This window comes from Anopheles marshallii, chromosome 3, assembly GCF_943734725.1.
Source record: "Anopheles marshallii chromosome 3, idAnoMarsDA_429_01, whole genome shotgun sequence".
In the NCBI taxonomy this organism is placed as follows: domain Eukaryota; kingdom Metazoa; phylum Arthropoda; class Insecta; order Diptera; family Culicidae; genus Anopheles; species Anopheles marshallii.
The window spans coordinates 80,095,933-80,156,880 of record NC_071327.1 but is presented as its reverse complement, the minus strand read 5'-3'; the positions used below and the strand labels follow the sequence as shown (position 1 = coordinate 80,156,880).

At 46.5% G+C, this 60,948-nt stretch overlaps 4 protein-coding genes across 4 annotated transcripts; 2 read left to right on the top strand and 2 right to left on the bottom strand.

Moving 5' to 3' along the window:
• Positions 1-520: 520 nt before the first annotated feature.
• On the bottom strand, positions 521-2,162 carry LOC128713793 (TBC1 domain family member 13). The gene is made up of 6 exons (XM_053808662.1): positions 2,143-2,162; positions 1,988-2,061; positions 1,794-1,919; positions 1,444-1,730; positions 710-1,233; positions 521-635 (listed from the first exon to the last, which is right to left on the bottom strand). Exons 1-6 carry the CDS (start codon positions 2,160-2,162, stop codon positions 521-523), a joined length of 1,146 nt encoding a protein of 381 aa, XP_053664637.1.
• A 1,666-nt stretch (positions 2,163-3,828) lies between these two features.
• On the top strand, positions 3,829-12,120 carry LOC128713218 (neurofilament heavy polypeptide-like). Its single transcript, XM_053808078.1, has 4 exons — positions 3,829-3,868; positions 9,186-9,865; positions 10,140-11,776; positions 12,099-12,120. Exons 1-4 carry the CDS (start codon positions 3,829-3,831, stop codon positions 12,118-12,120), a joined length of 2,379 nt encoding a protein of 792 aa, XP_053664053.1.
• Positions 12,121-14,810: 2,690 nt separating this feature from the next.
• Positions 14,811-23,394, top strand: LOC128715867 (uncharacterized). Its single transcript, XM_053810785.1, has 5 exons — positions 14,811-17,674; positions 17,963-20,378; positions 20,609-20,835; positions 20,935-21,159; positions 21,258-23,394. Exons 1-5 carry the CDS (start codon positions 14,811-14,813, stop codon positions 23,392-23,394), a joined length of 7,869 nt encoding a protein of 2,622 aa, XP_053666760.1.
• A 4,143-nt stretch (positions 23,395-27,537) lies between these two features.
• On the bottom strand, positions 27,538-37,121 carry LOC128711563 (semaphorin-1A). The gene is made up of 6 exons (XM_053806445.1): positions 36,923-37,121; positions 31,238-31,981; positions 30,067-31,122; positions 29,007-29,160; positions 28,662-28,911; positions 27,538-27,567 (listed from the first exon to the last, which is right to left on the bottom strand). The coding sequence occupies exons 1-6, from the start codon at positions 37,119-37,121 to the stop codon at positions 27,538-27,540; spliced, it is 2,433 nt and encodes an 810-aa protein (XP_053662420.1).
• Between the last annotated feature and the right edge of the window lie 23,827 nt (positions 37,122-60,948).

The window sequence follows — 60,948 nt, the reverse complement described above, 5'->3', positions numbered from 1 at the left end:
AATTAAAAGACTTACTACTTATTAGTATAGCGTGGCAATATTACTAAAAAACAACTAAATATATATATATACATATATATACACACATATAATAATGATCATTGACTCTTTCAAAAAGATATATGAACGCAAAACAACTAACTAGTAAGCAGAGCATTATGTACCTTCGCTGTGCGTACAGCACAAGGGCAAGTAAAGAAAAACAAAACAAGAAAATGGCAGGTGGTACCGAAAACCATTAAACAACACCTTTGCAACACCCTGGTGCAACAGCACCGGACGGAACAAAACTGTTGCAAACTGTTGAAGCGATAAAACAAGAACTTGGTACAGTTGTTGACTTCTTTCCTTTATCCGAAAGCAGCTCATTGCGCTACGATGGGAATGTTTCGCCGTGCTACGAGAACGTAGCATTCGCTCTTATTTTATTGGAACGAGTTGAGTGTAAGTTTTGTATAAAAAACACATAATAATATACGAAAAAATCATCAAAACTTGATTGCGTACCATACTGAAACCGCTAATCGAGACAGGTTGCTTTCCGCAGCACGAGATTAATGTCCATCAGTGGAAAGTTCTGCAACAACTTTACATTGTTCGCGAAGTCGTTCTCTAAAATCTGTTCCCTTAGTAAGCTGAAATGGAATGGCGAACAATATGTAACAATTATGTTGCATGAAAAACGCTCTACATGATCTTTTACACTCACAGTATCATGGCGCAGCAGATTTTGATCAGGAAATCGTACCGCTTGTCGTCGGCAAACACCGAGTCCCAGATGCGTAACACATCCGGTAGAGGAAATTCCTGCGACAGTAGCAACGTTAACCACCGGAAGCTGTAATACTGCGGGTAGAGTTCCTGATCCCGCAACCGTGTCCAAACTTCGGTGTCCTGTTCGTGCAGCAGGTTGGACAGCTTCGCCATCATACCCTTAATGCCGCCCTCCGATTCGTCGAGCGTTTTGATAAAAAAGTCTCGTATTTCGCCCATCAATGCGGTGAAGCAGAAGAAACAGTCAGCCTCAGCGTACCGGCGATACTCGAGATGGGGATCCGAAGCGAACACGTAGTAGATGGGGCCGATAATCTCGTTCATACCCTGCACATAACCCTGGCCGGGATTAAGCTTAGCGTACAGGAACAGTATCCGTTCTACCACCTCCCAGTGTGCTTCCTGGCCGGCATCCATCGCTTCATAGCTCTCAGTCGCTCGCTTTGTGATGAGATTTATCTACGAGGGAAAGAATCAGTTGTATGAAATCTCCCACTGCATTCTGCCCTAGGAAGTAGCACGTTAGTTAGACCTACTTGCTGTTTTTTTGCGAGCGATGTGAATAGTGAGGAAAAATAACGGACGTTGTTAGGTTAGTCATATTGCTTGTAAGGAATTGTTAATCGTATTAATACAGTGGTGCGAGAGTTACGGGGCTAACTATCTTACCTTTGTCATACCGACACCCTTTCGCTCGACATTGGCAGAACTGAGCGTTGTCGGTGCGACCCGGACATGAAGTTTGCGTTCGCGTTCCTTTACAAACTCGCAAGGGAATTCGGTCGGCTGCTGGAAGAAAGATATATCTGGACATAATCTTCGTACGTCCTTATCAATCTGCAGCAGCACTTCATTATCTCTGAAGAATGTGCTCCAATTACTTTCCGGACCGTCGCTTAACGGATGATCAATACACTCCGGCCCATCCTGTTCGCCGGGCGATATTACCATTTCCTCTGAAATTTCACCGAATATCGTTTTTAGTATATATAACAAGCACAGGAAACTATAATACTCACTGACAAATTGTTTATACAACTCTCGCTGCTTCGTTAGCTTCGTTGGCCATGTGGATTTTTTCGGACTAAGGTATCCGAGCAGCAGCTTCCAACATAGCGCTCTAAATCCGTTGCAGTCCGGTATGCCTACAATTGGAAGGACACAAACACATTACCGACGTGGCCCGTACGGTGACGCTCAAGTGGGCGTTTACCATTGAAGCAGAAGCTACGAAGCACTTTCAGATCGATCTCATCCTGTTCCAAGATGTTCTCCAAGTCGGCAACCCTACGAGGTAAATGGTTTCCAATTAGAGATAATTGAAATAACAATCGACCGTACCGTGGACAGCGTCATGGTTCAACGTACCGTATTTTGTACAGAGACATTTTATCACTACGCAACACACGCACTGTGCGTCATGCAGGCACTAATGACAAACGCTACCACCCACGGAGATGTATCGAAGTCACGAAAAAATGTAGAAAAAATGCAAACTCTGTAATATCACTCGCGGCAGCGCTTTGTTATCACACAGTTGATTGTATCGCTAGAAGGAATTTGTTTACGATTTGTTGTTGTGTTGTAAAATCATAACATCAGCACTGACAGTTGCGTTCCCGGTGAAAAAGCTGCAGCAAACCTTGTGCTCACAGTACAGTGGTTGACAAGTTTGTTGCTGCTGCTGATTCTAATTCAAAATTTGTTATTGTTTTGTGTTTTTTTAACAATGAATTTTGAAAGTTATTTATTTTGAAATGTTAAATGCTTTAGAAAAGTATATTCAAATTTCAACTATAAGAACTAAAAGTAAAAAAACAATCAAATCTTGATCGAGAAAACTATCTCTGAGAGAATACGACTAGATCGTGAGAGCTTGACCGTGCTAGAGAAAAAAAAAACATTTTTCGCGATACGAACGATAGATCAACCAAGTTCTCTTATTCCGTTTCGCGGGAGAAAATTTTCCTTGCCAGATTGGTTGTGTTTCCTTCGCTCGAGGGAAAGGTGAAAAATCCATTCTCCGCTTGTTCGGATCTTCCGAGCTCTCACTGCGATTCTGCTGGCGTACAGATTTACATCTCTCGTACACGTCCGACGGGCGGTGCGCGATCGGGTCACAGTTTTTTCCCGTTTTGTTTTCCTCGCTCGGGTATTTTTTCCTTTCGCGGGCTTTTGTTTTACTTCGTTTTGTGATCGATTTTCTTGCTCCAACCCCGGGTTCCTTTTTTTATTTAATTGCATCCCTATAATGTGTTAGTTGCTCTTGGCGTACTTCCATTCTCCCTTGTGGCCGATCGTGTGGGTTTGCAGCAGGTGCTCACGCACGGTACGCACGGCTCGAGAGAACGGTAGGTTCGCGTATCTAACTAGTCAGTTTGTCAGATCGTGATGTTTAACACCTCGAGTAGGGACTGCGATCAACTACAATAATTCTCGGTAGATCTTTTCCCGTATCAGGATCGCTAGGAAGGATTGAAAGTGTGTGTGTGCGAGAGTGTGGGAAAATCGAACAGTGTCCACGGAGGAATTCTTCAACGACAAGAATTGCTCGCTTCGTAGTGACACCATCCGTTGCAGTAATCCGGCGACAGCATCCCTAGAGAACTGGTGCGATTTTGCTCCCCCGACGGCACCCGTGTGTTCGAAACTCGAGGGAAAACAACTCGGAAAAAGCTGAGCCGATGCGTCAGCTAGTGAGTTTTCGCTATAAATAAGCATACGATACGACAGTGCTGCAAAAACAAAAAGTATAATGCGAGTAGCTGCAAGGGAAGCTAGCAAAAGAAGTATATATTTATTAAATAGAGCGAGTAAATCGGAAGTTGATGCGAAAGGCCAAAACGTCCACACTGACGATACGCGAATGTAAAGGTGAAGCTTACCGACTTGCAGTGACATCAGTGTGAAGCAGCATCAACGGCAAGCAATAAAACAACACCTAGAAAGTGAGGTTAATTTAGGAAAAACCAGATCCGTGCACCGATGGGACTGTAGCCTCGACACAAAACAAGTGTGTGCGTGAAGCGTGAAATTTATGAAAACAAAATAAACATGGAGAGTGACACCAAAACGGCTCCGGACTCCGCAGAAGGTAGGTGATCGATGGGATGGGATGGAGATGAACCGCTGTTGCTAGCTATGTTTGCTTTAATTTGCTCTGCTTTTTCCCTCCTCAATAAGGCTTAAAGAACCGTCCCTCCACAGTCGCTACGACGTTTTCCCGCCTTTCCCAGTGACCTTATATCCAATGCAACGTCCTATCCTCAAGCGAGATCAAACACTGCTCGCATCTCACTAGATATGGCTCCATCGCGCAAGAAACGTTCCTTGGCCCAGTTGCTACTGTACGTGGCACCTGTTGTTGTGGGTAAATATGGCAGGGCCCCGGAATGGGTCACCACAGAGATGCTCCGGACCATTCAGCGTCCCACACCAGCGCATTATTAATAAGTTCGACCGGTTGGAGCGCCGATTACTTAGCGTGTACACATGCTCCGTGGGTTTTCGTGGAAGTACTCCCCCAATATCGTACACAAGCACACAAACTAACAGCACGTAGCCCTCAGCTGTCTAGGTGGAACGTTTGGACGGTCCACTCAAGATCGACGCAAGCCGGTGTCATCCTTTGCCGTTACACAACCAACCGAAGGCTATATTTATCCGGTCTAACCGGTGTATGGCGGTGGTCTCGCAGAAAAGTGAGGTTAAAACGGGCAGGCAACTGGCCACCGAGCGCAGTACGTTGGATATCACATCACAACCGCAGGGAGACAGTTTATGCAGGTTGGTGCTCCTGTTTGCCGGAACGATCGCTTTCCTTCGTTCGTTCGCTGGTGCTTAGTTGACCGAATCGTACAAAGAATGTTAAACATATCGCTGGTAGCAAACCACCCACGAGAAACCAGGGAGGGTGAGGACTTTACAAATTTGCTGCCAGGAATGCAATCCAGGCTGGGAAACTGCAGCGTAGATCGGATTTATACGATCGTTCGGCTTGATCAAGATTTGCTGGTGCGTGCGGTATACAAATCACTGCAGTTGAGCTGCGACAAGAGAAGCGCACACACAACAACACAAAAAACGGGCAATCAGATCTATCGTTGGCCTCGAGTCCCAGCGTACCGACGCAACGATCAGGGACATTCCATCTAAATATAGCGTCTTTTACATTCGAAGCGTACGAAACCGGGGTAGGCGACAATTAAAAATTTGGAAACTGTGCTGATAGAATTTACTGAGAATCGCCCAAGAATTTATCGAGTTGGAACCGAATTGGAATTGGTATCTGTGAGCAAAATAGTTTCGGGCTTGAGGACACGAAGGAATCCGCTTTCGACGAGTAGTTTTCCGACCCGTTTAAGCTCTGTAGCAGCACTGAGAAAACCACCATTAAGCAATGGTCGTACATTTTCCAATACAACAGCATTTTTGAAGACTTGCAGATTGTAATCTGTCTGAAAACGTCCCAAAAATAAGTAACCAGACATTGTGGATCTTGTTTCGGTAGTCTCACTGTCAATAAATAATGGTTGCATAGACGTAGAGAAAACGCGAGATATCTGTTTTACGAGGCCATTGCTGAAGCTCGCATCAAAATAAACCGAAAACTCAACATCTGGCTGAATCGATCCGGCCGAAGGACCATGAAAAGTGTAGCGTGTCTGAATATTCGTTCATTCATTCTTCAGCGACAGCAGCAGCATCGGTGTCATCATCAGTAGCAATGTCTTGGGACACGGATGACCGAACCCGGCCCATCTTCTGGCCGAGCTGTCACTACGAATCGTGCAGTGATTTATGTGGCACTGGGCTGAATGGTTGGGTGTGCGCTTGGATTGCACATAAAATATTCTGCCTCCCGGTCGATGGGACTCGCATTGACCTTGACCTCAGAGGCGAAATGTATCATGATATCCAGACACGATTTAGTCAGTGTCAACAAGATACTGAATAGTAATAGATTTAGTTTATGATGTGATAATACTGATATAAAAATATAAAAGGTTAATTTAGAGGGTGAATTGTTCGGTGCTACAGATATCAACAATTGAGATCGGCAGTAGAGTCGCTCACTACTGGAATTGTTAATGATCGACTCAAGCATGATCTGGATCTTATTCTCGACTAAAACCTGCATATAAAACATAGAATATGGATTACTAATGCTACTTAAGCCACAGAAGATAAGATAATGTTATCGATAGAATGTAATAGGCATTTTGAACTGATTTGAACACCTTGCATACAGGGGTTTCGAACAAAAAAGTAGATCACCATTTGAAACACGAGAATGATTAATTCATACCTTCGAACTGCCCCAACATGACACCTATTACAATGTCTCACAACGCTACACGAAAAGATAATCTGGCCAGGCACGAATGCATAAACAAACAGCAAGATGCCAAACAGATCAACATCCGATATTTCATAATGTATGACATGTTATTACCGATTGACGGAACCGACAACCTATAAAAGATCTCGCGTTCCATAAACAACCAATAAAAAAAAACGAGACGTCCATTGAAACAATCGCGGGGAACTATTTGCGGCAAGCGATACACTCTCGACGGCAGTCGTATTTCGACTTATGCCAAACCCTTTTCGGGATTGGCTGTGAGATTATCGTGTCTATCATAGAATTCGTTACGGACGAACAGTTTCGTTCAATCAGCAGCCGTTCGGCATGAAAGCACAAACTATGGCTGTGGGTTTGTTCTCGGTCTGGCTGCATCTGTTAGCGAGGTTACGAAGACTCTGTCGAGAAAATCTTCAGTCACTACGCATACTTTCGCTACCAGAAGGTGCGTTTTTATGCGTATCTTGCGCATGATTCGTTGAAATCTATCATTCTTACCGACCGAGGTTTTGTGTACAAAGTGTCGCCTAAAAATGCGCAAAGTTGTAATTACAATCATTACGATCCATTACCGTCGAAAACTCACAACCACTCTGTAAGGGAATGATCGTACACGGGACGCTCGCATCGTTCCAATCTGCAGCAGCATGGGGAGAAGAGCAAAGTTTGCCTTTCCACGTTAAAAATAACCGACCGATACTCAGCGTCATCGTACACGAAACTGTCTCAACACCAACCATCATCCTGCAGATTGCACGGACTCGGCACACCACTATGCGCCACGGCGATGCTTCAAGGACGGAGTAAGTACAGTGCAGACGGGACATCCGCAACGTCAATCGCGGAAGTTGGGCATGGTAGTGACAGAACAAAAAAAAGTATGGATCACGGTAAAACCATTTTGGCATAACCCTGCCACCATCCATGACCTTCCTCTCCTAACGGCCCGGCGCTAAAGACACTCCTTTTGATGACGCGTTACGTAACGCATCACGTCACGCTCTCCCGACCGATGGATTGTTCGGTACTGGTGGGGTTTTGTCCGGAAGCGAGTTTTCTGGCAACGATTTCGAACAAACTGTTCCTGTTTCAGGAGCTCCGATCAGTCGATCGGCAAGTGCCGTTCCGGACGCGTTTCCCTCCGCCATTATTTTAACCCACCGAAAACCCTAACGAAAACGATTGACGCCATTAACGTAACTTGAATCGAAACAGAAACGTTTATCTTCTCCAACGTGGGACGCCGTTCGCGATTGTGCGTCACCTACCGTGTGCGGGAAAGATGTGTAATTAACGACTGGCATACGCGCACTTCACTACCATGCCTATCCGCTCGTGCAGGCAACGATTAGTCGAAGAATTGAGACTGTACTACGCATACTAAAATTTGTTTCCCTTGTAGTTTTTTTTGTTGGTTTTGTGTGTTAAAAGTTTGAATATATGTCCAAAAATATCAACGGTTCACTGTGTTGTTTGGCACCGTGAAACTGTACGAGCACCCACAACCATACGCCAAAGGGATCACCGCACGATAAAAAAAACGGAACATTCAAATCTCGCACGCATACCGGTAGAATTTATCATTATGTAAATATTTGGCCACCCCGCTTGAAGCATACACCCCATACGGATCAAGTGTTCGGTGTGAATGGTTGGCGCTACAAGTTGTGCACTTTAAGCGAAACGGAAAGCGCGTGCCGTACGCATCTGTGTAGGAGTGATGCGTGTTGAATAGTTTATGTCACCGTGCATAGAACCAGATTGGTGAGACGAGTGATAAAGATTGCAGCATGAGGTGCATTCCATGCTGACGGGAAACCCTGTGTCACACACGTGCGCTCGTAGTGAGAGAAAAGAGTTAGGCTGAAGTGCCGATTTGCCGAGGAAGACCGCGAGACACGTGTACATTGTCGGACAATCACGCACCAGAAGGGAGCAATCGGAGATGAGATGATCGTGCTGTTCTTTGGCGTCATGGCAAACTACGGTAATGTTTCATCACAATCATGCGCATAGCGACCCCGTCGAATGTATCCACCGCGAAACTAGTTTCCATCGAGCGGATGCGAACACGCCGGTAGCCTGAACAGGATGCACGACGGCAGTTGCAATGCTCTGAGTACCGTGTGGGGGCCGTGCGCTCTGTTTATATTGGAGATGATGCTCAGGGATGTTAAAACAAACTCCCACCAATCCGCCGGTTCGCCGGACTGTTGGAGGAGAATTCTGACATTCGGCTCCAGCTGCCGTTGCGGAGAACGAGCTGCAAAGTGCATCGAAACCAGACGCACTTCCTTTCGGTTTTCTTGTTTTTCATTGACAAACTGCATCAACATGAGTCCAAACACTATCAAGCTACGGATATTCCATGCGTTTCGCAAATGTACTTACACTCCGCATTGGCTTCCAATTGTTTGGCAGGTGTCCGGTGTCGAAAAGTGAAAACGATTGGCAACAGAAGGCGGTTCGGTTCCGTGCGGGATGTGTGATGTGAGAGATGGCTAATAGACGGTGCAGTTTTGCATTTCCCTTCCATCAACAAATCACCTTCATCGCCTCACATTACCATTCCATCCGTTGTAGTTAACCACGATGTTTATTGCCACCCAAACAACCCATCACCCAAGTGCTCAGTGTAAATGGAATTAGCGCTTACGGTCGAACCGTTGAGCAACGGATTAGGATCGTGAGAGAAATGCGTGAGGATGGCAAACGGTGATGAGCTCGTGATGAGTTGTTGCAAGTGAGCCATAAATTCCATCATCGTTTCACACACAGCAATGCATACAATTTGTCTGCAGCAATATTTCCACACGTCGGTTATCAGTCAAAGCGGCGTCCTCACACCTTTCGACACCTCCACTGTGCAATCGGCAATGCGGCAGTCTCATTTCCATCCAACGCATTACCGCAAATCCGCAAAACGTGTTAACCACGTTTCAACACCTTTTCATCCGCAAGCCAATTAGCGTTCCATAAGCGCGATACTAACGATGTTATTCTTTATCTTGTTTACCACATGCCATTTTCCACCCATCACGCACAGTGTCTCTGCGCAGCCCTGGCGAGCCGGAAACGACCATACTGGAAGAGCAGCGGACGGGTATCGTAGCTAAACTGAGCGCCGCATCGGCTGCCGTTGCTGTGGCGGCTTCCGAAAAGTCCACCACCGACCAGAGCACCTTTGCCGGCAATTTGGAGAGTGCGCTCAAGGAGAAGAACGTTCCGATTCAGAAGAAACTCTCCCAGGAGGAGGATGAAGGTGTCGAGGGGGAGGAGGAGGAGATAGAGGAAGAGGTTGAAGAAGAGGTTGAGGAAGAGGAGGAAGAAGAGGAAGAAGAGGAGGTGTCTGTAGAGGAGCAGAAGAAAACAGGTGATCCACAGCCTCCGGTAAGTAAGCCTTCGAACGAAGAGCCTGTGAAACAACTGCCCGTCGAGTCAACGGCAAGTGCAGCAGAAGTCCAAAAAGATGGACCAGCTGCTGGAGAATCTGTAGTCGATGCCTCTAGTAAGGACGCGCCTACCCAAGAGCCTAAAGAAGAGAAACAAGCAGATCCGTCCACTGACGAACCAGATTCATCGAAGGTGTCGTCGCTGGAAGTGGCTGCTGTCGGAGCGTCAGTCGGCGACCAAGATTCAACGCTCGAGTCGAAAGAGCATGGCGATAGGCCCATGGTGCCACCGCAGACTTACCTCTGGGAGGAGGTTAAGAAGTCCAAGGAACAGGTAAGCGATGTAAGGTATCGGCCAATTTTGAGTGTCAGCTTTAGTGAGCAGATGATCATCTCGAAAAAACAAATGCTTCCTATCGTGGTGCTGTTATGCTTCTCCCATAACGAACAACGTTAACGTTACTCACCGGCGCTGCTTACACTAACCGGCATTCAATTTAGACCCAAATGCTTGCTATGCGACTCCCGAACTCCCGGAACTTCCCACTAATCGCATCTTTTTCTTCTTTCAATGGTTCATTGCTGTTTGTCCCACGTCACTTTCGCAGGGAGGGTATCCATGGACACATTTGTACAAAGGAGACCTGGAGGAAGGTGCAGAAGGTGCACAACCGCCAACGGTCGAATCACCTGCATCGAACCGGCGTCGCAAAGGTGAAGAGCAAACCGTAGAGGAGGAGGAAGATCTTTCTGCCGAGAAGAAGGTTAAGGTACAGAATGGAGAACATCGCGCAACCGAGGATCACCCGATGGATGTCGATGAGGCGACCACATCGAATGGACATTGCGAAGAGCCACAGGCAGACCAGGCTACCGCTGGTCCGAGTGAATCGAAGCCACAGTCTCCACGACGCAGCAGAAAGCGGGCAGCATCCCACGAACCGGAAACGGGTAGTCGGCATTCGGTTAAGGAAGAGATCAAACACTTCCTCGATGGGCATCCGTCTATTCGTAGCTTCAGCAACAGTCTCACCCGTCAGGGCAAGAAAACGCGCACCTTCGTTAGCCGTTCGCTGGAACGGGCCAAATCGATGGCCGATCGCCAGATCGATCGGGCCCGGGTGCAGATGAACACGCTGCGCCGCAAGAAGGCTGCATCGGAACCGCGCGGATTTCCGGATCAAAAGATTCTGAATCTGCGGGAATCGCCACGGTTGAACAATCGCGAAATTCCGGCCTATGTTGTGCGTCAACCGAGTGACGAGGTGATTGAAGTAGTGGACGAAGATAAAATTGTGAAGGTAACGGTGGAAACGGAAGCATCCAACAGTACCGTGGTTGTGCCGGATGAAATCATAGAGCTGATGCAGGATCAAGCGGATCGACCGGTGGAGTCAGCGGAAGAACCAATGATGGTCGTGGAGGTATCCGCCCCGACCACAGCCATTCCACCGGTAGTTGAGGATGATCGCTATGAAATAATTGAACCACCAAAGACGGAGGTTGCGGCAAGCGTGGAACAACAACCACCACCGGTTGTTGAGTCTCCGATCGTACCCGTGAAAGCGAAACCACCGCAGAAAGCACCTCGCAAGAAGAAGGAACATCATTATGAAGATATTGAAGATTTTGAGCCGCAATCGACGAAGGACGCAACACCGGAACCCACAGTACCGGGCGTTGATCAAAAACTGCAGCGTCAGGAACACATCAAGGAAGAAGGGCTAGATCCAATCATTGGGGAGATGCTGGGCAATGACAAGATCAAGATATCACTTCAACTTCAGGACGAAAAGTTCGTAGACGACATGTTCGGCCGGAGAAAGCATCTGGACGAGATACTGCAACAATCGTCCGAAGACGAACGGGAAAAGGAACCGGTGAAACTGGCGAGCAAAGGTCTGCTGGCGCCCATATCGTCGATCGATTCAACGTCCTCGGACGAGGAGGCTCGCCGCTCGCACCTGAGCACACTGGCAGAGGAAAGCGATACGGGCAGCATCGATGGAGGTACTCCGTGCAAGAAGCAGGACTCGCTGAAAGAATCGGAGCTGCCACCGGTGGAGGAGTGCAGCAAAGAGTTGGAACTGACGCCCGCCGAGGAACGTCTGCTGATGGAAGCGGAAAAGACGAAGGCAGACAGTTCGCCCAAACAGGACGCCAGTCAACCGGCAGAACCGGAATCAGCCGTACCGGTGGTGGACACGGAACAACCGAAGGTTGACACTCGTTGGTCAAAAATGAGGTACGTAAAGAAATGCTTTCGTTTGCGCTTCTGCTTGCAATCTCAGTGCTGTAGAAAGGATGACCATTGCTAGTATCTCTGTGCCGTTGTCAAGATCAAATAAATAGGGAACTTATCTTTGGGGCGCTCGGTAGTACAAGCGTGTCGTAGTAACGTAGGTCTTACGTCTAATGAGCCATAAGCAGAAAGACTTGCAAAAATTGGTTAGCGGTTGCGTCAACACAGCAATCCTGTCTAGTTAGCAGACCGGGACCGATTAGAATCTAACCGTGTACGCAAGGAACATCGCCCATCCTCCGCATCTTCGTTTCTCTAATAATAGGCAAGTGTATTCTACGGTCTAGCAAAGCCTGATGATCTATTTTCGTGGTTGAGCGAACAGTAAGTAACCGCCGATTCGGGGAGCGGAATTGCTAACGCTCATTTTTAAAGGTACTCACACTGGTTCTTTCGAACCTTTCGGAGTCCTTTCTCGTGGTTGTAATTATGAATGAGACAATACAGGGAAGAGGACGCCGAAATTTGAGAGCGAACACTACTTTGACGAACTGTTGACACGTTGCCACCTTGAGAATAGAAGCCATTACCGATGCAAGAGATGACTCAACTTGCACACGTTTGGTACGATGCCAACCAAACATATTACAGCCATATGAACGATGTACACTGCACGGTGCATATGCTTTGCGACAAAGGAAACCATAAGTGCCCGCCGTTTGCTCGACAGACAGAAAGATTGATGGAAGTAGAATAGTGGCCAAACATGCAAAAGTACATGTACGAGGGATTTGCTATCAAAACAATGCGCGCAGATGTTGGTGAGCATGTGTGTGTACACTAGAAACGGGTGCGATGAACGAGTTGATCGCATTCTGGCAGCTATTATTTTACATTACAAATGCAATAATGCAGGGGTTGTTGGACGATTGACTGTTGAACAGGTGTAATTAATTGTGGTAGAATGACCATTCCAAGGTCTAGAGGTCCAGTTCGTTTGTAGTTCTTTTGTTTCCCTCTGCCGTATTCGTGCTCTTGTATCTCAAGCAAGGGAAATCTCTTCTCACTTAAAGAAACACATTTCTGTATCGAGTAGGAGAGTTAGTAGTAGGCTCTGTCAAAAATAACCACTTAGAAGAGTAGAGAGACTAGCTGTCAAAACGATCCTCAACACTTTATTGCGGTATGGTTAGCGATCAAACTTTTTTTACGTGCCAAAAAGAGTTTTCATAATAAATGCTCTCCCATTTTCTTGCGCGCCACTGTACGTGAGATGGTCCTAATGTATTTTGCATGAGAATGTGTGTGTTTGTGGGTGCCTCGTTTACATCTTCAAACAACCACCGCCAAGATGAGCTACGAGAGAGCTACACTTTCGTTGGCACGACATCTTAAATATAGCGCTGCACGTTCGATCAACACACGATCCGCAAACATCATGCAGGGTTGAACCGCTGCGGTGTTGAACCACCACAAGAAAAAACACCCCCCAAATGGAGGCGCACCCGACGATGATCAACCGTGCAAGGGGGGAGGGGCTGTGAGGTGATCTTTTTCGTTTCGGGTTGTGTTTTTCCTTTTTTCCCGCACCGCTTTCATTGGGGTTCGGGTTTTGCCGTGCAGGATAAAGGGAGTGAAGTGGTGCTGCCGCGGTGTGTACTACTGCCCGGTTCGGGCAATTCAAAATTTCGCACTACGTCAACGTGAACCAACCGTGTGCCAGTGTCGAACGGAAAATGTTGGCGTTCACAACAACGACGGGGCCGCTAGTGCGCTGCTACTGAGAGATCGTCTTTTATTTCTTTAACCGAACCGATCGTTTTACGTTTTCCGTGCTACTTGTTGTCTTACGTTATTATTTTTACGGTGTTTTGTTTTCCGTTTTATTTTTTTCTTTCGTTATTCCATTCAATCTCGGTCCATACTTCCGGTTTGGAGACGTCCAAACTGAACGAAATCCATTTCCTGCCCAAGCGTGCTTGCTACGAGTAAAGTAAATAGAACTAGTGCCATAAGGTGTGAATGGTGTTGATCGTTAATCAGCGATCATCATCTTTAGTTTAGCTCTTAAGTGACAATATTTGCAGATGTTCCTATTGTTATTAATGTGAAACGAATAAGTGAAATTGAAATTGAACCTCCTGGGCATTAGTTGTTGCGATATTCTTCTCACAGAAAGTGGCATGACCTTTTTCCACCACGATTTCGAGTAGTGTGCAATTCTTTTGGGACTTCCGCTCATTTATGGTTCATCATGAACTTAGTGAAGTGACCAGCCTGGATGTATCTCGAACAGTGATCATTGACGGATAGAAAAATCTTGAAGCCATTAAAGGAGCAGAAAGTACGAGGAGTGAAACAAAGGCAAGAAATATCTACACGCAACAAAAAAAAATCCCCGTATTCGTGTGTGGAATATAAAAGTGACACAAAGAGTGGGCTAAGCCTGTGAATGCGTGAACCAGTGTGCGTGTTTGTATGTTTTACGTGTGTTGTGTCCGATCGCTGCCTAGAGCTGCCCTCAACGATCCAAAAATAAGTCCCGACAAACCCTGTCCGGTTGACAAGTCGTCCACCCAAGGAGGAGGTGGTTTGTGGGGGAGGGAGGGAGGTAGAGAATTTTAAGCTGGGCACGAAAATAGCGGACAATCTGTATCCCGCGAACAAGTGCGACATCATCCGAGCCCGCCCCCCAGGTGATGCGGTGTAGTGATGAATTAATGGAAGAGATATTTGAGAAATAGCTGTACGAAACACATCCTTGAGTGATGTGTGAGATCGTTTTTTTTTTTGTACGATACCTACAAAGTTGGTTTTCTGGTGGGATGGTGGGAGTTTTCAGGTGATTTTGGGAATGACCACACTCGATCGAATGCCGTTTGGTGGCAATTTGTTTGCACTTGCCGTGATAGTTGTGCCAATTTCGTTTCATGCATTTCCCTTTTTAGCAAACGAACCACAGTTCCTGACTTCCTGCATCTGAGTGTGAATAGCAAAAGCAGTGTGAAAGTGTTACGTGAACTAGAGCATCCTCATCATGTCCATGCAAGCGCTGAACGGTCAACCGCCGCAGCGGCGTTCATCGCTGCTGCAACGTTACCAACCGAAAGGCGGCTCGCAGGACCCGTTGACTAGCCCCGCCCTAGACACTCCGCCCAACATCGTGAAGTCAACGAGTCAGCGAAGTCTGCAGAACTCGTCGCTACTGCAGCGCTACACACCGAAACCACTCGGGAGCCATGGTGCCAGTGGATCGACACGTCCCGAGTCTGGCAGCTTCTACGAACCGCCGAAAAAATCCTCCAGCCAGCGTAGTCTCGATCAGTCGAAATTGCTCCGCAGGTACTACCACCAGCCGAACTCGCTAGACGATCAGCCGCAGGATTTTGAAACTTCGTCACAGACGGGTGGAACCACCGCTAGTAACGAACCACAGCGCTACAGTAGTCAGAAGAGCTTGGAAAATTCGAAGCTACTGCAGCGGTACAACCCGATCAACAATTCGCAGGAGTTTACGGGACTGTCCGGTAGAGAGAGCACACCGGTGACAAAGTTTTCGCGCGGTGGAAGTCTTGAGCCGGAGCGCGTGCAACGATCCTCACTGCTCTCGAAGTATACGCCGCGCTTCGGTAAGTCTCTAGATCGTCACCAGACCCTAGAGACTAGTCGTGGTTACGGAGGGTACAGCAGTCAACAAAATCTGCGAAATCCCCCACCAACTGCGCCGGAGTCGATGCCGCAGAGTCTGGCCGCTTCACAGAGCGAGTTCGCCGACTATGGTACGGACCACTTCGACCAGTACCAGAACATTCGCAGCCGATCGTCGAGTCTTTCGCGCGGAGGTCCAAGAAGAGGCGTACAGCGAGGTTCCCAGAGGATGCTGTCGACCGAATCGGAACCAGATCCGATTACGCCCGACACGCTACCGGTGGTGACGGCAGTAGCTGAACCAGTTCTGGGAAACATTGCATCAGCATTACCATTGCCCATGGTGGGTATTATACCACCAACACCGGCCCCCCTAGAGGTTAGTAAGCAACCCAGCTTCGGAACACAACAGCAGGTTCCTCCAGCCCGAGCTCAGGATCACCTTCTATCGCCCGTGATTACGCCGCAAGCCGGCAATACAACCACAGCGGCACAACCATCGCCGACTCCGCCCGTCAAACCGGCTCGCAAAGATCTGCAACAAATGGCGGCGGCAGCAGCGGTGCTACCACCGGCCAACATCGTGAGTATAGCCATTCCCTCCATCACGAAGACACTCGCCGCACCATCCGTCAAGCAATCCGTATCATCATCGAAAGAACCATCACCGCCATTGTTCAGCACCCGAGATCGCATGGATCATTACGGAAGCGCTTCGAATCCTGACCCTCCATCGCACGCTCATCCACGATCACCGACCACGACGACACCGACAAATACCTGGACACAATCGCCCAAGGGCACGTTGACGCTTGGAAAGACTGCGACCTTACAGCTACCGCTCAGCGACATGAGCAGTCGCCGTAGTATGACCGATCTGCAGCACATTGGTGGCCGCGGTTCCACCGGCAATCTGTCGAGCGAGTTGGAAATTTCGGAGTTTACCGATCGTGCCGAAATGAAGCAACTTGCCGCCCAGCACCATCATCCCGTGAAGCATACGCTGGCAAGTGCATTTGAGCAGCTGGCCGCACTCACCATCCCGCAGGCAATGAAAACTGAGGCGGAGCTAGAGGAGGACGAGCGCATTGAAGCGATCCCACCGGATCGCAAACTGAAGAAGCGTGACTTCACCTACCATCCTTCATTCGTGCCGAAGCAGCAGCAACAGCAGCCAGTTACGACCATTCCGATCCCTACGATCGATTCTCGGCACAGTACGGGAAGTGTGGGCAGCAAATCGAAACAGCAGGAAGCGGAAGAGAAGCGCCTGAAAGCGGCCGAAGAGAAGCGCAAACGGGAGGACGAACGTCGCCTGAAGGAAGAGGAAAAGCGTCGCAAAGATGCAGAAAAACGAGCGCACGATGATGCGGAAAAGCGTCGCAAAGGGGAGGAAAAACATCTACGCGAGGAGGAAGATCGTCGTCGCAGGGAAGAAGAACGTAAACACAAGGAGGAGGAAAAACATCTGCGGGAAGAAGAAGATCGCCGTCGTAAGGAAGATGAGCGAAAGCACAAAGAGGACGAAAAACGTGCCCGCGAGGATGAAAAACGTCGCCTGGAGGAAGAAAAGCGAAAAGACAAGGAGGAGAAGAAACGACTCAAGGACGAAAAGAAGAAAACTGCGGCAGCACTCAAAGCGGCCGCTTCAGGCGCAGCAGGTTCGGTTGCTACCGACGAGTCCAAAGATCCGGAAGAAGAAACGATTGATCTCGCAAGTCATCTGGATCACTACAGTGTGGCCGCCTCAAAGCAGGTGCCACCGGCGCAGCGTAGTCTTTCGCTCGGACGTCCTCGTTCCGGTGGAACGCCTTACGGTAGTCAGGGTGCACTAGGATACTCAGCACGTGGCCTATCCAACAGTCACCAGAGTCTCGATCGCAATGGGTCTACCTCATCAGTGCCACGACAGTCGAAACTGCTGCAGCGTTACGGGCCCAAGGCTGGATCGCAGGAAGTGATCAGTAGTGGAGCATTGGAACCATCTTCCCGGGAGTTCCACAGGAGTCAGGGTAGCTTGGACTATCGCAAACCCATGCGGCCGTCGCTGCTCGATAAGTATACACCGCGTCCGTTGAGTGCCTCGACTGCACCGGGATCAACTGCAGTTGCAGCAGCTCAGCCGAGATCCATCAGTCAGCGTAGCCTGGAAGCCGGTAGCTCGAGGCTCGAGAGTTCTGCGCTCTTGCAACGCTACAAAACGAAAGGTGATGCGGCAAGAACAACTCTCGGCTACGATCAGTACGATCATCGGTAAGAGCATGGGAAGTTCGGGGGGAACTGACTTCATTTAAGTGTTCTACTATGAGTCGTGATTTTAATCACTAAAATTGCACAACAGTATTTGGAATTGGATTACTTCTCTTTAAGAAATATATCATCTTCTATCTAGTGTCTCCAAATTGGATGTTCATAAAGAGAGGACATTTTAATGCTAGCTTATAGATCTGTTTGTGTGCTTATTGCTTGCGCTGCGTTAGTTGGCTTTATACAACTTTTTCACCAAAAATTAATGATCTTCTTCTGGTATTTTATTTTCAGTGATCACGAGTACGAGCCCATTGGAGAACCGGTCGATGCCGGCAAGCCATCCACCAAGGATGGATTGTTGGCCGTGTCCAGCAATGCTCAGCAGCAACCGGACGGTCAGGATCGTAAGCTGTCCAACGCTTCGTTCCTTCGCGTCCCGGGCAACGATGAGGGCGATACGATCAGCATGGAGGAGCTCCAAAAGTCAATCGAAGATCGCTACTTTAATCTTCCCACAGATGCTGCAGCTCCCGAAGGTGCGGAAGGTACCGCTGCCGCATCTGTCGCATCGGAACCACCGAACGAGAAGACAAGCAAAGTGAAGGCGGCGATGACGAAGGCTCAAAACAGCGGAAAACAGGCGATGGCTAAGGCACAGGAAAGTGGCAAACAGGCAATGGCCCGTGCACAGGAAGGTGGCAAAACGCTACAGAAGAAGCTAATACAGCAGACCGATCGTTTCAAGACGAAGATGTCCAACATTAAGCTAAAGAGCAGCAAAGAAGTGGCTCCACTAGCAAGTCCGGAGATAGTAACAACTCCCGAGTTGGAGAAGTTGGACTTTACGCTAGCCGTTCCCAAGGATGAAGGACAGCCCGCTCAGGAGCCAGTTGCCGAAGCATCCGTCGTACCGACGGAGGAAGCTTCAGCCGTAACTGGAGAGGATGAAGCCGCCCCGACAAAGAGTGGCAATAAATTTGGAAAGCTTAAGAACATGCACATGCCGAAGCTTCAGAAGCCTGAGTTCAAGCGCCCGGAGTTTACGAAAATCTCCAAACCAAAGATGCCCAAGCTGAAGACACCCGATATGTCCAAGTTCAAGCGACCGGAGATGCCCAAGTTCCTTACCGAGAAGCCCGACTTTAGCAAGATGAAGTCGGACTTGGCGAAGATTAAGCTCTCGCGCAGTAAATCCATGAAGGAACCGTCTCCATCCGGTGCAACTAGCGCAGCGTCACCTTCCGACGCTTCGATGATGGGCGAGTCGGTTACATCCCCCACCAAAGTGAACTATACCGACTTCAGTACGTATCCACGCATTTTCGATAAGTTTAAGCGTCAAAAGTCGGCTCCAAGTGGACAGGCTAGCGTTCGTGCGGGTACACCACCTCCGCTCGAGTTTACCAAGGCAGCAAAGACAACGCGTCCCAAGGGAACGTCCCTGGTGTCGCGCTGGACGTCCGAAAAGTCGGAAGACACAGACAGCAACCGTTTCCTGCAGTACACCGGTAGTGAGCTGGATGAGCGCGAAACGTCCGTCGAGCGTCGCATGCGCCAGGAACTGGAACGGGCCGAGTTCGAAGGTCCAGAGCTGGCCGTAACAGAGGAGCAGAAGCAGCTCGAGGAGTATGACAAAGAGAACCGCGAAATTCATCTGCTATCGGCGGCTCGGCACGAAGAGTTCCTGAAGCGCAAGCCACCGATGGAACGGCAGGAGTCAGATCTTGCCTCGGAAGAGGAGAAACAATTCTGGGCCAGCTCCCTTGGTCAGAAGATTCGCCAGAATATCGACATGAACAGCAACGATCTCGACTTCCTGGACGAGGAGGAACGTCTGATGGTGGCCAAGGAAGATGAAGCCATCGATCAGGAGGCACGCGAACAGGCACGTTACTTGCTGGAGTTGAGCAAGCAGCGCACCGAAAAGGAGCTGGAACGCCGGTCGTCCACACCGTACACGAACCAAGAGTGTCAGTCCTCGGGCAGTTCCAGTGTGCGCCGTCGCAAGGGTGTGCTGGAGGAGATCGATGATGATGAGTTCTTCCTACGCCAGAAGGGTATTTCGAAGGACAACATCCAGATGGGCGAGTACATCAGTTCCGCCATTAAGGAGGGTTTGAGCCAGCCAAAGAATGCGCTGGCAGACCTCGATCGCTACGATTACTACGATGAAGAGCTAGACCGAGATCAGGATGGTATGCGCAGGTACTACCAACCGAGCTTCGAATCGGACGACGTTTCCAATCAACAGAGCTCCTTCACAGACGAGTACCGAAGTGGTAAGGGTGCTGACTTCTATCGCACCTTCCCACCGGATCGTCCGAACCGTAAGCCAAAAAAGGCAACAGATCAAACCGTCCCACAGGAGGATCAGGACTATGGACTAGAGGACGAAGAAGAAGAAGAAGACCTTGGATTCCTTGATCGCCAGCGCACCAAGTACGGCAGTGAACAACCGCAACTGCTGCAATCGGCTGCCGCACGCTACATGGACGACGAAGACGACGGATCAGCAATCGGTGGTTCCCTGCCACGGCAGGCCATGCTGGCCGGTACGGTTGTTCCGCCGACTCCACCAACACGTCATCGCAAGAAGCGCTTCCGTGATGTGACACCATCGGACGTAGGACCATCATCATTCACCAACGGCGGTTTCGCCGTAGGAAAGTCCATCTCCAATAACTTCATCTCCGGACCACCTCCCACGGTAACCATAACGCACCGTTCCAACCTTCCCCATGCCTTCCCATGCCAAGGTCCTTCCCAGTGGGCGTTTGGTCAATGGTGACAGGGGCTATGGAGCAGCACGATCATTTGTGTACTAATCGTTTTGTTTGTTTTCTCTTTTCCATCTGACTATCCCTATCATTCACCTGGGTGCATGTTGTGGGATGGTTTGGTTTGTTTTTCCCTTGGTTTGATTCCATTACTTCGCAGACTACAATGGCTTACCGTGCGGAAGTGCCACTCGCTCGGGAGGAAAGCTTTGGTACGATCCCAGCACCGACACCGCGACGTTCACGCTCACGATCTCAGATTTTCAAGGCGCTCGACGATGACGATCGCGTTTCACGTGGCGCTGAGTCTCTGATAGGAGGAATTATCGATCGATCGCCTGTCCCAGGTAGGGACTCCTATTCTTACGAAATTTCCGAAACCAATGGGTAAGTGTTAGCATTGGCAAATGCCCCCGGCCACCGCAATGGAATTGTACTAATCCAGCCTCTACCTTTGCACCGCTTTTGCACGGGAATACGCCACAGATATGCCACTGTACGCAAAGAAGCACCACCGCGTCCACCGGCACCGATTCGACGTCGAAAGTCGACTAGATCGCTCGACGCACCACCACCGCGGCAGTTCAACACGCTACCCAACTACCATCACTCAGTGTCGCCCGTGCGGCCACAGCGCAACTACAGCACCATTAACCCGAACCGTCCACCACGCAGGAAGTCCGTCACCAGCCTGACCGGTGAGCAGCAACTGTAAGTATCTGCCTATCGCTTATTAGACACTGGAAGCATCGTGTGGCTCCTGGAATGATCTGTCCCAAATGTCACTTACCGTACCATCTATCTTGCAGGAAATCGTCCAGTCTTAGCAAGGACGACGTGGCGCAGTATGAGGACGTGATCGATCCGGCGCCTCCACTGGGACCCAAGCCTCCCCTGCACTCGGGTGACGTTGCGAACAAGATGAAGGATCGTCCACTGCCACCTCCACCGCGTCCCACGCGTAAACCACGTCGCCCAGACGGTAGTGACCATCACGATCTCGATGGAGGAGCCGAAAGAATGGTGTTTTCCGTGCACGATACCTCCATCGAAGAGGTAGAGACGGCCACCCAAACCGATCCAGTCTCGGAAGACTTTGGGTTGGACGCGGAAATAGCGGCCGTTACGGAACGAGCAGCCCGGGCACACGATGGGGAACAGTTAGAGGGCGCACTGAACCGATTCCGGGAAGGTAACGCGAAGGCACTCTCCGAGCGTCCAAAATCATCGCGCTCTGGTAGTCGTCCGGAGACACCGGCCTCAATTCTGATCGAGCGAAAGGTATCGACTCCCTCGCTAAACCATGAATCTATCGTGGAGGCATCGCTGACAGTGCAGCCGCTGGAAGAGTTCGATGACGATCAGTACATTGCGGAACTGGTGAAGAAGTACGTCTCGGAGGAGCGCAAACCCGAACCACGCAAGACAGACACATTCGAGCGACGGTTCCGCAAGAGCACAAACAGCTTAACGCGCGAGGACGAAATTCGTCCGGTCGAAGTGAGCAACACACTACGGACCCCAACGATGCGCTCGTCGCGCACCTCCGTAGATGGACGACTGTCTGCAACCACTCCAGAACCTTTACGCAACGTCGAGATTGCACCCAACGTGATCGAAGAGATTGTGGAGCGACTGCGTACGACGGAACAGCAGCACATCGATGAGCTCCACAAACGCCACCAGCAGCAGTTGGAAGATTTGCGCCTCCAGCACGAAGATCAGAAGCGGCTGCAGGAACAAAAGCTCGAGGAACAGCAGCGCCAGCTGCTCGAACAGCAGAGTCAACAGTTGCTTCAGACGCAGCAGCTCAAAGAGCAGATCTTGCAACAGCAAGAGCACCAGAAGATGTTGCTAGCACAGCAGCAGAATCAGCAGCAGCAATTACTTGTGGCACAGCAGCAGCAACAGCTCTTGATGGAACAGCAAGAAAAGGAGCGCGAGCTGCAGCGTGAAAAAGAACGCGAACTGCTAAAAGAGCGTGAGCAAGAGCTAGAACGCGCCAGAGAGCGCGAACGAGAGCTGCATCTAGCACGAGAGCTGGAGCTGCAGCGTGCCCGAGAAATTGAGCAGCAGCGTGCTCGTGACCTGGAACAGCAAAGGATACGCGAAATAGAGATACAGCGGGCACGGGAGCTCGAGCACCAACGGCTACGTGAGCTCGAGATTCAGCGAGCGATCGAAGCGGAACAAGCCCGCCAAAGAGAGGTTGAGCTGCAACAGCAGAAGGCGTCAGTCGTGCAGGCAGCTTCGAAAGAAACCAAAGATCTACCGCTTACCAACGAAGGAAATGCCCAGCAGGTAGAATCAACTAAACTGGATGAACCTTTGACAACTGCCCCGCAGGTAGATGGCGCACCAATCGCTGCCTCGGTGGACGTTGTAGATGGAGCCGCTGCTCTGTCAACTCCATCCAGCCTGCAAACGGATCAACCTCCGATTAGACCTCCGCTGCCTCCAATGACGGCACCATTCGTCTATCATCCAGACTTTTTGTCCTATCACGGTGTTCCACCGTCATCGGCAGCTGCCTCTTATCTATTACGCGGCGTACCATCGGATGAGGATCTCGGCATGACACCATCAGCACCGCAGCGCCGCCGCCGTCACCATCGCTCGAAACGGGAATCCACCTCGGAGGAGGACTTCCAGCGGGAACAACGTCGCCAACGACACGGTACCCGTTCACCGGAACCCTCCATCCCGACGCTCGGTGGACAGCTGGTGCGAGCGTGTGGTTCCTCTATCCGACAGACTGGGGATGATCTGATGGCGATGCTGCGCGCTAGCAGCAAAGACGAAAACAAGCGCGATCTCCACATTGCCATCATCATACTGATCGTGATCGTGGCGGGTTTGATGGCACTCGGCATGAGCGGTGAAAAGGCGGTTCATCATCATCATTGGGACTACTTTAGCCCACCGGGGCACGGTAGCAGTGCGTAGAGCTATAATGCGCCTTAGCGTGTGTGTGTGCGTTTTTTATTACTGATTCGACGATTCCCTCGTTTTCCCTCACAGCAAAAAACTATACTATACTAAAGTAGACATTTAGTACACCCAACGTACTCATGCAACACAAACGCACACACATTTTTAGCGATTTTATATACAGCAAATATGCTCCATTTGGCATAACTGTTACAGAGATGTGAACGAACAGTTGAATAAGGTAGTTTTGTGATGTGAACTTCATTCTTTTCTACTAAACCGTAAAGTATGCAATGCGCATCACAAAACTATCACGTTCATCTTTTTAAACCGTTTCGTGAGTTGGGAAATTTTCTGCACAATTAATTGCTTGTTAAAAATGACACACAAAAGATGTTTAAAATATCTCGTCAATATCACGTTGTCGCGTACATTTACACGATCTTAGATATTCTTTTGCACGCATAGCGCATTGCATACATTGGACGCGATCAGTCTACTTATCTAGATCACGAAGCTCGATCCACTCAACTTTCATTCTACACGATACAAGAATGCTGCATTTCACACACATACACAGTGCCACACTTCCGTTCAAGCACACCTTCAACAAGTCCTTTCTCACTTGGTGCACACACTGCAAACATTTGGTTAGGAATTCTCAGCCTACTAGATTCGTACGTTGAAGCTATGCTGGTAACATTGAAACGCTTTCCGTTACTGTGGAAAAATCGCTGCCAGTCGCCAGTTACATGCGTCATGTTCTTTTAACGTCTTTTTTTCTTCCAACGAATTGTGAAGGTTTTTGCTATACCGTTTGTTGCTTATATTTCTTCACCTTTTTACCCACTGTGTCCTTACCGTGTTCCGAAGATAACACTGCTGTTGCTGATGGTGATATAGTGCATCATTCGTGTTTTAATGGGCTAGTTCCTTTCAATGTTTGTTTCATATAGTAACACAGTCTGGTGTTTTGTTCTGCACACTTTTGGTCCATTTTGTTGTTACACTATATAAGTTATACACTGCTAGTTTCTGTTTTACGTTTTCATTTTGTGTCGTTTCAACGAAACACATTCGAACGGGTTGGTAAAACCCAGCAACGGGGCTTGTGTTTTGGAGAAACAGGCGAGAGTTTGTGTCTAGTCATAGTTTAGTGCTACCATTAATTTAATGTTAAACACCTCAAAAATGAACGTTGACAATCCCAATCCACACCATTAAAAAATCATATACACAAGACATGTATACGCATGCAAGTTTTTCGATCTGATGCCGAGAGAGACGGATGGAGAAGAAATATGAAAACGAAATTCGAATAAATCATGAAGACATGATTTTAAGTGAGTTCTCCCCAGTTCGCGAACGTTTAAAAAAAAACCGTGAGTTTTCTCTCTCGGATCCCCGTTAAGTAGTTGAATGTTTTGTTGGTTTTTTATTTAGTCTTTGGTACTGTTTTAAGTTTACCCCAATTTTCTGTTAGCGTATACGAACGGGAGGTATGGAACAATTCGAACACTCGCGGGTGGATGTGTAATTTTACAAGAAAAGAAATATATAGTTGCATTACGGTTAATCAATCGATGTAAACGAGTTGCGCATGTTTAATTTTGTTTCATCCGAAAACAACCCCTGCATGCTACTATTTTATATACGTCCCATTAGGTGTCCCTCAACACATATTACCCACTAGTTCAGCTCAGTATTTTGGCGGTGAAATGTTAGCACGTTATTGTTTTTCGTCTATTTTCGTTCGTTTAAGACTCCGTCTTTTTAGGTTGAATCCTTCCAAAACGCTGCTTGTTTCGCCATTTCAAATACCAAAAGATCATCCCGGGGAGGATATAGCCGCATTTAGTTCTCATTTTTGGTTCAGCATTCGAATACACTTTCGTTCACTTTGATTTATTCTCTTTTTATTTCGATCGTCCAGTATATTTACAATATGATTCGAGTTGTCACAACTTCTCGCCGTTTATGTATGGGTATGCTATGTATAATTGGACACGACTCGTTAGATACGCTTTTACTTACACTACATTTTCATCACTATCATCAGGCATCTGTTGCTGTTCCTAAAACTAGTGGCATAATATTAGCATCACCATTTTTTTGCGTCGAAAAAAATAGTTTCTACTACTTCCTCCACTTATAGTATTGCTGTTGTTTCTGTTGTTTCACTCACAGGCACAAATTGGAAACAAATCACTGTCCAAAGGCTGAGTTTTCTGTACTTGTTTTTTTTTGTTGTTATGTAATAAAAGGCTTCTGCAATTAACTTTGCACAGCACAGCTGCACTACTACTGCACTCTGCATGCATATGGGTCCATTTGTGGTGGTTTATGTTTTACTCTTGCTCTTTTTTTACAATAAGCTCTTTCTCAGAATCATGCTACTAAAATCAGCTCCACTTCTACTTACATTATTAAATACAACAAATACCCACACATCCTACCACACATACAGACTCTCGGTACACGTACATTCACACACGGTAAGGACGTTTAGGCTCGAAAAAAAATAATTAAAATACTCATTTTTATCACATTGTTCCGCCTGTACCGTCATCTCCTGTTGTATGCTCATGATTCGATTCAACACTTTTAAACTACACTAGCAGCAAGCTTAACATTAAAATCTTCTAACTTTTTCGATAATATTGCAACGATCGTGTGCACGAGTGTCTGATGGAGCAATAAGTAATAGCTAGATCTAAAAACAAAAAAAAACAGTGTTTGCTACAGTCTCGGTGGCATAAATTATTCTTGTACGCTTATTACACGCTAATCGTGTTGGCGCGTTTTGTCTTATGATCATGTTTTATTTCCCGGACGTTGTTTTGTATACATCGCAAGGTTAGTTTAAAAAATAAGGTGGGATCATGCAAAAATAAAAATCAAAAATTACCAGAGGTTGATCAAAACAGCAACATGTTTCATACACGCATGCACCAAAATCGGCATCACATCGCACGGGGAGTATTTTTTGTAATAATTTGTTTTATGATACGTTTCATAATACGCTGGTTATGGTACAAACAGAGATTCTTGAGCAACATTAAATAACGGTCAACGGTTGTACAAAACATAAAAGTTACGTCCTTCTTGTCGCTTACTTCATTTTTATAGCTATTAGCGGTTGTACAAAAAAACATAAAGTCGACATATGTATCTGATTACCTAGGCTTAGACTTCACGCTTATCCTACCCTTACATTTATTGATAGCAAATAAAAAGTTAAACATTTCACTAAACTCTTTACTCTGCGATACGTTTGATATTCGCTTATTGCTTTTAATCAAATTGTTCTGGGCTGTAGCTGTACATGCTGGTTTCTTACCACTTAACCTCTCAATGAATAGGTCATTAATGTAATGAAAAAAGGATCAAATATCGTACTATCTCAAGTGCGCCCCTCACGGTGTAATGCAATTTAGCGTCGCGCATTATCGATTTCCGTGTATTGTAAGTGACAGAGCATGAGTGTTTTTACTACTAACCAATGTATGTGGTGATTTGCAACTTTGATCTCCCTGTTCTAACAGTTACTACAATACCACTGTCGTTTTTGTTCTTAATTCTAAACACGATACGAGCTCGGCTCGATTTTTGATTGGAACGCATAAGTTTACGACAAATTTGGGAGCCCTCGATATCGGAACAATTCCTAACCGCTTTAGCTGCATAATTTTTTCCGAGCTTTACATTTTCTACACTTAGAATTCATTCGTTCGTTTCGGTTATTCGATTGCGGGTGCATGTCAAACGCTACTGGAATGGAAGCGCCTACACGAAGGGAGGCACTTCTAAGGACATCCTATCGTCGCTATGGACGAACGAGAATCGTCCAAAGGTCTCACTTAGGTTACGGATAACCCTCAGTTAAAAAGGTTTTGTGCTAGGCACACAGTCTCACTCTCGTGTCATTATTGCAAACACTTGTTCGAGGGGGGCGTGATCAATAGAGGTCCCTGAAACGTCTTCCGAGCACATTTACACTAAGGACAATCTACAAACTGCCGAGCTGGCTGGTGGTTGGTCGATATTGATCTTGCATGCGGTTATATACACAACTCCCGGATGCACCACTGAGTTATTGGCACGAAACGGACACTTCGAACGGTTCAGTTACTGTCCCATTCCTTAATTGCACACTCTCTACGGTTTAAATGTCTTCAAGTGGCGCGTCTGCTTTATAGGAACGGAATGGAGAAAGAAAATGGTGTAAGGATATGTTTGCAGTGTTTATGTATGCTTGTACAATCATTTACATTAGTAGCATGCCTTTGAAGGAGGCAATTGTTAATGTATCAAGGGACATTCAAAGCCAGAAACGTTTAAACGATTCACCTCTTTCTTGAAGAGATTTTTTTTAAAGCAGACAGTATAGTTTACGCAACATTATAAGCTTTAGAGTAGGTAGAAACATTTAAAGAACATAGCCACTGAGAAGGAAAGAAACTGAGTTAGAGTACAATTATTGGACGGAAGCCTCCGATTCCTTCTCGTTTTGTTTTGTCAGTAACAGAAAGCGCTTGTTATCGCTTGTTATTCATTTACACCTATATCCCCGGGAAATGGTTCAACGCATTGAACATTGCCACGTTGCCAGATGTTATGAGACTTAGCATATTAGAAAGAATGAGACATAGTATATGCATGCAATTTGGAGTCGTTAAGAAATTGATAGGTGAATGCGTAAAATGATCTTAATAGGAGAAATAAAGAAACCTTTCCATTCCATTCCGTTCACCATAGCGAATTTCAACAACCGGAAGGGATCATATCGAACCGAACCTTTTCTAACTTCAAACTCCTGAACATAAAACGTCGGACGTACTCATTTTTGCCAGTATTCCTACTTTTCCTACCAAATTTTGTTGATCGATTGTGCTTTGATTTCGAATGGTTTACTAGGAATGGACTGACAGAACGTCCAATCGTTTTGTGACCGTATCCTATCCGCACATTTCCCCCCATCACATGCGAGAGTAGAGAGCACTGGTTAAAACATACATCCCACATACAAAGAGTTTATATACCAACCACCAAGATACCAAAGCGCCGCACGTTGTAGCGTAGGAATTCCTCTGCGATAGATGTGAGCGAAAGTGAGTCACAAGAGAAGGGACCGTTCAGCGTTTAGACAAAGTTGAAAAACAGAATGTCTAACGTCCCCGGACGACATCCGCACCAAAGGGCCCCCGAAGAAAGGAGAGGGTTTTCGCATTGGGGTTTTGTAGTGTTTAGTAGTACAGTAATCATATGTACGTCTTTTTCACCTTCTGCAGCGTGCCCATGCCTTTGCTGATGTCCTTCTCGAGGTTTTCCGTCGAGTTTTTACATTCAACGCTTCGATCCTTGTAATCGAAATCGATATTATCCTTGCAGTTATTTTGATGGTGCTGCTGTAGCTGTTGCACGATCGCTTGCTGCTGTGTATGGTACTGATTCGTGGTGTTCATGAGCAGATTCACATCTTTACCGTTGGTGCGGTTCTGTGAAAGCATCGAAAGGCTTTTCCCGCTATGCCTAAAAGGATTAAAAATTAAGAAACAATAAACTATTAACGAGAATGTCCCAGAAATTAAAGACAAAATAGATTGAAGGAAATCATTCTAACTCACCACTGATTGCGATGTTCGCATGCCTGTCCTTTACTCATTTTTCGCGTGAGCATATATCCCACCCCCATTCCGACCAGTGCAGTCAAGAACAGAATCAACACAAATATGGACCAGTTGCCGGCCGCGAATCGTAAGTTTTCCTTTACGAATGTATCTGAAAGTGAAGATAAATCATAACACGCGTTAGTAAACACCATTCATAAAGTTTTGCCTGACCTCATTAAGAACCTTCCGCGGCATCAAATTGCATCAGTGTAAACATGCACATACGCATGCATTCGTTGCACTTTTTAAAATCCCTAGCTTCGTTCTATTTCGTACAGCGGTTTCACTAATGCATATTGCTCTCTGTCGAAAATAAAATGTCAACAAAAAACATGATACACTGAGCTTGACTTGGTTTAAAATATACGACAAAAAACGATAGCAAACAGAGGCGGACAAGTGCAACTGCGTGTTACTTTTTTTTCGCCCGTTCTTTAATATCACACATGAACTCAATCCCAGAATGCACCCACCACCTTCCGAAAAAGTGGGACATACCGTGCCAAAACAAACCTACACCTTGCTAACCCAACCCGCGAAGGGAAAGTAAAAAACATGTACACACACACCCTTCTTGAGGTGGGTAAGAAACACATGAAAAAGTTTTCTTCATTCACAACGAAATAACATGATTTAATGTCCAAAAAAGAGTTCAGAGGTACCTCCTTCTTTCATAGGTGAATGAAGTACATAAAACCGAACCCTCAACGAAATTTTTTAAATGCTCACAAAAAAAAATACAACAAGTGTCCCATATTTGACACATTTGCGCAAAACAAGACCACAACGATGATAAACGGTTGGAACGCTTTCCCTGTGGTTTTAAATTTAACAGCAACTGGAAACGGCACCACACCTCACACCTTTTATAGGTAACGAAGCCGGAACGCCTCAATCGGGTTAAAGTCGTTTATCATCAGCTTCTCGCTGTCATCAATCATTAGCACATTTATGACAGATCGTCTAACTGCAAAAACCTTCCTCGTCGATAACGTAAACCTCCGTAAACACTTACCCGGCTTATGATGGTACTGATGCGTGTTGATGATCCGGTTAGTTAGCTCGTCACCTTCCATCGACGACATCGATATCTCGTTGTCGATATCTTCCGGCCCAACCGATGATACCGTACCGTGGTTTGAGTGTACGATCAGCACATTACGCTGGTCGAACGATTTGTCCGGTTTCTCAACGGCACCCGATCCATCGATCCGCGTATACACATCATTGTCTTCGTACGTATGAACCGTCGGCTCTTGGTGATCGTACTTCCGGCAGATCTCACCGATACGTTCACCATCCAAGCGCTGATAGAACTGATCGATTGATGCACCGGACGCATGCACATCTTCGATCGGTTTACAGTCCCGATTCAAATCATCCCAGGCACAGTACGGATCCTGCAGCTCCAAACACTTCCGGCAGGTCTTAAAGCTATGCTCGTTGCAGTTGTGAAGCGGAAGCGAAATGATCTTTCCACTGCTAATCACGATCAGGGCAGAGTTTTTCTTCGAGATTGTCATCTCGTTAATTTTCGTTCCGGGTGAGAATGCTTGCGTTTCACTAATCACTACCGTTCGCACATCGTCCGAACTGTTTGCCGATAGTATGTTCACGAACTTGATCACCTTGCCATCGTTCGTACCGACGAAGATCACATCGTATCGGTTACCATCGAGCGCTTTCACTTGCGGATCGACTGCAATTGCCGATAGACGATAGTAGAGACTGACGCGTGTGAACACTGGTCGTGAGTGTAGCGAGGGCACCGAATTGTCCATCAGATTGTTCGTTTTCACGAAGTTTACCAGCGCTTTTGGCAGGGTGCGGCTATCGTCAACACACTTGCCAGGACGTGGCTCTGGAACCGAACTCGGTGGCACCTGTAGCCAGTTGGAGTGTATATCACGCTGGGCTTTGAAGGGACCTTCGAACGCTTCCATAATGTCCTCCACCGAGAAGGCACACACCGCTGAACCTCCGATCGCGTTTTCTGGTGTTGTCATGATGCCGTATATGATTTTGTTGCGCATTCCTCCGTACGTGCCGCTGATGGTGTTCGTTGTAGCTTCTGTAGTAAAAAAAACATTAAAAACACATACAAAAGTGTCACAGTTAGTAACGTTACAAACATTCTCTAGAAATAACTTCCGGAGCGTCTTTTTAACTAAAAGTGCAGTACTCACGTAGCTCATCAAAGTAGAACGGGTACTCTCCGGGGATGGAACAGTTTAGACGTGTTTTCAGGAACGATGTCCACTTATCCTGGAACGGGTACGGGCCTCCCTTATCGTTTTTGCACACGCGACTCACGCGCGAATAGATCGCCTTGCCGCAGTTCATGTACTCCATCGCCACTTCACGGTAGAAGAACATCACGTACCCGTTGTACTCGATCGCACTGACGAACGCCGGTTGGTTCAGCTGTTTACTATCGAACTGTTCCGTGCGCTGTGGTTCTCGGTAGATCAGCGGATCGGCACCGGAAAAGTCGGCTACCGTACCCGCGTATAGCTGTCCGTCGGTGTACACGTACGTGCTGTTGTGTTGCGGATTGTACGGACAGCGTCCTTGCGCTTCCATCTCATTGTTGTCATATACCAGCGACCCATTCCCGGGTAGGATGTTGTAGAAGCGGCACAGCGGCTTGAACGAGTTCGTTCCGCAGATCATTATCCGGTTCGGGTTTACCCGTGCGTACACGCGGATATAGTTCTGACAGTCCTGTTCATGCTTGCCTTTCAGCGTGCACAGCTCCCGGTGTGCGTCAGACGACGGCCAAGTTACCCGCTGGTTGCTCAACTCCACCAGCTGATCGATCGTGATGTTGTACATCGCATTCCGCGCACCGATGAGTAACGTGTTTTCGTTCTGATCGAGCAACTTGTAGTAATCGGTACTGTTACCGAAAAAGGACGGCACGGTGGCATCTGCAGAAGAGTGAAACACAAAACATTAGCAAACGAATCGATTGATATCTGCACATAATCGTAACACACACTGGCGACAGTTTTAAAATGATAAAACGAAAACGTAACACAATCACCGCATGCGATTTCCGGTCGCCGGCAAATTCGCACATATCCGAACGCCAATGGTCAATAGATTAGGCGCGAAAAGTTATTACCGCCACACAATGCGTTTCGGTGTCAAGTTTTCGGCAACCATCGATACGGCTATAGTTCAAGTGTCACTAATTTAAAGCACTAAAGAAGCCTAAGTTACGAGTGCTGGAGCGATTTATCGGAGAACATTAAGATGAGCTTTACGAGTTTTTGTCCTCGTTCTCTTTTTTTTGTTAATCATTTCATTGTACGTGGTCTGTTGGAAGGCAGTAGAAATCAAATGCTTGCCGAAAACGAAAAAAAAAAAAAATAGATACGAAATATTAATATTCATCGAATCAGGTTTTTTAATGGCGAAGCGTAAAGCAAACCTTAAAGTTGTACCAAGTCCACCAAGACGGCAACAGACGTACCCAAGGGTCGGGTCTTCTGGGGCTCAGTGATTAGTATTCAAAATCACTTCTTATGGCCATCGGGTTTTCAGGTTGCGTGCCAAAAGAAATATACGGCGACACCGTACAAAACGGTAAAAAAGAAAAACTGATACAACCTACAAAGCTGGTGGCATGTTTGTCGTACGAATGAATCGATTTACCAAACAAGCGACCGATAGGCAAAGACTGTCGTAGGCAACGTGAAAGATAGGCGACCTGTCGACCGATCACATCCACCGCGCTGACATTTAACAAACAAAACCAAAGATGTGCGCGTGGTTTGGCGCAGAAGCAGCGTCTTTAGATCTTTGGGGGAACATTCGTCGGAGATGAGATATGACAGTCACTTCGTTGGTGGAATTTCATTCCGAACCGGTCGGGATGACGACAATCCACACCACAAGAAACACGCTGGAGAGTCTCCATGAGTGGTGTCCCGCTTGTCCCATCTACATGTTGTTTGATTTTCCTTTCTATCCCAATCTTTCTTTCTCACCAAACCGTGGAATCGCACCCGATCGCATTGGGAAAGAACGGTGCGATTCCTAATACTACACGCTCGAGAGTCGAATCAAATTTTACGGCACTCGAAAGCGATCCTACATGGGAGAGTCTAGTGGTTACCTGTAGGTGAAAGTAGAAAGGCAACTCTGGAGAATTTCTCAATACGGTTTAACCATTTAGGAGAACCCAGCGCCGTATGTGAAGGGGGCTCGTCTATGCTTAGCCGAAGTTAGTAGCTGAAGAACACCGTGACTTCATACCATGTGACCCATTTCCACAGCTACCTCCCATACTGGGTGATCCAGAAAGCGGCGTAGTTATATCTCAGCATCACGGTCTCCCGGTGGCTTCAAACCTCAAAGTTCCCGTAAGATGTCCCGTACCATTCTCTTTCTGGAAGTCCATTATCATCACCATCACAATCCCCGCATCGGTCACGTCCAGTGTCTAGGTGGTTCTAGGGGAGGTGTATGTGCGAGGCACTATATCTTACCTAAACAACTGCTCTCACGTCATGGACTTGCTAATGAGGTCATCACGACTCAGTCAGACCTCAGAGGTCTTGTTGCATTCAACGCCGGAATCAGAACAGCGTCCAACGGTAAGAATGAAGCAATAAAATTGCATCACACCGGGCTGGGAATGATGAGGAATAGCTCCGTGCTAGCATATATCATTCCTTTTGCACCGTGGTAACTAAATCGTGTGGGATGTGCTGTCTATTTTTTGTTATCATCTTTCACCTGTCGGATCATACCTCCACACTCATACTTGTTTGTGTTAGATGGCTTAATGAATGGAAGACGAATCTTATCTTATTTCGCACATCCGAGAACCAACAGCCAACAATTAGCTCCAAGTGTAATATCAAACATTGCAACACACCATTCACCAGTGGGTTTGGGGCACGGTCGGGAAAGAAATCAAAATAAAGTGCTGATTTCCTGTTGCGATATATCACACCTTATCTTTGTTGGAGGACTGTGCCGGTTGTGCGGATGCGAAATGGGTAACCCACTACTTCCCAGTCTGTTTACCTTTCGCACCTGTCACAATGACCCAACCGAGTGGATGTGTCAACAGTGGAGGGCTTTCCATATGGCTAAAGCAAATAGATAAACACACCGATTGGCACGCCATCGATCGTCGCTAACACAATCGATGCGGTTGATCTGCTCGGGTCGTGCCAAAAGCGGCGTACACATCGTTCAAATGCCCCCGAAAAAACAACCACAGCACTACACATTGTAGACCCTACGCTCAAATCTGCCCAAAAGCCAAAAGTTTAATGGGTATTATGAAAGAAAGCTGGCACACAACGTGTGCGTCTTGTACACACGCCACATGACTCCTTCAATCCGCTCACCATCACATAATGGACAGTGTAGCGCCGCTGTTTTGTTTGTGGATCTCACGAATCTGACTTCATTGGCGCTTCAGCATGCAAACAGCACGTGTGAGTGTGTGAATGGACTTTTGCCACAAATCTTCTCCTAGCACTCCCAAAGCACGTCTCTGATCTGTCTCTAGCGCAAATGTCGCTTCAGCCCGATGACCGATTGTGCCATTGTGGCACAGGGAACGTAAGTCGGCAATAGAACAGTAGTAGTTCCCAGATTGCACAACCCAGAGCGCACCAAACTGCCTGCAGCCCGGGTGAAGGATTGAGTCAAGTGTTTGAGATACATACACACTAGACCTGCCATCTGCCGCCGTCGCCGTGGTCTTACACCTCGGATTTACGACCCTCCTACGGCTGTGCGTGACACGATGTGATGTTTTTTCCTCCCCCCATACCCATCACCACCATCATCGCACATACTAAATTGCAGCTTTAAGAAACCTTATACCACTCGTTTCAGCATAAGTGTGCGAGAACCAAACACTCCCGCCGCCACTTCACGCATAAACAAATGGACCGGCGGGCGCGCGCGCGCAAAAACCGCACTAATCCAATTCGAAGTACACCGAAAGGGTTTTTTTTTTGGTTAGCTCTCTTGCGGTTTCATGTATTATTTTTGTCCCTTCCGTGCGTGTGCACACCTCTCCAGCACTTGGGTCGCCAACCACCCCGCGAAGGACCACGATCAGTGTCAAAATATATGCAACATACACGCACCAAGCAAACGAGACGCTGAGAGACGTTGCCTAACTGTAGCCATTAACCTCCTAAAACCAAGCGAGCGAGATGAATTTTAGGTTCGTAGATCTTTCTCCTACTTTGTATTGATGTTTTGACAGATTGTTATTTTTTTGTTCCCATAATGGATCAGCACCCCGAAACTGTCCGAAACTAATTAAAATTCAAACGCATTCCCTAACGGATAGTCTTCTCCGCCTTCAACCAGAGAAAATGATCCACAAGCCTGTATCGAAGAGCAATACAGCAGTAGGGAGTGGTCAGCTGAAAGGGATTTCTCCTTCGTACGGGTCGCGCCTTCTGAATTCGACATTTAAAACGTGGCCTCACCAAAAAAGCTTCACCACGAACACGAAATAAATATTTACAAATCTTTTCCCCTTTTGTTGGTAGTCAATGTAGATTTTTTTTTGTTTCTCCGCTGTGGTAAACAATAGAAAGCGGAGTATTTGACGTGACATGGACTCGCGCGCCACCGCTTTGACGGGCGCGAAAGGATCGATGCAAACGAGAGCCTGACCGACGCCTAAATGTTGACATCATACAGGCAAATGAGAAACAGAAAAAAAACTCTCTCACTCCGATGATATTCAATGGGGACATAAATTATGGATCTAACCACATGGTGGGACTGCTTTAGAAGGGAAGCGCTCAAGGGTGGAACGGTCATTAACATGGACAAATAACGGTTAACCGAAAATTGCATTACCGTTCCTTTCCCCCCGCCAAAGCCGCACCTGAGCAAATATGCACACGGTCATGGTACAAGATCGCCGAGGCTTCGAGACCTTAAAAACGCAACACGCAAACGCGCGTTGATTGTGTCCAACGGCACAACCAAAGGATAAATAAAAACAAAACAATCGCACCGTAGCGTGGCATGCATATCGAGCCGTGTGATTGGAAATTGTCACGTAAGTGAAATTAGACCCTAACACAAATTGCCACTCTATCGACATTTACATCACAACACGAATTACACAAAAAAGGAAGAAAAAAAAACACGGCTCTACGTCTACTGAACACTGGTTCCGGTTGGGTGCCGGACAACCCTGTCCCAATGTTCCGAAAGCGTACTCACCCACATTCGAAACTCATCATGAAAGTGACAACAAAAAACCAATCGTTCCCCAGAAGAAATAAAAACTCACCCCAATTTCCCATAAAATTAAAACATTCTAATAAGTACTTCCTAACATGGCTGGGCTCTAGAGATAGGCGCTATTGCCGGCGTACGAAAAACCATGATGAGAATTCGAACAACTCAGACACACCATCATCGTAAAACTAGAACCCTAGTGTATTCGATCCATGCAACGTCGCCCACCTTAAAACATCAATACCATCCTACGCAATCATCACCCATTGGTTTTCTGTGGTGTTGTTTTAGTTTTAAAATACGGCTCCCTGTTGCCTCGGACGGCCTTAGCTGATATTCGATACTATTTTTAGGGAAGGAAAGTCAAGGAAACCATCGTACGCTTAATTCCTTTTGACGCCAATTAATTAAAATTATTGGAAACCAAACAAGCGTTCGTTCGTTCTTCGTGCACCTATATCCTAGGGCCATCCCATCATCGTTGGCCAACTCAACACGTCAGTTTAGTCGCTTCATTTGTCACGCTCTGTGGCTCCAGCACCGTAGATACTGTTACCGAATGTGTCTGTATGCTGTTGTAGCAATGCATTGACATGCAGTTTGTTGCATTTGTAGCCTAGCGGGCTTACCGTATGGGATGCGTATCTTGCTCTGGACATCTGGCACCCAACTGTCAACTCGCACGACGAACGTGAGGAGCACCGTCGCTAGAACGGTTCTCGTCAGGTGCATCACCAACTGTTCTCTCCGTTGCGCCATCCTCCTGCTGCTATTTCTGTGTGGTTCCTCACGTTCACTGCACTTGCTTCTATTTATCGGATCGGACATCTAGTCCCAGCGAGGCACTTGTGCCGCTTCGCGCGTCGTTTAGATGTGCAGGTACAACTGGTCGGCTGATTCTTCTCTATCCAACGGTCTTCTCACCCGGTAGAGATCGGGTTTGCACCTTCGGAACCGCCGTTTGCGGTTAGACTGAAGTTCCTTTGCTGTACCAGTTTGAACTCATTTCTCGGGCTTGAATATTGGGCACCTTCACTGCTTACGGAATGTTCTGCTTCGCTTTCAAGGGTAAAAACTGACAGTATGCTACTGCGAGAGCCAGTTTTGTCTGATGATGGTGGCACAGTTAAGAGGGGAAGTCACGATCATTAGCTAATATCCACAGCAAACGTTACCGCCTGAATGCCTCCATTTCTTCCGTTTCGGGCGCCGTATCCTGCAATAGAAAGAAACAACAGAAAGAACTCCAATTAGAAGGTGGCGTTAACCTGTCAACTGAGTTATGCCGCCAACTTGCAGCCTAAGTAGTGCCCCATTCGTTCGTGTGTTTGCGATATATCTGCTGGAATGTGACTCTATTTGCCATTTATTTGGTGTCAGGTTTTGCTGATCCGTTGTTGGGTGTGATTTAAGGAAGTCAATCAGGCTATTAAATCGTTGCTAAACACTGACTACAAAAGCTTGTCGCCCCGAGACATGAACTGATTTGTCTTCCCGATGGAAAATAATTCACTGTAAGTCGTTCGACGGCAGGGATGCGGGTCCCATAGCTCACAAGTCCCACTAATGGTTCGAATAGCGCATAAACCCACCGGCCCGGGGTGGACCAGCTTTGTGCTTGGTATTATTTGAATGTGATACCAATCAGCGTAACACAGAGTTCGCGTTCAGGACAAATATACATCTTACAGCTACCTAACATGGGCCATGGGTGTGTTTTCTAAAATATCGGAATGGTACCTCGTTTTGTCCCTACATGGTTGCAGACAAACAAGCAAAACAACGGAATGTCTATTGGCTGAAAAGAACAACTCTCCTCCATCAGTCACCACCGTCGTCGGCTGACAGTAAGCCGATTAGCTGATGGAATGCTGCAGCAAGTAGTTCTTGTACGATCGTTGATCGTAAACTACAATCAACCATAAACCTTAGCCACAGCCTGCAATTGTAGGTAGTGCGCTGGAGTTGGATTATGGGACAATGAAATGGCCAAAGCACATGCTTGTTCGGAAAGGTTGTGCGATCCAAAAACAGATCACCTTATTCATGATTACACTAATCTCCAAATGCATCACCTCTCGGATGGTTCTATTATGGAAATGAATATGCCATGTTCATTACTTCCTTTTGTTCCCCAAAATTGAAGAAAAAAAAACAACTAACCTCAAATCCTACTTGCCCAAGAAGACGATCGACGTAATAAAAACCGTTCATATGAGCATATCATTAGATACTCTCAGTTTTTAACCTTCGCTGTTCCAGCAAGGAATGAAAGTGGGCTACACTGCACGGGTACCGGGCCGGTAAAAGTCATTGCGGAACTACGGAAGAAAGCGCTACTAAAATTAGTACTTCAAACTTCTCTTCAAATCCTCCAAACCACGGCGTTACACATCCGCTGGACAACCCGCCACGAATAACCATCAGTGAGCATTAATTACCGATCGGTTCGATCGGAACCTGCTCCGAAAGATGATGCTGAAACTGCATCAATTTTGCAGCGGAGTAGCACACACAAAAAAACACGTTTGGCCACTCTCATCAGCATAAAATATGTAGGGTGTACCTTCTTTCTTCCGGCTGCAAAGTGCTGGCCTCCAAATGTGGGCCGCCACCATCGGCAGGTATGTGTGCTGCGAAGTGGGTCAGCAATGTCTTTCCAAACTGGAACCACGGGAGGACGTCCGATAGGTGTGCTTTTTTTTGGTTTGCTGTCACGAGTACGACGTACGGACATGCTTCCATCCGGAGACGGAGAAAGAAACTGAATGCGAGGTGAAATAAAACTCGCTAACAGTGCCAACCACCTGACCAACCTTTTATACCTTAGGTTTTACCCCAACGGGCAATATTATTCATTTAATCGATAACAAATCACGCTTTGTCTGACCTTTGAATAAACCTCTAGAGCTGGCGCACTGTGCGCGACAGTACCGAGGGGCTGACATTTGCACACAAAGTACGACCCTTTTTGGCCGGGATTGCGGTTAGTATCAAGCCAGAACTTTCCTATGGTTTCCTTCATTCTTCGGCGTTTCCTTTGTGCAACCCTTTTCGGCTGTAGAGAATGGTGTTTCGATGTCATTTCACTTCGTTTGGTCGATCCATGTGGAAATAAATGCTCAGTGGAGCCATCGTTTGCACTTGAAAAACGAGGGAAAAAGTACAGTAAGCCCAAACCGGCGGAATGGGAATCGTCACGTGTCGAGTGGTATGTTTGGCCGTGAAACAAAGATTCCTGTGTCACCGTACATCCACCATCCACCGAGCCACCAGCTCCCACATAAAGTGCATAGACGAGGGCTTCTCGGCGAGGCATGCTGTAAAAACATTTTCTCGAAAGAAAGCCGACCGTCATCCTTAACCTCAAACTGTAAACCCTTAAGTGGTTCCACTTAGCGTTGACTGACTGCAGGCAAATGCGCGAGTGTGGCAATGTGTGGAAAACTGATATCCGATATCCCACTTAAAACCAAACCGAACGTTGGTAATTCAAATACGCAACGATTACGTTGTATAGCAAAGGAATAAAGATGAGATACTGAAGACATTGTCAAACCAGAGCTGATGGGATATATCCTGATTTTCCTGAACAAGCTTTTTCCGTAAATAAATAACTTAACATTGTGTCAAATGGTTCAGTCAAAGGAAACCAACATTATTCTAATGGAGTGCACCAACGGTTCTTCTTCTGTTGACCTTTCTGGTGTAGGTAAGACGCATTAAAAAGACAACCCTACACACCTTTCTCGTGTAATGCGACATGTTGTTGCTGACAACAACTTCTTCATCGGGAAAAGGGTAATCTACTTATAAATGCATACAGTACAAACACTCACAAAAAATCTTCTTCCATTAGTACACGATCGTATTCATTAGCTTCGAGGCGTTTTTGTTCTATGCGCGGACATTTCCCTTCTAGATCTTAGTTTTTCCTCGACTTCAATCAACCCTTTTTCCAAACCGAGCATGGGGTGCATTTTAATTAGAATGTTAAATTCAATATTAGCATTCGTTACATCCCGGATTACACCGGGGACGGGGAAAACTACGTCATTTCTTCAGTTCGGATCACTCCTATAGGGGTCATGTGCACATTTGCATGTGGGAAAATGGTGCTATTCCCCCTATTAATTTTCCACTTTATATATGCGCAGTCAAACGGGGGTTTCCACAGCGGGAAAATACAGAGTATCATCTATCGTCCTCATTCCAAGCATATCGCTTGTCGCAAACAGAAGGGTGATAGAAAACAAACTGGTGTGCGTCTTTTTTTTTCGTTGCATCATTATTACAATAAAACAATATGCTAATTCGGTGGCGGTTCATTCACATAAAACGGGACGAACCCTTTCTTATGTTTGCAAAATCCCTTTGGCCACTTGACAGACTGACCCTTCCCCTGGTGGTGGCGGCGTTTTTACTAAGCGCCCAGGGATGGATGACACATCGTGCTGCAGTTTCCATACTCACATGCAATCGATTCGCATGCAGAAGAAATGGGCGAATGCGGAATAAATGCGTAATTTAAATTTATGTTCCCTATGTGTTATGACAGCAGGGTCGGTCGGTGGCGCTATGGACGAACTGGCGTGACTATACTATGCCGGGGGGTTGTTTGGTTGTTAAGGGTAGTATACATTCATTGCACTAATTTATTGGAGGCATGTGTGCAATTGTGTTGATAAGTTTGAAACGTGCCTATTGCTGGGTAAATTAATATTAGGGAGCAACTGTTAGCCTTGATTGTCGCCATGCTTATGATACAAGGCCTTGATCCAAATGTTCCAGAAACCTACTAGAAATTCCAATTGCCTTCTGTGAAAGAACTTCGTTATAAGGTCAGATACATTTTTATCATGAACCATTAAAAGCTGGATATGATCTCCATTGGATAGCTTTAAAGTCACAAAACATAATAATTCATTCTAGAATAATGTTTCCAACCCAAATCAAAAGGAAAAACCAGTTTTAACTCCAATAAACCCTTGCAACCTTTAGGTAAGACCGTAAAAATTATGCCGTCAGTCCCGTTGGTTGTTATTTGCGTTTTAAGCGGGTACCACGTCTCGATAGGGGATGATGATCACCATCATTTTTTTATTATAAACCAGCCGAAACGAACGCCGAAAATAAAATGTAAAAAACACTCCTGATGCAACACGAAACCTTCTTCTTAACGGGCAACAAACAACAACGCGCTGTAATTCGTTACCTTTTCTACTTTGAAGAAGCATCTCGGGGCTGCACGCAAGAGTACGCTTCCCGCTTTCGCTACAATCGTTTAAGTACCGGCTACATTTAATGAGCAGCTTCGTGTATTTTTTTTCCTCCGCTTAACTCCTTCACGGTTCACTAAACCACGCTATATTGACCTGCCCCGTCTATGCATCGCGAAAGATTGCACACTCGCGTAAAAGAAATCCCTTCGACAGGCTTCCACATTACTCATTTACAAACGACAGTGCACATGGGGGCCGGAGCGTTTTACAGCGACGGCATTTTAGTAGCCGCCGCTCGCGTATTAATGAGCTGCGTAACTCTAATAATAAAATAACGTCAGCGGTGAGACGGAGTGTGGGGAGAAGATAAACAACAGAAGCGCGGGGAGAGGAAAAACTTCTTCCCACCGGGCTCCACACCACCCAGTGCGTGCGCACCACTGGCAACAACAAAAACGGCTTCGACGGCCGCATTATTGTTTCTTACAAAACGTCAGCTTATAAACACGTCTCAAGGCAGTTACAAACAGACGGGCATGTAACGGGTGGCTTGCTAACTAATAAAACAGCTTCGTGAGGTTCCCATCTTTCCTCCCCAAGTGAGCGCCCATCGCTCGGGGTGGCCGAACGCAGCACGCAAAGCATCCTCTTCACTATTACTTTCACCGTTAGACAGCCGAAAAGTGCAACGAAAATTCAACGAAGAAAGGAAAAAAAACAAACATATCAGCACCATTTAATCGTGCCCTTTTTAGTACGATAATTTGTACAACCGGTAAGGAATAATATCGTTAGCGTTGTTGCAGCGTAACGAGCGAATGAGTGCTTTCTTTTCGCTTCCCATCAGTACAATGAACCAGCCGGAAAAAAGGGGTTTGGGCGATTGTGATGCAAATGTTTGCACAGTGCATAGTTTGGGTTTTAAATGGTGGTTCAATGTCACGGTAACATGCAAATGAAAGTTTTGTAATGTTTTTTTTTTATCAAAACATTCATGAGTTCGTGCTGCTTTTAATTATTCAATACTGCGTCCGATAATAACGATTTTTATTACGATAGCAAATGAACACGATTACTCAATGTCTCATCCAGCGGGATCTTCTTTAAAATGCACCAACGAACAAACAAAAATATTCCATTCCCATATCGTAAGTTCGTTAAACGACTCATTATCTTTTATTGCCGTTTAATGCCCAATTTAGTGTGCCACCTGTAAGGGGCGCTGGGCCCGGAACGCCCCGCCGTTCAAATCCACTCAGCGGGCAAGCACATTTAAATGGCGTTCTCTCCCTTGCTTCTTCACTGTAACAACAATTTTAAACTGTTACAAACCACTTCTAAAAGAAGTTAAATTATGACCTCCTCAAATTCTTCCACAGACATCCACATCGTCCCTGATTTATGATGATGATGATGGGGAACGTGTTGAAAAACGGATCACTTCCAATTTTAGGCCGAAGCGTTTGAAGCGTTCCGCCCTTTTTTTCCTTCTCGTGCTGGTGCTGATTGAATTCCACAACCGCAACAATCCCGCATTGCCCTAATGGCCCGGATTTTTTGTTGGAAGTTTAAATATTCTTTACCACCACACCGAACACAGCGAGGTAGCGAATGCAAACGAGTGAAGGGATCAAAACTAAACCGGAACCATCAAAAATTGTCAGTGCCTAAAATTCTGCCATCATAATGGGGCCACCACAAACGTAACAAAATGAATGGCAAACAGCGGAAGAAAGCCAGAAAATGTTCACAAAATACGTGTCAAAAATAAAAACCGCTTTTCCACCGCCACACGCGCCGGGAGAGCTGAGCCGCCGCTTGGTCGATAACGGAATGCAACAGACACAAAGTACAAATTGTGCATGGGGGTTTGTGACTGAATGAAAGAAACGACCGAACGACCGAATTCGAGTGTCCAAAAATAGTTCATAGACCACCACCATCACCGCTAGAGTTCATCCCCATCGCACACCACAGGATGCAGCGGAACGGTGGTTCACGCCCGTCTGGTAACCTTTACCGAATTAAGCTCTCACATATTCACCCGTGTCTGGTGGACCACCCCGGTTCGGATCGCGCTGCTGGGAAACACACAAATCCAGCTTCCGATCGATCGACGCACGGTTGGGAAATTGTACGCCTGAGACGACAGAGCTGACACAGTTGGCATTCAATCAAGTATTTGTTCATGATCCATTTTCAACTCATCCGGTTGCTTTCGTCGAGTGGAATTAACGTTGGATGCGTCATTATATATTTAATATACTTAATAATTTGAACTATATTGTGTACAATTACAAAAATAAAGTAAAATTTAGTTTACGATGTTTACATTTTTTGCTTATTAAGCTAACCCCTTTAGTAATATATAGGAATTTGCATAGCATTTTGCATACATTTTTGCGCATTGAGTAACAATATTGTTGTTGCATAGATTGAGAGATTAACGCAATTACCTAGCCCCACACAAAGCAAGGGCTGACTAATTGATAACCCAATTATCTGTTCCCATCGCCCATTCAAAAGACTGGACAAATGCTCATGATGTCAACATAAAACCAAACAACCCTATGTTTCTCCGTACAATACCGAAAGCTAGTAGGGAAACCGAGCCCGACAGACGGATCCGATCGTTACCGGTGCGTCAAAACATGAGTGTACCCACACATTTTGAATTCCCTCCTTTCCCACCAGACAAACAATGCATCAAACAAGCTCGTGCAACCGTGCAACCGAAGCGCTTCCCCAAGCACGGACCGGCGTCGTATGCATCCATTGTGCATATTGGGAAAAAGAGCTGTTTATTGGGTGTATTTATTTTTTCTTGTTTAGCGCGGTAGCCAATAAACACTCCACGGTGACCCCCGCTCGCACGGTTGAGGCGCACACGCATCCCATTCATCTCCTGGCAGATAATAAATACCCCATTTGACATCTTCCCGCGTGAATCCCACGAGCACGATTATACGCAAATTAGACAGTTCGGTGTGCGATGCGTCCACTTCTGTTGCTTCCCTGCTGTCGGATGTTGTCGGATGTCTATTGTTCTTCCATAAAGATTTTACCTTTGTTTTTTTTTTTACACCCCGAAAGGTTTCATCTGTACAAAACAAATCGACAACACAGCGGTTTACCGATTGAATTAAAACTTTACACCGTCATGTGAAAATTTCCATTTCGCGGCTCTGGCGTAATTACATTGAAGCAGCGTGGTGCACGCTGTGGCCGCGGCGTAAAATTATCCGATTTACGCGTCAAGGCACGTCGCCGATAAATGTCAACGGGAACAACGGCAGAGCCTCGGCGACGGATGGAAGCAAAAGAAATGTTAAATCAACACACACCCCAAGAAACGTATGTTGCATACACGATACAAGTGTACCTCCCGAAGCTTTGTCAGGCAGGTTGTCTTAAGGGACAACTTTGTCATTTTCTTCATATCTCATTTCTGCCAGGTTAAGGCTAGGTAACCCAAAGCAACTTACGCAGTCATAATAAAAAAGAAAATTAAATAGACGCATGCATGAAGAATCGATTCCGAATCGAAACGCAGCAACAGAGCGAGGTAAACAAACTGAGGCGCATTATTTATTTACATCTGCCCCATTGCGTCCTCCTCCATTGGTGGGGGGTAGGTTAAGGGGTGGGCACATTAACGAATGGGTACGACCATGCATTAAAATGATGATGCTCCGACGAGTGACGCCGGCAATGTCGACAGGTGATTTACATCGAATAAAATCCTCGGTTTAGGGTTATTTTTGGTTCCTCCATTCACTATGCTCGCGTGCCTTTTCTCATTCACTCTATCTCGCTCTCTCTCTGATCCCCACCGAAGTGATCAACGATCGATCGAGGCTACCAACCCCATCGCAACCGCACCATTGAAGTAATATCGCCCATCATCAAGAACACCGTCATCGTGCAGTCGGTGCAGGTGTCATACAAAACAACACGGGCCCGCTGTGTGATCTAACCTTATTTACATAAAACCCCGCTCGGACCACGGCCTCAGCCACCACTGGATGGGGTGCGATATGCGTGCGTTGCATACGCGACTCTGGGTGTGGGACTTTGTTTCCATAATTAAATAATAGAGAAATAGCAAACAAACTAAATCAACCAAAGCCCTACCCTCCCGATCGTAAGCGCAACAACATGGCTTCATTGGGAGGGGAAAAAAGGAACAAAACTGCACGCAACATTCCGTTACATCTAGCGGCATTCATTTGCTCCAATTTGTACAAAAGTAGGAAAAGATGATGGAACAAATAAAAACACGCTTTTAAACTGTGTTTAGTGACAAAACGAGGCGCGCATTAGAACAACGGGTTCTTTTGCAAAAAAAAGCTCCAATCGTCAAAAAAGCCACCGCTGTTCGTGTGCTTTAATACCGTTCTTTGTGCCAAAACCGTTCTTTTTTCCAGCTTGTTATTGCGCGATTTTCCTACTGCTCTATTATTACTGCTCTGGTTCAAAGTTGTGTGATTTTTACTGCAGATTCGCACCACAGTTCGGGCCGCTTTTGAATATTGCACGCGACGTTTCAATGTCACCTACGGTAACACAATGGCCAATATGGTGACAATGTCACGCCAGCATACGGTGGTGGGCTTTTCTGTGTGACCGGCGTCTCTGTGTGTTCGGAGATTTAGATTACCATACTGAGGATGGCTGTGGTGAGATTATTTGCTACGCTAAACCCACCGCTAGCCAAGCATTGGGAGCTGCAAATTAGCGGACAACCGTCTATTGAGGTTTTATGACATACGTTTTTTGAGGTTACCCTCGTTTCATTTTACGGATGGCCGTAGGCCGGAGTTTTGGGGTTTACTATGCGATTGTGCAACATTTTATTGTATAGATTGCATAACTTTTTTGTTGGTTAAGTTCAAAAAATTCAACAATTTGAAATAATTATACCAAACAAAATCGTCTAACTTGCTTGATCTATTCATAACAAAAGACGGTATTCTGTCATAACAAAATTGCCTTATAAAACTTGTGTTAGATTGCATGTCTATGCACTTCTTGGAAACATTCCACGTCAAATGCGGTTTTTGGGGCTTCGCGCTGTCATCTAGCACCAATTATCTTCCCCTCACTGAAGGTGACATTCATATTTACAACAAAACAAACACAAAATAAAGCATAACCCCCTACACGGAGGTGAGCGACGAAGGCACAGAGACAGGACGGCTATGAACCGCGAAAAGCCCACGATTGTCCTTTTGTTTTGCATGCGATACAACAAAATCATGGCCTCACCCATGCATTATTACCGAACACCACCCGACCCAAACAAAAAGGCAAATAACAATTACGCTCCGTTTAGGATGGATTTGCAGGCAAGTGCGAATAGGGGGGTGAATGCAATTAGCGGTGGTGTAAAGGCGGCGGGTGGGTGGCCAACACATTCCGATGGGTGCTTTGAAAGGGGGTTTTTTGTCAAATTTTAACAATAAGCTTCAAACGCGTTTTTGTGACGTTTTGGAACTCAGCATCGACAGATCTTGAAGGTTGAACGAAACAAAACCAAATATTTTTATTTGTTCCTGTCATTTTTTGGGGGTAGTTTCCGGTATTCGCTGAGTACATTTTTTTTTAAATTCTACTGCCATTTTCATTGAACGTCTCCATTTCTTTAGTATCTCCTTTGTTATTCGTGTTTGAATGATCTAATCCATCCAATACCACAATTACAGCGGCTCGTACATTTTCATCCCCCCATTCCAACGAACTATCACTTATTCAAGCCGAACGGTAAATAAACCATTTCACCCCGCTAACAAAATAACATTCCACCATTAAAGCTACACCTGCCCCATCTATGACCCAGTGATCTAGCGGATTTGTTTTAATAGATCAATACCACACTCTGCTGGCACGCTTCTTGCCCGCTCCCTAGCTGGCAGCTCTCAAAATCTGAGCAAAGAAAATACCCTTCGGTGGATCGTAATTCTAATGCCATGCCGTACCATCTGAACAAGCTCAAATATTGAAAAAAAGAAGAAGCCCTCTTTTAACCAACCGAATTATGTTACGATGCGCTACTTGTGTTTTCGCGCGATGCCATTCACCGTGCTGGCCACATTGTGCGCTTGTGTTTCGCAACAACACACCTCCATCATCATCATCTTCATGATCGTGTGTTCATGATCATCCATTTCCATCACGATTAACCGTAATAATCTGCTAATTGCACACAATATCTGGCACTCCACAGCGGTGAAGGTGGATTAACACGGAAGAGCTGCGAGAGCCGCGAAACGTTAGAAATAGGCAACAAAAAACCGCCGAAAATAACGCGTTACTGTGTGGTGTGGAAAATCTCGAGCTCGGTGACGATGAAAAACAAACTCCCGGCGGGAAACAAAAAAAGACCGCGCGTGAAAATTAAATCATACTTCCACTTAATTCAATTGAACTTAAGGGAAAAGAGAGGAGAGCTCCGACGGGAAAGATGCTTGCTATGAAAACTTAGATCCCTTTCCGCACCCTGTACCCATCCCGCCCCGCATACACTCCCTCACCCGCAGCTCGCTTAACCCGGAAACGGGCTGTAACACTACAAATTAGGTCACTCGGTTTCGATTGGTAAAACACACACAGCATGCAATCGGCTGGGCGGTGTTTTCGGCTTAGATTTAGTAGCATAGAATTTATACACCCCCTAAACACATCGTCAGCGTCTTAACTTACCTCTCACAATTGTTTTCCCCAAGTCGCGGACGGCTGTGTTATGACTGGCAAACCACCCGACCCGAATCAGACGTCTGGAACCTAAACAAAGAAGCGGGAGAAAAAGAAGGACGAAAATGAAAACATCAGCAGGGAAAGGGCCACGCTCCAGTTACTACTCTGGCCATCTTCGTAGCATGAGACGATTTTGTAAATCTAAATTTAATTTTACCAAAAAAACACATAATTTCAAGCCGGGGCGATAAGACCGTTCTTCTTTTTTCCGTATCCCTCTCATGCTGTGCGCTATACTCAATCACCTGGACACGGTTAAGCTTAACGGAACTCGAAAAATAAGAAATTGGACAACCACAAAAAACACCGGTTCGATATACAGGGGCAGGTGTGCCAGAATTGCCTCGATCCAGGATCCAGGTTAGTTTAGCGCTTTGAGCGTTGCCGTGCGTCGAAAGCTGCATCAACAATTTTCCCCGGGCACGAACAGCGCATGATGCAAACACGATGCGCACGTGCCACGCATTTAAACATAGTGTTCAAACACATGAACATATGCCAATATGATTTGAGTGTCCCGAAGGCAACACGACGACCGCACTCGGTTAGCTTCCTTTCTTGAGCTGTCCTTCCTTCCACAGCGCTGACAATCGCCATAAAATGAGCTGCTAGTTTATGTCACCAGCTGCTTCGGTGCATACGAAATGCATCAAGATGCAGCAGACCTGGCAATGACGTACGATCGCAACAGAATACGCTGAGACGGAACGCGATAAGGATGATGCCACAGGAACGATTGCGCAAAAAATATTATCCTGATGTTTTCGCTTTTGGTGTTTTTTATCACCGTTCTATTCTTAATTTCTCATTCCGTACACGCACCACGCGGAAAAGACGAAAATCACCAAACCAAAACATAAACTATGAAAAGAAGGAGAAAAAAAGGAAACGTAACGCCAGCAGCCACCGTCGAGTGTGTGGACGGAAAGGGACATTTGGGACAAGATGAATGATTATCTCTGATCGTCTGTGCATTCGCGTACGGAATGCACTCTGGGGCTCTGGCGGTGTCGTATCGTAAATAAATAAATGTGCGCACAGCGTAACACGATACGTTTGTCGCGTGCGTACACTTAAGCCGTGCATCAATCGTGCATCCGAAAATGCAACCATTTTCGACCGGGAGGGGTGAACGAAAAACAAAGAGACAGAACGCAGCATTTCCGGAAGCAGCAGGGTACGGGATGAATCTTTGCACTGCCTGGGAGCGAAAGGAGATACTGCGGGTCGTATCGTTAGGCGGCGATGTTCGTCATGATGATGATTATTATTTTGTATTGGAGGGTGCATATGTCTCGCACGCGCTAAGCTGATCAATCATTCTGATCCTGTTAGCTGCGAGGAGATTTTTTTTGGGGAGTATCGTCCACGAGAGATAGAATTACTCTCAATATGATGAAGAAAACAAGATTTTATTCGAAGATTTATACTGTCATATTTACACCTATGTAAACAAAATATCTTTGTCAAAAGGAGAAGGAAAAAAAAAACACAAATCAAACTTTTTCAAATTTTGCTTCGAAATATTCTGCAAACATAAATTTCATTATCTTTTGCTAGAATTACAAACGGATTTTGCGTATCAGCCATAACGATTTTGCCTCATTAACATTTCATCATATGAGAATGTCACTGGACGCATTAAGGACGGTACTGTACAATAAAAGCAAATCTTATTTTAACCGTCTGTCGCAAATGATTAAGTAGTAGGAACCAGAAACAAAGGCTAGTGGGACACATTCCACATTTTATGGGAGCAATAAAATTATGAATATAATCATAAAAAGATTGTTCTTCTTTGCACCGCTTGCGAAGCTTACCGTATAAGAGAAGCTTTACTAAAAGACATTAGGCATAATAGCTTCTTGGCACCCCATTTTCTTCCTACTCAGATCGTACGCGATCTCGTGCGGTCTTTCTGTACGGGATACAGAATCTAACATTAAACTCTTACTCACGCAGAAGGATTAGAACGTTCCGATGAATGATTCGCAATTCCCCCCAACGTTTTACGACGTTCCGTGAAGCAGAACGTTCTACAAATGTCAAACGCGAAATAAACCGTACCGTATTTTGAGCACCGCCGAAGAGGATTTGCACTGTTCCGTCACTTGGTGCGGATGAATATGAAATATTGATTGACTCATTAAAATCTCATTTCACATAGACCTCAAGTCCAACCAACAACAACACCCCCACTTCTGTCATATTCGCTTAATGATGTCAATCACAAGCACCACTAACCGCCAATGGTTTCCGATCGCTATCCACAGCCGATGCGAATGTCTACCGCGCACGGTTTGTTGATCGCTTTTCTACAAATTGGCCACTTTGGTGTGCCCACCCCCACTGGGTGGATCGGTACTGGAGCGGAACGAGACGATAATCCTCACGTTTGAAGGTGTCCATCGTGAGAAATCGCTTCATCAAAATGAAAAGAAAAACCGATCGAAAGAAAAAAAATTAATTGCACAAACTGGAGCATGTCTAATGTGCGGAAAAACGTGTCCCACACACACCCGGGCGGCTAAGCTGTTGGCCGCGAAAGAGCGGGTTTTTCGTGGCTCACCGCGTCCGCATTGGCGCGGTCGGAAATGAAGAAGTCACCGTAATTGAATTACTAGTCCACCGGCTTGGATGGAAATTTGTGACCGCGTTTCGCGAGAAGCTGCGGAGAAGAGATCGTGCATCGTGACAATTGCTCTAATTTCCGCCACTTCCGTGCCGCGTGATCTTGATCGGTTCATCAATCCGATTCGTGCATTGTTCCGAAAATGAGGTTCCATTCTTTTTTTTTTTGACTCGTGACTAACGAAATCTCTCTCGGCGGGGTGAGGACGCAAAACAGAAGGGAATGTGCGCAAATCCGCGTGCCTTTCCTTGGTTCTTTGCGTCGGCATTACATCTTCCTACTTAAACCCTTTATTCGGTGGTACGCATTCCCCGCATCGTGCAGGATCGTCAGTTTATAAACTCAATTAAATTAAACGCACATTAACGCAACGCCGACACACGGCAGAGTTCGAAGTTATCCGGTGGCGTGCCATGAACCCGGGGCACGATTTTCGCTTATCGTTCAAATTATTCTATTGACGCTCGAGGCGGTGTGGGCACTGGAACTTACAGCAGAAGCAGAGAAGAGTGTAGTAACGTTGCGGCTGGGTCACTTCACTGTCACTCTCAAGTTTACAACGTGTTTCTTCAACCATCGGCTGGGGACCAACAACAAGAAGCAACCTTGGCCCTAGGGTGAAACGGTTATCAATCACCTCGAGTAACGAACTCTTAGTTTTATACACAACTGCACACAAACGCACGCATGCTAAGAACCACCAGGGAATGAACACGAAATTGTGTAAGGTCAACGGCTGCGTATCTACACTACACCATTCTAGATATCGCGCGTTTATTTTCAACCTCGCTCTGACCGATATCACTGACGACGTGTCATGCGATTCCCTCAACACTGAGAACGATTTCTTAACGCTCGGAACAACACACTCGACTCCGTACGATCACTTCCATTGTCAACTGTCAAACGCGTACTGACGCAAGGGTAAGTAAACACGCTAGTCGCACAGTCTACTAGCGTCGCCCAACTTCTGTCCCACTTGGACACCAATCGCTGAGGTGCGCGCAAATTAAACTCCGCATGCACTTGGGTGGATGAATTGCTCAGTGTGAAACGCACACGTTACACCAACTCGCAGCAAAATCGGTGGGGGTGGATGTTGTTAGAAGTGAGCAATATCAACAACAACAAACTGAACCGAACAACTCTTAGAACTTAGTTGGTGCATTAGACCCGCTCCCGAAGCACACACCAAGAACTTCTCCAGACTATGTGGCGCGGTAGCCGTTACGCGACTGGCATGGGGCTGTACATGGGGCTTGTGTGGGTAGTACCGTCCGAAGGCGATTGAGTATAAATCTGCACCTTCGTACGCCTTCGATCATTTCACTTATCGCATCGGAAACCGATCAGCTCGCCTCGTCCAAAGCGCAGCAGCTGCAAGCTGCCCGGAGGAGACTTAAAAAGGTGTTTATGAAAGAAATTTCAAACGCTAACGTTTATACACACCACGATATAATCGAACCTAACGGAGGAAGGATTAGGCGTACTGATTAGTTTATGTGCATTGCCTTGATCTCTGTCTGTGGTGCGTCGTGTACTCACGATTATACGTGAGCAATTTTGTATAGCTCAATGGCGAATCGTTCACGAATCAAAGATGAAACAAGCTGTTGGAACTGTAAAATACGCATTTCCATTCACAACCAAATTGAGCTGATATAAATCTTCACTCCCTACACCCAAACCCCACAAGTTTAACAATGTCCGAAATATAATGTAATCTTTTATGCCATTCTATCGGTTCCGGAACACCGATTATGACTATAAATAGCGGTTCAGATAAAATATGCAAACTAATTCATGAGCCCAAACCAGTCGGCTGAAGATGAGAACCAACCGTATACCAACCTCATCCGATGTTGCTGATTACCCTTGCAATTTATAGAGGCTTTCAGCTTCTTATTATTTTCATTCCGCTTTTAGCTATCATTCATCATGCAGAACCTATCGAGGTTCAACACCTGCAGGCTGTGGTGTACACCTAGTCTCACGACATACGTGCCTCTCCAAAGTTTAGTTCATTCATTTTTCATCATTTCTCCTCAAGAAGGCGTCCCCAACATATCGTTTCGTATCGGATTTCGCACCAAACATCTAAATGGACATCGATTTGCCTTCTACCCGCGTGGTCATTGGATACAGACCCAGATAGTGTTCCTACCACAACCAACCGCGAACCTACAATAGCTACGCGTATGCTAAACTCCGAACATTAGATCGCTTGTCAACAAATTATATCTCACCTCGAAATGCAAAGAAAAATACCCATACACGGGTGGCCTCCCCGTGAAGCAGCAACAAGGGTAACAGGTTTCACCAGAGTCCGTACCGTACTTTGCCTTCACCCGCCGGCACAGTGTACGCGGTACCGCTACCGCACTGTGATTAAATCGCGAACATTAACTACACTCCTGGCTGCTGCAGAATCTCTAACCATGTCAGGTTCTAGCGCAATAAATTACCACACTAAACGCTGCAGCACAGTCACGTTCGTCCCGTTGGGGTGATGCTGGTCAAAAGGCCCAGCATTGGAGCACCTGCCACACATCACTTGTCGCTCTTCTTGGGTGCATTCTGACCAGTCACTATTTCCATCGTACCACATTCCATGGTGTCAAGCCGAGTGCATACACTTTACCCATACACAGCACACACGCTTCGTGCGCACCTTATGGAACTGATCGAGGGTGGGTTTTTGTAGTAACCGACTTCGCCAAAGCGGGTGGTTAAGTGTTGCTTTTAATCAGGCACTCCGATGCCGCATACAATCGGCCAATAAGCGACGCAATTATTCACCAATCAAGCATCAGGAACCGGGACACCATCCACTCCACTCGCAGCTATCGATCAGCATCAACTGACGACGAACAGGTCTCGAAGTGGTTCGTAGCTGAGCTCGAACGAGACATTTTGTCACCAGCCCAAACGGTGTAAGTATCTCTCACCGGTCGCAAATACCTGCGCACTACCCTAATCAGCACTCAATGATCGATGGGGGAGGTGATGTAACATGCCTAGATTGATCTAACCTGTACCAGTGATTCGTATCAGTAATTAGTTACTGAAGTTTATTTGCCGTAGGTTTCTGCGCCGGTACAAGAAGAACAAAAGCTGACAGCTGCCCGTGGGCAAAAACCTACTTCCTACTTGGCACACAAAACCAATCCACCAATGAGTGGCACGAATGACGCATCGCTAAAATCGGGATCAATTCTTCCCACAGCGCGATCCATCTTAAGCCTTCTATTCCGTGTCAGGCTGACATGCGGGGCACGGTGTACGGTGAATTCATCATCGGCAAATCCTACCATCCGTGTATCCGCCGGGTTGTGTCGGTGCAAAAAGGTGGCAGCCATCATGGCGACACTGCCACAAACGCTTAATCCAGACCTTCGTATAGCTACGAATCCCACAGAACACTTACCATACAGCGACGAAAAGTACCGCGGAGACACCGTGTCTGGCTCGACATGCTTACTGCGCACAACTGTCAGACCCCGCGCGTATCACGAGAGCGGGCTTAGATGACGCTGAAAGACAAAAGATCAACCTGTCGTCCAATAAAAGGAACCTACCGCGCAAGATCGCGCGTTGCAAAACAACGCCGGGTCTCGAAAGGTGCCTTCATTTGCAAACCGAAACCCGCGGAAGGTTCTAATGATGGAACCGCCTACAACAAGGGAGGGTGTGTGCGAGACGTTTGTATGAATAATTTATTGCGGAGGTTACCAAAACACCCCGCAAAGGTCCGGTTTGGCCGGTTTTGGATCCCAAGAGAACGCAACGCAAGAAGTTTCAACCCCATTAAGCGATGCTTAGGATCGCCGCGGATACGAGAAAATAGCCTGAGAAGCGGTTGAAGTATCTCACCCGAAAAAAATTATATTCAAAACATCCACAGCAACACCTCATCATAACCTGATCTAAGTTTCTGTGTGATCCGCTGGAACACAAAAAAGCTATAGCGGAAGAATAGCAAAAATAAACACATCCAACACGACACAATAGTACGCCGCTGAGCTTTATGATGGATTAATTGGTGCCTCAAAGTTCTTAGTCGAACACTTCATGAGCACCTTACAGAGCGGAAGAGTGAAAACGGTTTTTTGTACTTCAACTTCCTCTGTTTCTGGCAAGACCTACCGCCAAGCCGATGACGTTGTGAAACGCCAAGCCAATATTGTTCTTCATTAAAAAAAAAGTTACAAGAGGAGTTGCAACGCACGCACATTAGACGCCTTGCCTTCTCCAGTGGTTTTCATTTGATTGATTGATGTGACCGCGTCAGTTTGATTATTTAACGTGCTAGCGTATTTACAATTTTGTTTTTATTACTTCACCCTACCTGTTCTGCCATATATTTTCCACTATGCTGCATGTTTTGATTTTCATGAGAATGAGTGCGAATGCCATTGGTGGCATTGCTTTCGTTTTCGACGTTTATTGTACGACATTAATTCCGATTGAGGTGCTCCCCACGCACTGCTACGGCTCCTACCATGGGATGCTGTCAAAAATTTGACGTTTACTGTGTGACCGAACCAGCGCACCAACAATGGCCCAGAAGGTCTAAGCGTTTTATTGAACATAGTTGGGTGAAGAAATATATGTTTTTCTTTCTGTTGTATTTGTTAGCCTCCAAAACATCACCTGCTTAGTCTTTTGACCTGTTCGACAGCAGCTGATTTCAATCAGCAATTAACCTTCGATACAGGTGACGGGGATGTTTGTGATGCTGTCGGTCCGATGCGGCCACTCTGGCTCTCTTGGGACGCATTGTGCAGGTTCCGAGCCAACGCTCCAACGGCGGCAGGAGCATACCATCACTGTAAAGGGTATATCATTACCCTACACAGGGCCATCGTCTCTTCTACGGCGAAGCAGGAACATTGGCATCTCTTCGATGCGCGCAAGATGATTACGATTGCAGTTCGCTCGCATCGTCCTTTTTGCTGCAGCAACGAAAACATCAACATCGACACACTGTTGGCGACTTGCTGTCTGGCGAAGGTCCGAGGTCTTCAAGAATGGAATGTTCGCTAAGGTGCCAACGTGACCCTCATATCCGACTGGCTTTAATGACCGGCAGCATTACCCAACACACCTCGAACGGCCGCAAACGCGTGCTGTCGGTGTAAATCATTGCCCCGGTCAATACGGGTAACCTTCGGCGCCGAGATATTCGGAATGTGAACCCCAAACCCAGAGGGGAGTTGTAGTACAAAAAAAAGGCCAAAAACCACTACAAAACTATTCATTAAACTCTTTTGTCGTAACCTTCCTGTTGGATGCGTAGAATTTGTTTACCGCGGTAGGTCAACTCCTTGAGTACCTTAAAGCCATGAGTGTAGTGTTGGGTTTGGTGAAGGGATTCTCCTCATTAAACCGAAGCTAGGTGCTATAAATCACACTCTTTCCAAGGGCTCTTTGCTACATACAACGGCACTTCCCTTCGATGCGAAAAACATATCTAAACTATTCCACTTGTACTAGTTTAGAGCGAATGTTTACACGCAACAAGGGCCCACGACAACAACCGACGTAGGTCACATCGCTTTGCATCTAATCAACTCCTCTAAAACCCACCCGAGCGACAGGAAACCGTATTTAACCGACAATTAACATTCGCCAACCTACTGTCATCTCCCGATTCTCGGTACGTGCCGCACGTATCAATCTTCGCATTCTTAATGAACATCTCAGGTGCAGCGTTGCGCGAAGAGGCTAATTGTTTATACAGAATGCACTAGGCACGATTGTTTATGATTCAGCATCAATCAGCGCGCCCGAAGGCTTAACAAACCATCGTACAAACGATGAATTCCAGCGTTGAAGGACACAGCTTAGCTGTATTTACCTTGAATAATATTGCCGCCACGCATACCCGCATAAAATAGGCGACTTAGCTTGATGGACGATTTTGTAGTTTTAAATTTAAGATTTATCTTCACCGGGACCCACGAAATCTAAAGCTGGGACGGGTCATTTTGTACATCGCTCTCTGGAACTCGCCGACCAAAGAAACCTGTCCCAGGCTATCTTGGAACCGGTATTTCTACATTCAAAATCTATGGGAACGCTAGTGTGGGGGGTAAGTGGTAGGCTCGCAGGAAAAAAAACCCCATCATCACCTCACCGAAAAACGTTGATTCAAACAGTCACTCTTCGCAGTTGGCAGAGCAAAGTACCTATAGCCCTAGAATTGTTCGATTCAGAGCGCTTGTTCCTGAACGATCGCTCCACTTTCTAGAATCGCGATGTCGATGGTGACAGCGAGTAACTGAAACCGGATCGGTTAACGCTGGAGCAAACGCAGCATCTTCCAGCAATACAGGCTGAACCCGATACATTCCTATAATTAAGATAAATTGACCGGCCCGAGCAGCAACACAGGCATCAGGATTAGTATTATCATACGAACCGGCGATGCTTACGGTCCCCCAACACTACCGATACAATGTCGCACCACCGCTTCGCACATGTCAAAACCTATCAAACGACGGGCGAGATGTCGACCCGATTCATGTTTAGCGATAAATATTTATGAGCGGCCGAGAAATAACAAAAATCTGTTTTCTCCTCGCGTACTGCCTGGCTGCCAACGGGCGGGTTGATTGGATGGATCGGCTATGCGCGATTCGAAATAAAGTCATTGAGAGCGATTGATTACGCGGCACACGCTCGCACACCCGATAGAGGAGTGGTACCCGAGAAACTTCCTCGATTGCTGTGGATGAGGATCGAATGGAATGATGTAAAAAAAATATCAAACAACAGCACAAAAAAAAGTAAAATACAACAACGCTACACTCCTTCTTGTCACAAACTCGCCAAACTCGCGATCATCGCGAGAACTGTCTTGATCGAAACTGATGATCTCGTACCGTCCCCGTCGGCAATGGCCGGCTTACGGTGATTAAAGCCTGCTATGGCCGAACGAGCTCGCAGATGAATGGTGGACAATTTTTCTTCGCCGGTACGTTGTCCGTCATTAGATTTCTGTGACATATTTCCTACTTCCCCGGTCCGGTTTCCACATACGCATAAACTGGGTGCGGATATGTTGTTTTCCGCCTGCCCGTCACCCGATCCATTCGCATGTACGGCAATGGTCGCATTTTTTTCTTCTTAGTCTCGTCTTGTTTTTGCGCACTCAACAGAAACCGAACGCGGTCGAACGCATCGATCAACGCTCACTCGTGCGCGTTGATCTGCCACTTCCGGTCCCGGTTCGGTTCCCCATGCACAGCCAGACAGAGAGACGTCAACGTTGGTTGCTACGCGATCACATTCTGCGAACGCTGCACTGCGCGGAGAGCAACCATCCCCATCTGTTCCGGCCCTACTCTGCTTTTTGGAAGAGGTTATGTTTTGCTCATTTAGTTGCTCTTTCGCATCTCGTAGCATTGTTGTTTATACGATTCGGTGTTTGTTTTTTTACATTGCTCGTTAAATCCAATATTGCTTTAGCATGCCCCCAGCCAAGGGCAGTCTCCGTTGATCGTGAAAACAGCACACATGACCGCATACCCTACTAGTAGCATACAGCAGAGCAAGGTTTCGGAAAGTATATAAATCGCTTCCTCACAGACAGTAAGTAGCCTTCGCTTATCAAAATTGACATTCAATAAATTATTCCTCTCAGGTAGTTCACAAACACACACACATCAAACCAATCAATTCCGCTTGATTGCTCAAAGGTCAAATCATATTAAATGGAGCATAATTTCGCCTCCATTAAACCGTCGATCGCAACCAATCAAATACTGATAGCTGGACAAAATAAAACTGATGGCACCGAAATATGTTTCTCCCTGTCCATATGCAAAAAAAATGGGTTCTAGCATAATTTATTGCTTGTTTATGTTGATCTTCACATGTTCCAAAAATACACATTTCGCTTTCCTGAATGTGTGCACAAAATCTTAGGCGTCCTCACTGCTGAAGGGAAGATGCCCCCTTTTGGCATTTGGAACGCATCATGTTTGACGGTGTTAAATAAATTAAAACTAAACACACATGTGCTTCTTCCACACATGTATTTCGCTTGCCTGGGTGCCATCATTTCGCCGGACAGCATAGACGAATTTTGTTTCGTTTGCTGTGGAGTCGAACAAAAGGGGTTGAGAGTTGAAAAACGAAATCTCCACGAGCGTACCTCGTCGCGTGAACAGAAATTCGCGCCTCGCACACATCGTACCCGGCACGGCGCAACGATAAACATCAACCATCTTGACGGCACACACCAAAGCACTGCCCCGAAAAAAAACAAAAACACACACTGACATGTGAATTTTTGGAGCTGCAGTGTACACTATTTTTGCGGATAAAATGTACCGTGGCAGAAAGGGGCGAATTCGGAAGAATTCGTATGGTTCCTGTCACAACCGCACAATATGCCCCGATACTCAGCCAGCTTCAAACGCTCGCATGCGGTTCCCAGTTCCAGAGGCACCAACAAAAACGTATTAAATTTCATCGGCAGCTCGAAGCGGGTTTCTGTAGGCATCACCATCATTATTGTTATTATCACGAACATTGGCAAGGACTATTGGGTATCGAGTGGCACAACTCGGTAGCGATACTGAGAGTCCCCAAATTGCCTATCCAATTACCTCCATATGGAAGCCGTGCTGTGTTTTCCGCATGCTATCTAAATTGTAGTTTGACATATGTGTCAAGTGAAGGATTTCTCACGTGACCGTATGTGAAAGTGCATCTGCAACGCACACCCATCGTAATCATCGTAACACCTCCTCGTGAACCTAGTGACAATGACCTACCCTTAGCGGACAGTATCATAGGGTGCACATACTAATTTCACCTCATTCTACAAAATCGGTCCGAAAACTATGCTCTGTTCGAACGTGGACGAGTCCATCTTCAAGGTAACCCACCATCGTTGCATCCGTTTGGTCACAAATCATTTGGCAGAGCGCATCTTTGCCATTTCGTCTTCGTGTTGGGTCTCCTTATTCGCGTCACTACCATGTAAATGTCGACAATTACGCAAATGCCACCTTACGGCGGAATGGTAGAAGAAAAAAAACTATCCCATGTGAACGGTACTTAGCGCCAAGGTTTGGCACTGCTGACCTGTGTACAAGAAAATCAACGTGGGGAAAATCCACACCGTCATTGAGTTATATTTTCCAATTTATTTTTCGTTCTTTATACAGCCGTAAAAATAATGGCAGTTGCAGTGGAATGAGCTTAAATAAAGAGATCTTGCCAACAGAAAGCAAACAGCGCACGGTTCAACCTCTGGAGGACATCATTCATCAAGCAGGACAATCACATTACACGACCTGCAAAATCCCAGCTTACCAGATCTTTCTCCAGTTCCCGTACCAGCAGCGTCTCGAAAATAATTTTCACCGTGGGATACGCCCCAAAGAAAGGAGTAAAAGCACCATCGACAGAAGCTGTCGGCTGTTGATGATGATGTTGTTAGTGTATCGAAGGGTAGCTTGGTTGTAGACGGTCACTGGCACACCAGTTCAACGGTTTTCCCTCCAGGCACTTGACCATCCGCTAGCGATACACATTCCATCATAAACTATTAAAAAAAAAACACACACACGCCAACTTGCGTGCGGAGAAGCGAAGAAGTAATTAAACAATCGACTCTTCGTTGTCGAACCGCCGTAAAATTGAGCTGCTCCTTTCCCTGCGAAGCAAGGCTAAAGAAAGGCAACGCAGAAAATAACTATCGGCTTTCGCAGTCAACCACAGTTCGCGAAATATTTGCGCGAAAGAAATTAACAGCAAACACACCAGCCAAGATGTTGAACAGGCTTCGCACGCCGTGGCTACGGAATGGTGGCGTGGAAAGTACAGAATCATTGCCGCCAAAGGAATTGAGATTTTTTACTCCAACTGGAAAGGAATTCATCGGCGATTGGTTGAATAGTTGCAGCAAATTCTATGCGCACACATGGCTCGGATAGATCATTCCAGTTTCAGTGACGAAATGGGTCAACATTATCGGGAGGGCTGGTACATAACGGGCACTCCGTTAGAAGACATGTATGGAAAAAGG

Coding starts and splice junctions, on each gene's coding strand:
- LOC128713793 (XM_053808662.1), bottom strand. CDS start 2,162: ATGTCTCTGTACAAAATACG. Junction 2,062..2,142: donor ATGTCTCTGTACAAAATACG/GTACGTTGAACC, acceptor TTTACCTCGTAG/GGTTGCCGACTTGGAGAACA. Junction 1,920..1,987: donor TCGTAGCTTCTGCTTCAATG/GTAAACGCCCAC, acceptor TTCCAATTGTAG/GCATACCGGACTGCAACGGA.
- LOC128713218 (XM_053808078.1), top strand. CDS start 3,829: ATGGAGAGTGACACCAAAACGGCTCCGGACTCCGCAGAAG. Junction 9,866..10,139: donor TTAAGAAGTCCAAGGAACAG/GTAAGCGATGTA, acceptor TCACTTTCGCAG/GGAGGGTATCCATGGACACA. Junction 11,777..12,098: donor ACTCGTTGGTCAAAAATGAG/GTACGTAAAGAA, acceptor CTCTAATAATAG/GCAAGTGTATTCTACGGTCT.
- LOC128715867 (XM_053810785.1), top strand. CDS start 14,811: ATGTCCATGCAAGCGCTGAACGGTCAACCGCCGCAGCGGCGTTCATCG. Junction 17,675..17,962: donor TACGATCAGTACGATCATCG/GTAAGAGCATGG, acceptor TTTTATTTTCAG/TGATCACGAGTACGAGCCCA. Junction 20,379..20,608: donor TCTCCGGACCACCTCCCACG/GTAACCATAACG, acceptor ATTACTTCGCAG/ACTACAATGGCTTACCGTGC.
- LOC128711563 (XM_053806445.1), bottom strand. CDS start 37,121: ATGTCCGATCCGATAAATAGAAGCAAGTGCAGTGAACGTGAGGAACCA. Junction 31,982..36,922: donor CAAGATACGCATCCCATACG/GTAAGCCCGCTA, acceptor ACTCTTCTGCAG/ATGCCACCGTGCCGTCCTTT. Junction 27,568..28,661: donor GCATGGGCACGCTGCAGAAG/GTGAAAAAGACG, acceptor CCTATAAAGCAG/ACGCGCCACTTGAAGACATT.